The sequence below is a fragment of the Onychomys torridus genome, chromosome 19 (assembly GCF_903995425.1).
Source record: "Onychomys torridus chromosome 19, mOncTor1.1, whole genome shotgun sequence".
Classification (NCBI taxonomy): domain Eukaryota; kingdom Metazoa; phylum Chordata; class Mammalia; order Rodentia; family Cricetidae; genus Onychomys; species Onychomys torridus.
Genome location: NC_050461.1, coordinates 39,396,475 through 39,457,422, shown reverse-complemented (window position 1 = coordinate 39,457,422; position 60,948 = coordinate 39,396,475). Strand labels below are relative to the sequence as shown.

Sequence of the window (60,948 nt, the reverse complement as noted above, 5' to 3'; positions counted from 1 at the left end):
AATTTTCAGTCCTCAGAGGCTCCCAAACTTCCTGCGTGGGCTCCTCCTGCTCGGAGGCAGTTGAGGATGCATGTATATGGGGACGCAGGATGAAAAAATAAAAAGGACTCAGCTCCTCTTCAGTTCCACACAGCAGTACAACAGGAAAGGCAGAGAGAAGAGCAAAGCTGTGGGGTGAACACAAAAGGCCCCTCGCTAGTGCCAGCATTTCAGCTGCCGCTGGCTGGACAGCTCCTGGATGACTTCCGTTCCTGGGGTGGACCAGGGGGACAGGTAGGGTTCTTGGTCCCACAGGGACTGACCTCTATTCTCCCGCTTGCTAATAGCGGGAACTAAGTCTTAAAGACGGGGTAAAGCCTCAACGGCTTTGCTTTTTTTGTTTGTTTGATTTAAATCGCAAACCTGCAGTAGTGAAGGGAACCTCTCCCCGGGCGAAGCTCCCAAGCGCGCCGCGCAGACTTGTCTGCGGGACCAGCGCGGTTGTTCAGTCCCAGGAGCCACAAACTTGCCAGGATTAGAGACACATCAACTAAATCCTCGTTGTGCTCATTGCACTTTTCGAGACGTTCGAGTGCGTGAAAACTCCTGCGGGTTCTCTGGGAAAAGAGATCATGCCCCCCAGCTCTCTTTCCAACCTCTCCTTGCCCTCGGAGGCGAACGAGAGCGAGGTGGTTCCTGAGGTGTGGGAAAAAGATTTCCTCCCCGGCTCGGATGGGATCACTGCAGAGTTGGTGATCCGCTGTGTGATCCCATCCCTCTACCTAATCATCATTACGGTGGGCTTGCTGGGCAACATCATGCTTGTGAAGATATTCCTCACCAACAGCGCCATGAGGAGCGTCCCCAACATCTTCATCTCTAACCTGGCGGCTGGGGACCTGCTGCTGCTGCTGACCTGCGTTCCAGTGGACGCCTCCCGCTACTTTTTTGATGAGTGGGTGTTCGGCAAGCTGGGCTGCAAACTCATCCCCGCCATCCAGCTCACCTCGGTGGGGGTTTCTGTATTCACGCTCACCGCCCTCAGCGCAGACAGGTAAGAGTATACAGGTAGCAAAGGGGTAGACTGAAAAAGTGATAGACAGGGGGCAAGGATGATTGGGAATTGGGGATGCATTAGCCAAGGAAAGGATGTTGGGATAGATAGGTTGGGGATTGAGATGGAGAAAGGAAAGTATATGTGTATAATGGGAGCCTCGTAACTCGAGCTGAAGCATAATGAGAATAGACGTTTAAAAACATATAAAAAACTATTTAAACGACACTTAACATTGCACGAATTCTAAACTTGCACACTCTGGTGCCTGCATTTCCCCACACACTTTGGAAATCTTACTATATGCACTTCACAAAATATCTACAGCATAAACAAATTAAAGTTCAATTTTTTTTTTTTTCCTGTGTTTGTCTGAACTTGAGCAGGCTCTTTCCTGATTCAGTAGGGTGGCATTCTGGTATATTAGAACACCAAGTCTAATTTCAGGAAGCTGTGTAGTTTAGACTGTGTACCATTTACAATGTGAAGTAGATACTATTCGTCTAAGTGAATACAATTAGAACTATATGTGTTCCTCAAAAATAGGCTCTCACATCTTCTTGTTTGAAACTCTTAAGTTCTTCTAGTTCTTGTTGAAATCAAGTAATCCTCCCTCCCCCCCCATAATGCTAATTTTTAATGTCTTAAAACAATACTGTGGGCACAACCTTCATTATCAAATCTGCTTTCACATACTCTAGCAGTGTGAAGTATCCATTATTTGACTTGGCAGATCAATTGGTTCAACTTTTTCATTTTTCCATGTGTAGATTCTGAAGCTCAGAGAATGTAAGCCCTCCTGTGACTGCTGGGTAGAAAATCCAGGCTTCCTGAATGGAGGCTAGGACTGTGATCCCAGACTGTCTGCATCATGCTTTCAGGTCTCTTATGCAGGAGGAAATGTCTGGGTTGTTGCCTGGGGGAGGGGCAATGTTTCTAATTAGGCATCATTATTGGACCTGTGCTCTCATTCTCTTGGGAATGAAGGACTGACTGAAGTTATTTAGCTAAACAGTTTAACTTGGATATAAAAATGGTATTTGGCCTCCTTATTAATTTTTTGTATTGAATTATTAATGAGTCTGGATCTGAATTTCCAGGAGCTCATTCTACTGTCTTATACTAATTTGGAGTCGAAGAGTTAATATTTATTGGGAGTAAGACAAAATTCAGTGGAGAGTTTTTGATGCTGTTGTTAAATAGATACTTAGTTTATACAACACACTATTTTAAATCACCCATGGAAAAGTGATTAAAATTTTAAAGAACTTGTGAACTTTGTTTCGTCTTCTTGGCACCAGTTCTACTATCTTTCAAAGTGTTTTATTTGAACTTCAAATCTAAAAGGTGACATTTGATCTTGACTGCTCTTCTTCAAGCAAACTATTCTAATCAGACTGCTAAAGAAATAAGTTTAATTAGAATCAGACACAATGAGTAGCCATTACAATAGGTGACACCAAGCATTCATTTTTAAAGCAGGGCATTAATAGCAAGACTCAGAACTTGAGTTTATTTCACACCAGTTTTTCCAATCTATTGTCATGGAAACAAGTAAGTTTGCCCTGACCAGAGGCACAAGACTGAAGAGCCTCCAGGATTTAGGACCTTTTAGGGGCATCATATTCATACCATAGCAATTATGGAGTGAGCATGATATATAAAGACAAAGACTGGTGTATCACCTCTCTTGGACCATTGAGTACCCTGGCTGTTTTCAATTTGGTCCAATTAACAAAGATTAAATAAAAATGTCAATAACATAACAGGGATAAAAAGGGAGGAAAACAAGTGTAGGGAAAATGAAAGTTGAAAAATATAGGATGACCCATACTTTCACAAAAGGTAATTATTTTTTTCTGAGAGCTTCTGAGTTGTCATCTCAAAAGAAAAGTTGCCTTTTATAGTAAGAACCCAGCTGTGATTTCTGCAGAACCATTATCACAGAATGAACTGTTATTTCTGCACCTAATTCATTACATCTGTATTAAATAAAGTGTGTAATATTATATTTGACTGAAGTATATGATGTCTTTTACTCAACTGCTTTCAATCACTGCTAGATTGCTTCCATTTTCCTTCTCATTAGAAGTAGCATCACTGACTTAAAATGCACTGTTATTCTTGAGTATTAATACTGTTTCCACAATTCAGTTAGAGCTATGTGATTATTTGTCTATTTGAGACACACTTGGTGAGATGGGAATGTGCTGGGCTGGATTTTGTGGCAGCTGGATCCTCATTGAAGCCCTTATAAACATGTATTTTACCTAGAGAAGGCTGACAATATAACACAAAACTTATGCCCCTAAGGTTGTGTTTACCTAATAGGAAAAACAAGACTAACACCTGCAGAGAAGGCATCTGATTCTCCTCCAGACTTCTGTTGATCCCAGAAATCCCCTGCTGCTGAGCACCCAGGGCTCCAGTAAGCTTGCAGGAAGCCTGAGGCAATGATACCCACTGCCAATTGTTTCTAATCATGACTTTGGTGCAGACTTGAAAAAACATTAGTAGAGTAAAGGCAGAGTCTCTCAATTCACAACCTAGAGACTTACTCTGTCATTCAATCTTTGGAAAAACTCAATTCGTCCTTCTTGCCCCACCCCCAGTACTTCAGGTGATTCTGAAGTTTGGTGCACATTGAACATCACCAGATGATCTCCATTGTACACCACCATGCCTATTTCCACCCACTATTTAACAGCTTCACTCACCACAATTGATTTTAATTCATGATATCCTTAATACTCAGGCCAATAACCATTTACTGAGAACACACTGTGTGCTCTGGACATTCCACCGTGTACTAGTGAAGCAACAATGAGCAATTAGCTTTGCTTCTGTTAATCTGTGGTTCACACCTGGACTCCTGGTTGGCATCCTTCCTGCCCCATAAAGCTTGATAAGAAAAAAGATGCTAGTTTAACCAGTCATGCTTAAAGAAAGAGATTTTGGAGATGTTCTGATGATTTTTGCAAGAAGTAAAAATGATCTAAGTTTCCATTTATTTTACAGTATGATTAAATTCAATTTTATATTTTCACCATATTTATATTACATACAGATATCATAAATGAGATTCAAGTTGATGAATAAATCTATTCATTGATGCTTAATATATGGACGATGACTATACTTCTCTATGTCTGTCTTTTGATTGGTTATTTCTTAATTCAGTTTTCAATCAGGAATATCTCTCTGAGACTATTTGTAAGGGAAAATGTAACATTTTACACATATTTGCTATGCTACTGAGTTTAATTAAATAGGTTTTATGCTGAGGGACATATTTCTCATGTTTATGTAAATATTTGAAGAAGGCATGATAAAGCAGGCCCAATATAATATGCATTAGATGACTTTACTTATTGCTTTATACTCTTCCAAAGATATATTTGCAGCATTAATATTCTCTCAGATCTGGGTCTATGGCTCAATGGTAAAGTGTTTGCCTTGCAAGCTTGATGCCCTGGCCTTATTTCCTAGTACTCCTTCCTCCCCCACAAAACAAACAAACAAACAAACACTCACTTGTAGTTGTAAACTATGTTACAGTACTGACAGCTTTGGTAACCTGTAGTTTTTCTAGTATAATTCTTTGTGTATCACATTTGCACTGTTGTCTTTTCATTCAGTTGTGTATTATTTAGAGCCCCCCCCCCCCCACATACAGCCCTCTTTTCTTGCAGAAGGTGACAAGAATCGTCCCTGTTGAAAAGATCTTCTTCATTTTTGGCATACTCTCCAGCTAGGTCTATTTTCTTAAATGAATTTGACTTATTGCTAGTAATCTTAACACAATAAAAACGTTCATTCATTTTCTAACCCTTTAAGTTTCTCTGTCTTCTTTTTAGGGGCATAGTGCCTATTATAATCTGAAGGTTTGTTATCCCCCTAAAATTCATAAATTGAAAAAATTTCCCACAAAACAATAGTAACAGGTAGTGGAAACTTCATGAGGTGATCAGGTCTTTTGACTAGGGTCATTGTGGAAACAAGTCCAGAAGGGCCCAGTAGAAGACACTGCTTATAAGCAAAGTGATAGTGAAAGCATTAACTGGACCACTCTATGAACAGAAAGAAAAATGTTTGGAGGAACAAACTTCCAGGCTGCCTGGGAGAATAGAGGCTAGTAGCTGGTTAGAAGAGCAAATGGGTTTTATATGATAGTCATCAGGATGGGGGTCTTGGAGCTGAGCAGGCTGTTCAGACCAATCAGAAACTAGATGTCCTTGCCCAGGGAGTTGAGGTGGTAGACTACTGGGGTGGATAAGGAAGGTAGTGGCTTTCCTGGTAACAGAAATCAGCCTTAAGAGACTACTGAGAAATGCTAAGTTTAGGCCTCTGTTCACCCAATAAAGTTCTTCTGTTTACACAGTCAGAGTCCTTCTCTTTAGGACACCATCATTAGCACTGATGTTTTGGGAGCCTGCTTTCGACCTAACACATGCCATCCAGGAAGGGGATTCTCACTGGACACTGAATCTGTCAAAGTCTTCATCCTGGTCTTCCTCCTCTTCAGGACTGCAAAATAACTTTCTGGGGTTTATAAATCACTCAGTCTAGGTTATTCTAATTTAGTATTTCAAATTACATAAGACTAGGTCTTTGCAAGAGTATGTACTAGGTGGTGTGGAGGGGAATATCTTCCTTTTATTTTTTAAAAAATATCAAGGATATTTAGAATGTCCTTTGTGTTTCTTGATTACCTAAAAGAAGGTTCATTATGGATCTTTATTATCTGTCTTATCCATCCTCAAAAAATTACAATCAGCAGCTTTATTTATTTATTTTTGGTAATTTGTTCTTGTCAGCTATCTGATAACCATGATAAGTCAATAAATATGTAAATGTTGGAAGGGAGATGTTTTTATTTTTACTTCAGAGTGAAAATAAAAAGAGCTTAAGTGACTTTTCTAAATACTATAGACAATGATGTAGTCTGACTGAAATCACCTTTTACTATATTTTGTTATTTATCTCTTGGACATATTATAACTTCAGATCCTTTAAAGACAAACACAGCTTGCTGATATACAATTCGGTTGTTTGCATCATCACTACTTCATTTAAAGTTTGGAGTTGGCCCTGAAAAGTTAAGGATGAAGACACTGCATCTCAGAATGTGAGTCCTTTACTACCTGTCAGTCCTACACAATGCCACTAAATATTCAAGAGGTGAGAGGACAGGCTTCTGTCTGGTCTAACAAAATAAAATAGATCTGTAAACCGGAGGACTCTTCAATTTGCAGTTCTTCCAATTGGATTGTGGAGGAAAAAAAATCTCACTCTGGACTAGTGTCTAGGGTTTATTGTTTAGGAAACTATTCAGGAAAAATGTTGAGAGTCCCAAACTCTGAAGTTTGAGACTAGAATCGAGGTACAATTTAACTGCATTTCTTTGCAGACCTTTAACAACTCAGTTATTTTCCTTTGATAGCAAGTATAATGATAGATTGGAAATGAAAGAATTTAAATAAAAAAATCTAATAGCTGATCAAATTCAATGAAAAATTATACATATACTATACCTTGATTAAAGATAAAAATTACTGTAAAAGAGCCAATCACCACTGCTTAGGAGATTCTACTTTAAAATATTTTCCTCTTTCTATTTGTGCTCTGTGCCAATAAGCCCTGGAATGAATTGGGGACACTGAGACGCCAGGGAATTTGTGTCTTCCATACATTAGGAAACAGCCAGGGAAGAAGAAAATGTTGGTATCTCTACTGCCAGCGAGATTTATTTCCCTCTTCCCTCCCTCCTTCCTTCTCTCTCTCTCTCCTTCCTTTCTGCCTTTCTTTTCTTTCATTTATCTCCCATCCCCTTCTTCCTCCTTCCTTCCCTTCTTCCTTCCTAGAGAGTAACTTGAGCCTCTTGTCCTAGGTACAGAGCTATCGTGAATCCCATGGACATGCAGACTTCTGGCGTGGTGCTGTGGACCAGTGTGAAGGCTGTGGGCATCTGGGTAGTCTCCGTGTTGTTGGCTGTCCCTGAAGCTGTGTTTTCGGAAATAGCACAAATTGGTAGCTTGGAAAACAACAGTTTCACAGCATGCATACCCTACCCGCAAACGGATGAGTTACATCCAAAGATTCACTCCATACTCATTTTTCTTGTCTATTTCCTCATACCTCTTGTTATTATCAGCATTTATTATTACCACATTGCAAAGACTTTAATTAAAAGTGCACACAATCTTCCGGGAGAATACAATGAACATACCAGAAAGCAGGTAAGCTGGGGCAGGGTGTGTGTGTGTGTGTGTGTGTGTGTGTGTGTGTGTGTGTGTGTGTGTGTGTTATTTTATGGGCTGTTAATCCCAAGACATACAAAGACAGCCTTTGAGCTTTCATTTGCCTTAACTGAAAGGATTCCTGGGGAATTTCTTTTATGTGTTTGTGTCACATATAAATGGGATCCACTTCGATCCCATTTATCAGGCATCTGAGACTCTGACAGGAACGGGAATATTATCTTTGTGTCTGTACAAAAGGTTCAGAGAGAGCACCAGGTCCAAAAGAGTAAGTAGAGAGTGACAGTGGATACACTAAGTTGGCCTCTGGCTTCCACACACAAGTGCATATGCATGCACATATATAGATGCACACACATTTACACATGAATGGATAACAAATAAAAATCGATGTTTATTTGTTTTTTTTAAATATTTTTATATGAATATACTTTCACAAAGATGAAGATCATCAATCTGAAAATTCCACATTTCAAGTGTAAATTGACTATTATCTTTTTCTGGTATCCCTGTAAGGGTAACTGGAAATGCAAAGAAGGATGTCTCTGTAGAGAGAGTAGGGCAGTGCCTAGGGCTGGGCGTGAGTGGGTAGCAGATCGGGAGGCTCTAGGAACTTCAGAGATGCAGAGGCAATGAATGTGATGCCCAAAGGGGCTGGTGGTTGGGACTGTTGGCCTATTGCAACTGTACAACCTTCCCCAAAGATAGCACACATTAGTTGAAAATTGGTAACAGAGAGGAGAGAGGTGGCTCAGCAGTTAGAGAACACTGACTGATGTTCTAGGTTCAATTCCAAGGCCAGGGTTAAAAAAGAAAAACAAACACACAAACAAATAAACAAACAAACCAAATGAAAATTGGTAACATGTAGATTAGTTACAATTTTTTGTTAAAAAGCATGCAATAAAAAATTCAATTAAAGTTATTCTTGTGAAAGTGAAAGAATTGTGTTTTCAGTTGTGTCTTTCTGTAGTACTAGAGAAAAAAATCATCCAATGGGCTACAACTTCTATAATAAATATTACAGGGAGGCAATGGATGCTTGTTGCCAATGTGAAGGCAAACAAACTTAAATCTGAGATTACTAGAGTTAGTGGCGGGTGTAGATGGAGTGAGAGAATGGAGCTTTGAACCACAAGTTAGCAGCAGGAGCTGGCAGAGTTTTCCATGGTGCAGAGTAGTCTTCATTAATTAATGGCTATCAGCATGAAGAGTTGACATTCATTTTAGAGATTCAGATAGTGAACCAATGTCTCAGACAAATGAATCATTTGTTGTCTAAGTATCTGGAATCGGGGAAGCAAAACATCTATGCCACAGGCTTGTTGTACCCTTTACATAACTACACACTTGACTCGGAGTTTTGTAATCCAACTTGAATCATAACTGGATGTTTGAGTTTTGGTTATTTCCCTTAAGTTGAGTTTTTCAATACCCACAGCTTATTTTTTTTTTAGTGATCTCAGTTCTGCAGTACTTTCTTTAAATTTCCAATTGGAGATTTATATGCCCCGATTGCGTAACCAATCCTTGACATTTTCCAAGACGTCATCTCAAAGCCCAACTTGCTTGGACTTGAATCCCCAGCTTCAGACTGCCATGATAGCTTTCCCCCCATGCTCTGTCATCCAGGGAGGACACAATGAGCACTCTACATTCCATAGTCATACTTTCTAACATGGTTGGGTTGTCTTACTTAGGGCACTAAGATGTATCACTAGTACCACTGCATTCTATTTCTCCATGTCACCTGTCCTTGGGCTGTCAGACTTTCCAGTTCTTTCTTAAGTACTCTAGCTGCTGACCAATGTCTCTATCTTAGAAAAATGTGAAGATTGCTCTTAGCATCTTCTGATAAACTGTGTCACTACTCACACTGTTGTACTTAAGCGTTTAGGAAAATTGGGAAATAAGATCTAAATTTTGTACTCTAGATTTTTACCAAAGAATTCTGAAGTTAAAATGGTAAATGTCTGACTTTGAGTTCTATCTATTACAGACCTGAAGATTGTCTTATAAAACAGTAAGCATAGCATGAATTCTATGAAAAAAACCCTAAGATATAATCGGGTTTAATAATTTTACTAGGGTTGATAGTTACATCAGAAGTTTAAAAATTATTCTCTCGCTCTCTCTCTCTTATCTCCATCTATTCTTCTACATATCTATCATTTATCCATCATCTATTTATTTATATTCATGTGCATACATGGGCATGCCATAGTGAGTCTGTTACAATTGGAGGAAAACTTCCTGGAGTTATTGCTCTTCTACTGTAGGACTCCTGAGTATTGAACTCAGTTCACTAGGCTTAAGAGCATATGACTTTAGCCACTGAGCTATCTCTCCAATCCCAGAAAATTTTCATTATTATGTGGGCCAGGGGCCTAAATCTCAATGTTTGTTTTTTCATTTTTTATTATTTACTTGTGTGTGTGTGTGTGTGTGTGTGTGTGTGTGTGTGAGAGAGAGAGAGAGAGAGAGAGAGAGAGAGACAGAGAGACAGAGAGACAGAGAGACAGAGAGAGACAGAGACAGAGAGAGACAGAGACAGAGAGAGACAGAGAGAGAATCAAAGAGAGAAGAAATAGTGAGAACTATTAAAAATAGTCAAGTCCTGTTTCAATAGGTCATTTTTCTCCTTGTTTAAAATACCCTGATATTTGGAAAATACGTCCACTTGTGTGTATTCTATGTTTAATTAATTTAGTTTATTTATTATGAGCAAAATAATTTACATTTTACTAACATGGCCCTGATGTAAGTAAAAGGAAAGCATTTTAAGGCATTCATTAATGCTACTGCTTTGACATGAAGATTGTCATGTGTAATTTATCATCTGACCTTGTATAAATCCTAAATATCTTTAAAAGAAAATAATGTGGTGAACAAGATAGTCTTGGTCAAGCTGTTAGAGCTATCACTTTGATGAGGTCAAGCAACAGTTTGTGTGTTTGGGAGTCACCACATGCCCTGATAAGCTTCCTTGCTTCTGGGAGGTGAGTTTGGGCCGCGGCTCTGGCTCTCACTGTTTCCCATTGACCCATGGGTGTCTCTGTTGCTTTTACAGATGGAGACGCGCAAACGCCTGGCCAAGATTGTGCTCGTCTTCGTGGCCTGCTTCGTCTTCTGCTGGTTTCCCAACCACGTGCTCTACTTGTACAGGTCTTTCAACTACAAGGAGATCGACCCTTCTCTGGGTCACATGATTGTCACCTTAGTGGCCCGGGTTCTGAGTTTCAGCAATTCCTGTGTCAATCCCTTTGCCCTTTACCTGCTCAGCGAAAGCTTCCGGAAGCGCTTCAACAGCCAGCTCTGCTGCAGGGCGAAGTCCTATGCAGAGAGGTCAACCAGCTACCTTCTCAGCTCCTCAGCCGTGAGAATGACTTCTCTGAAGAGCAACACAAAGAACGTGGTGACGAGTTCTGTCCTGCTAAATGGACATAGCACGAAGCAGGAAATAGCACTGTGATTGGAGGCCACTCAGCTCACTCTTAAAAACATTCCTTACAAACTTTGCTATTATTATTGAGCAAAAGCAGAACTAAATAATTTCCGCATTCATACTGTTCTCTAGCTAATTCGTCAAGGGACTTCATGACTGAGTCAAATACAAGACAAATATTTTTCTCCGAACAGAATTTTACATTACACCATGGACATCTATATTAAACACACGTAACTCACATATATCTTCTGCTAACAATGATTTACAAATTCCCTCAGGATTTAAGGCATTGCAACAAGCAATTGTGCCATATTTACTTCAAATTCTTTTTATTCTAAATCATGGAAAACATTTCCATAATGAGTGAGTAATTCGGTAATTCAAACACCTATTATTTGAAATATAAATTACATCATTCTGATGAGTAGATTTTGTTTATAGCTAGTATATATATATATAATGTATTAATTTGAAAAAAGTCCAAAGTGGAGCTTAATCATAGTTCATTAATATTGATGGTTCTTTATATAATTATAATTTATAGAAATGTTTGTAAGTTCTAGATATAGTATTGGAAAGTATGATAACACTTTATTATGAATTGTAAGTTAATATGTGAATGTGTATATGTAAAACAGGCTCCAAATTCCAATACTATGACTCAGATGTTTGCATGACCGTTTTTTGTAAACACTTAAATTCTTGACAATTTGGCTGCTTCTGTGTAGGTCATAAGATTTGTATAATTCTGGTGAGTTCTCATTTGCTCTTGCATCTGCCAACTGACATGTATATGGGATCTCAGACACTTTTCTCTGCATGATATCACAGTTTTCTCTGAATAAACATCTTGATATTTTCAGCAAAATATAAGCATTGTCTTTATTAAATCCCAAAAGCTACTCCTTTCTTTAGCCCATATCTAATATCTAATTCTTGAGTTCTTCATACCAAGTTGAATTCTAAAACATATTAAGGTGACTTTGCTGGCACATTAAGCTTCCCTTTAAATATTCTTAACCCACACTACTGAAGATATGAAACAATCATTTGGACACAGCAATTGAAAAATAAATGAAAGCAAATTATCTATAGCATATAATAATAGGAATGATAATGAGCACTTATCAAGTGTTTGGTATTTTCTAGCTTATTATCAGAGCTTTATATTAATTTTAATTAATTAATTAAAAAAATTAAGCTTAATTTTAATTATGTATATGTAATTTTAATTTTTTCTTATGTATAAACTCTTAATGAATGAAAGAAGGATCCAATTTTCTAGGTTATAAAGATGCTCAAATTGTGAAGCATCTTTATTTAAAAGATAACACAATTTCACAAATCCAATGAGAACCTCAGTACATTGCCAGAAATTTGGTTTTTAGCCTTCATTAACTTCATGGAAAGATCACATGTGAAGTAGGTCTTGGTTTCTTTATTTTATAGCTTGGAAAATTGATGCTCAACTCTGTTTAGTGACTTAAGGAAGATTATCCTGCCATGTAGACAACTTGGAACATAAAACCAGATACACCATAAAGTGTGTGATCCACTATTCCACTGCCATTCAGTTGGGGCTTTCTACCACTGATCTCAACTTCCAGGCAAACTGCAAATCTATTTACCATGGAATCACACAGTGTGCACAAAGTTTACATTAATTTTGAGCATCTTAAAAATTATTTAAGGCCCATTAATTGAAATTTATAGAATCAAGGCCTAGGAATTAAAAATCTCTGGTCAATGCAGAATATTTCTCATTAAAGATATTAAGAAGATAATTGACACATAGGAAAGATTGTAAGAGTCATCTACATATGTCTTATGTGTATAGAAATAGATGATTAGATGAAATATTATAAAAACAGATGCATATATCTTGTATTTTCATGACCTTAAAAATAAAAGGACATGTACATAACATTATCCATGAATTCCTAATAATTTAGAGTTCAAGAGAATACAATTGTGATATAACAATCAGATATTTTGTAAGGATGGAAAACATTTATTTATGAAATGCGTTCAAAAAAATTTTCCTAAACACTTTACTAAAACATTGTCCTCTAAGATACCAATGTCATATGATGGCAATGCAAATTTATTTCTTCTTTTTACTAGAAAGTTTATTAACAATGTACACAGTTCTGAATATAGTATCACAGTTTGGCAGCATTTAAATTTTAAACAGATTTATTTTTATTTTATGTGTATGAGATTTTTGCCTCCATGCATGAATGTGCACTAGTGTGAGCTTGGTGCTTGTGGAGCTCAGAAGAAGGCACTGGATTCCCTGGAACTGCAGTTACATACAGATGGTTGTGAGCCACATGTGGATACTGGGAACCAAGACTGTGTCCCCTGCAAGAGGAGTAAGAGTTTCTTTTTTTAACAACTGAGCTATTTTTCCAACCGCTCAAAAATTCTCTTTTTTGGCTTAGACATGGAGAGTTACTACATTAGTATATATTTTATAATGATGAAAATGATAATAGATGTTATATTTATCAAATGGCTGACAAAACAATACTTTTTCCATTGCATACATATAGCTACACTTGAACAAGTGAGATTATATTCATATCAAAGTTAGAGTTGGAATTCTTTTCACTTGTTGGATTTTGTGTGTTTAGTGTATAGGTACTTGTTGATGGTCTGATTTGTGATAGTGAGACATATTATTTTTCTACTCTACAATTGCGTAAACTTTATATGCATTATGTAGAAAATATTTCTTAAAATTTGAGCTTTTAGTGAATTGGTGGTATCACCCTATGTCTTGATGCTAGACAAGAGCAGAAAACTAGAGGTCTGTATCTACCATTTGATCACAGGGGTAAAAGACAATAATCTATAGTATATTGTACTGAATAAGTCATATGTGATTAAAAAACTTTTTATTAGGCCTATATTAAATGTTTATTTCCTAATTCTAGGCCAATGTAAGTATTCTAAACATGTTTAATGTAGCCTAGGATGTTTTTGATGGTAGGTGTACTTTTGTGGGGACAGAGTCTGGCTGCGTAGTGTTGGTTAGCCTAGATACTCTATTTAATCAAGTTTGTCCTTGAACTCACAGAGATTTGCTTGGCTCTGCTTCTTGAGAATTGGTGTTAAATACATAAGCAACCATGCCTGGCCTTAAATACATTGTTGATTTGATATTTTCAATATACAATGGATTTGTCACACAGAGTTATTTGATTACTGCTTTGTGGTTAAGGAGCATCTGTGCTTGTTCCTGGGTGTTTGACTATTTCATAGGCCTTTCTATTGTTGAATGTGCTTCCAAAGTTCCTGGTTGGAAACTTAATCTCAGTTCAATAGTTTTAAGAGGCATAATCTTTTAAGACCTGAGTAGAGAATGAGGGTTCTGTCTTAAAGAATACATTAATGTCTTAATCATGAGAATGAGTTCATTCACACAGGAGTGGCATCTTTATAAAGGATGTCCACTTCCTTCCCTCTCCATTACTCACATGCTCTGATTTGTGACACTTTCTGCTGTCATGATGTGGCAAGAAAAGTCTCTAGATGTTCCCATGGGTCTGAAACTTGTCTGTTCTGCAACTGTGAGCCGGTTAACCCTCTATTATTTACAGGTTAAAAATAAACAAAGACAGTTCTTATTACCAAGCAAAGATAATGAAGTAAATTAGCCCCAAGTTTGCCTATTAAGTGCACAGACCAATAGCAAACCAAGTGAAGGGTGCAAAGCAGGCAGAAGGAAAGTGAATATTCTCACTTTGAATGAACTAATGGGATATGTCTTATTATTAAAGTATCCTCCTTAAAACAGGAGATGTGAAGGAAATAAAAGCATTACCCTTTCATATGCTTGAGACTAGGTCCTAACTTCACAAGTATCTCGTGCACATAAGATGGATTAGTGACATCACAAAGATTAAATATGTGATGTAGGGTTGTCAGGCAATGCCTGGCATAACAGTAAATATTCACTGAAGGTACCGTTTAGCATACTTTAAAATTGACTCCTATCATCCAGTGGAATGATAATAAAATTTATTGCACATTTACTATGACAGCTAGTACTGTGTTCTTTATAAGGTTCATTATGTCAGCTCTTGAAAGGAAGCATCATTCTGATTTCCATCCAATGCATAAGGGATTTGAATGTTAATAGAAGGGAAAACACATGAGGAAGCACTTATCATTAAGCTCTTACTGGTTCTAAATTCTTATAGAATCATCCACTATTTAAGGATATTTTAGTCAATGTGGAGCTGAACATACTATGATGAACCCATTAGATGAAGTCATCTAATAACATCATAGCTGTCATTGTTAGTGTAACTACATAATATGATATTCCACAATGATGACATCACCAGATGATATATTTCTAGGAATGTATTGTTGTTTCTAAGTAATGTATGAATGTAAGCTCTCTATAGTTAAGAGTCCCTGGGATTTCAGATTCAGTTAAATCTTTGAAAGAAAGGATTAAGTGTGTTAGTTTCTTCCCTGAAATGTAGGGGTTAATTTATAAGGACAAAGAGAATGGCACTTTGAGTTTAGCTTGATCATTCTCTGAAAAAACAGCTTAAATGTTATGTCACCTTCCTGAGTACATCTACAAAATGACATCTTGTATATTAAAATGTGGAAATGTAATTTTCCCCGCAAATTCTTTTATCAATTTTGTGTGTGCTACATAAAAAATGTGGGAAAGGAATAAAACTTGGTGAATTTTAAAAAAAATATAGTACATATTTCATTTGTCTATTTTCTTATTAGAGCATATGCTAAATATTGATTAAATCCCATGGAGTTCCAGAATAATTAATAGAGTTTGAACAAGTGTAATCCCCATGTACTCATATTTTATTTTTAGCTTCATTGCTCAGTCAGAAAATAGTTCTATGTTTCTAAGAAAGAAGCTACTTCAATCACTAGACAGCTAATAAAATAGAATATGCATAAGGATTTCAACTTCAAATAATTTAACATTGCAGTATGTTTTCCTTAGCCTTGCTCAAAACAGTAGAGATAGATGCCATAAAATATGGTCCAGCTATGGGATTGAAAATTTTTGTGTAAAGTTAGAAAAGGAACAAAAAAAAAACATAAGCAAGAGAAGTGTGTTTGTGACTGTGGCACTAGAGATCATTATAGAAAGCCTTGCTTATTAGCATAAGCCATGGTTACAGCATTTCACAACATTTTAGTCTCTAAATTATTTTGCCAAGTCATTTTATTGTCCATATGTTGCATCTTAGCAGGCTGTTGGACAGGAAATTTTCCTGTATCCCTAACTCAGTGTTAATCTGTAATGGACAATTTGAAATCAGATACAGCAAACCTTGGTGAATATTTTATTTCTAAGAACTGACTCTCCTCTTGGGTAATAAATTGGTAATAATTATCCCTTCTGCCTCACAGTGGAAGAAGTATATAAATTAAAGCCATTTGGGAATTGTATAATTTATTTACTGATACTCAACAAAACTATTTGAAATGAGAAACCTATAGTCATTTGAATTATCTCAAGTCAGAAAAACAAATAATCAAGATTATCCAATCTAAAATTCAAGTTATAGAATGCTTCAATGGTTGGTTTTTTATACTATACCAAGAAAATCACCTGGAAACTTGAATCTATACTTAAAATTGTAGTTGTCTGCTTGGTGTCAAGAATCTGCTATGTATGGAACATTCTGTTGCTTCCTTCTAGGTACAACATACAAGCAAACTCTCACCAGCTTGACCCATCATTCTCCTTGTTCTTGTCTTGGAGATAGGTTTTCTTTTCTGTGTATCTCAGGTTAGCCTCTAACTCTCAGTTGTACAGTACCTGTTTCCTGTGATAGGGTTGCAGTCATCCTCAACCACATCAGACCTAGAATACCACAACCTTTACTATTTTCTGGTGTTGACTTATGTGCATATGGAAAAGGGAGTCCTTTCTTTTCTTTCTCAGAACTGTCTCTTGAGTGAGTGAAGAAATAAAGAAAAAAATCCCACAGATCATTTTTAATCCACCCTTCTATCTTCACTAGACTTATTAATCATATTAAATTTGTGGTTTTATTGCATGAAGTTTCTTCATGGCAAAGCATGCCAATATTGGCCAAACAATGGTGATTTCTTACACTTAATAAAATTCAATGTCAGACTGAATTTAGTACACTGTTATCACTCAGTTTGAAGCATAGATTTATCCTAGAAACAAATTACCAGCAATACAGTTTCTGCTTATCTGTTTAATCAAATTCATCTCTGGGGATCAGTGAGGACCATATAAAAGTAGATGCTAGAATTCAGGTGTGTTTGATCTGTCTGTTTTACTTTTGTATTTCAGCCTAGGCTATAATAAGCTTTCAAGAGTGTTTCAAAATTAGAGCCTTGTTCTCCTGTCTGGCATCTTGCCAAAACCAGCACTAATGAATGCAATGTGTTGAATTCAATGGCTCTGAATATTTCTTCAAACAGGACAAGAGATTACATTTTACTTCAGGAGAATTTATGATTAGAGAAATGAAGATAAATGTTTATGCCTTTATAGTGCTTACAATAGCTTAATTCTTTATTTGATTTTTATCTTCAACTTTAAAACACCATGGTGATTTATTTTTAACTAATATGATTACTTAATAAGATCAGTGTGGAAAATTCACACATGTGAAATCAAAAGTCATAGTTCTACAATCTTCTTAGAACATTTTGTGGTGTCAAGTGGAGGAAATTTCTGCTTAAATTAGTTCATAATTATATCCTATCTAGAGTGTTTATTGCTGTGAAGAGACACCATGACCACAGAAACTCTTATAAAGAAAACATTTCACTGGAATGGCTTGCTTACAGTTTCAGAGGTTCAGTGCATTATTGTCATGATGGGGAGCATGGTGGTGTACAGGCAGATATGGTGCTGGCTGCATCTTGGCCAGAATGCAGCAGGAAATCTACTGAAAGTCACACTGAGGGAATCTTGAGCAAAAGAGACCTCATCACTTGCCTCCACAGGGACACACTTTTTCCAACAAGGCTATACTTCCTAATAGTGTCATTCCCTTCAGGGGCCATTTTCTTTCAAACCACCACATATTCCTTACTAATACATCCTTAGGTTATTAAAATCTAAATATAACTATCGATGTAATTTCCTGTTAAGGGAATTATATAATTGTTTGGTTAAAACTGAAATTCTGCTAAATACTCATAAAATATTTTCTTTTTCTTCATGCAGTCATTGAACAAAAGTAGTATTGTAGTTACAGTGGACATGATTTCACTACCCTTACGTTCTGTCCTTTATTTTTAAATTTCACAACATATTGAATGTTTCTCATTTATTAGAAAATGGTGAGGCTTTTGAGCAAACACCTACGTATTTGTCCTAATTCAGTAAAATTAGTAGAATACTAGAATTCTATCATAAGATTGTTTTATGCAGATTCTACCAATTGGGTCTTTGGGATGTGCATTAGAAAGTCTTGGCTTAAAGATAGTAGTTCTTAAGTTGTTCATGGTGAGGGTCATAGATTTATAATAGCTTTAAGTATTTATCCACAAAAATTGTTCTGTACACAACAATCACATTTGTAGCTGCCATTGATATAATTTATAAAGCTAATATGACTACATATAATTTAAAAATTAAAGCTAACATTTATTCTATTTATGGTTTTAAAAAGTAGAGATTTGATGATAAATTTTTTAAACCACTACATGAAAATTTGGCAACACAGAAATTATGGGATTTTGCAGAATAGTGAAATTAATTCTATTTGTTATATTAATTTAGTTTCTCATATTTTATTTTATTTTTTGTGGAGCTGAGGATCGAACCCAGGGCCTTACGCTTGCTAGGCAAGCACTCTACCACTGAGCTAAATCCCCAACCCCTTAGTTACTCATATTTTAAAGGGTACTCAATTTTATTCAAATAAAATTAGAATCAGGAAGAAGTTTTTCCTCTTTGTTTTAGTTAGAGTTTCTGTAATACCACACCATGACCAAAAGCAACATGGGGAAGAAAGAGTTTAATTTCCATCTTATGTTTCTCTATCAGTGAGGGAAGCTGGGGCTGGAACTCAGGTTAGGAATCTGGTAGCAGAAACTGAAGCGGGAAATATGGAGGAATGCTGAGTACTGGGTTGATCATTTTGATTTCTTTTATAACACTGGACCACTTGCCTAGGGATGGGTCTGCCCATAGTGAGCTGGGTCCTCCCACATTAATTGTTAATCAAGACAACACCACATAGACTTGCCTCCAGGCTAATCTTATATGGGAGCATTTTCTAGATTGAGACTGCCTTTCCCCAGACATGCCTAGGATTGTGTCAAGGTGACAGAAAGCCAACAGTACACATTTCCATCAATTTAATTCCATAAATATTTGTAGACGTACTTATTCACATTTGTGTTTTTCAGACAGACTCCAACTATGCTGGATAAGGTGGTTTTGAAGTCATTATACATTAACAGCCTCATGAGTGCTGTGGTTATAGGAATGCAAACAACAACTGGCTAGACTATACTTTGATTGCTGTGTCTTTTAATGAATGAATGCTCCCTGACAGAATACTCGGAAATCATTGATTGCCATTGTTCTCTTGTTTGATGGAAGAACTATCTGTCAAAATTTGTGTCTTATTCTTGTGATGACAAAACACATACAGATGAAATTATGAGATTTGTAGCTGCTTGCCAACTCAAATTCAGAACCTGCAGTGTAAAAGGGTTAGAGAGAAATTCAAGTCGTCTCTGCTTACACCATTTAAGTGGCTGTTGCATTGTTCGGTCTGTGGGTTACATGAATCATATCCACAGTTTTATGCTGATATACCTGCCATTTATAACAATTGATCTGTCATTAGAGAAGGCATTCCTCCCCCCATATATTTTCCAGAGCTGTATTGTATTATTTAATATACATTAGTTTCAGTCAGTTTCTTCTAATGAAGGAGCTGCCACAAAACGGTGAGAAGTGGGAGCGTTGTAATGAACTTTCTTGAGATCCCTAGACACAGTGAGAAAGGGAACTAGAAACCAGAAGCAAAACTTACAGATCCTGTCTGTCTGTCTATCTGTCTATATATCTATGTATCTGTGTATCTACTATGTATCTATCTGTGTATACATCTATGTATCTAGCTATGTATCTGTGAATCTATGTATCAATCTATGTATGTATGTATGTATGTATGTATCTCATCTATCTATCTATCTATCTATCTATCTATCTATCTATCTATCTATCTATCATCTATATATTGTTTTCAATACATCCCAACAACAGCTTCCCTTCCCCCTCTCCTCCCAGTCCCTATCCCCATGTCCACTCTCTCTCAGACACACTTCCCTTCTGTTATCTCTCAGAAAAGAGCAGACTTCCCGGTGATATCCACCAAACATGGCATAACAAGATACAATAATACTGGGCCATAAACCCTCACATCAAGGCTCAGCGAAGCAACCCAGTAGGAGGAAAAAGATTTGAAAAGCAGACTAAAGAGTCAGAGATAGCTCCCACTCCCACTGTTGGGATTCCTACAAAAATACCAAGTTAACAACCATAACATATATGCAGAGGACTTACCCCAGACCCATACAAGCTAGTGATTGCTGCTTCAGTCTCTGTGAGCCCCTGCGAGCCTTACTAACTTGACATCTGTGGGCCATCATTTTCTCCTCATGTCCTCAACCCCCTCTGGCTCCTACAATTCATCCTTTACCTTTTCTACAAGGTTCCTGGAGCTTCAAGGGGAGGGAACTGATGGAGATCTCCAATTTGGGATCTCTCTCCACCTAATGTTTGTCTGGTTGTGGATTTTGGCATCTGCTCTAATCAAAAGTCTCTCTGATTACAATTAGGCTAGGTACCAATCTATGAATACATAAGAATATTATTAGGAATCATTTTATTGATGTTTTTCTGTCATAGGTCTCTGGTTTATCCAGCTTCCAGTTTCTGGTCATTCGGGCTGTGTCAGGCATAGGCTCCCTTTCCTGGTGTGGGCCTCAAATTAGAACAGTCATTGGTTGGCCACGTTCTGCACCACCTCAGCACATCTTGAAAGCTGGATACATTGTAGGTCAAGGGTTTTGTGGCTGGGTTGGTGTCCCAGTCCCTCTACTTGAGGCCTTTCCTGGTTATAGAAGATGGCTGGTTCAGGCTCCATATCCACCATTACTAGGAGTCTTCGCTAGGGTCACCCTCGTAGATTCCAGGGAATTTCCATTACACTAGGTTTCCACCTTGCTCCCCCAAATGCCCTCCAATTCCAGTCCTTTCTCCCAGCACGCTCTCCATTCCCTCTCCCCCCGAACATGATCCTTCCTGCTCTCCTACCTACCTGTCCTCAGTCCTCCTTCTAATCTGTTCTATTTCCCCTTCCCAGGGAGATTAGTATGTCCTTAGAGCCCTCATTGTTAGCCTTTCTAAGTCTGTGATGTGTACCATGGTTATCCTTTACCTTACAGATAATATCCACTTATAAGTGACTATCTACCATGTGTGACCTTCGGGGTTTGGACCTGTTCTTAAAGAATACATTTCCCTTCCTAAATATTCTTCAGAGCTATATTTTACTATTTAATGTATGTTAGTTTCAATCAATCTCTTCTAATGCAAAGACTGCCAAAAACTGGGACAAGCAGAAGTGTTGTAACACAGACTTTCATGAGGTCCTAAGATAGTGGGAAATGGAACTGGAATCTGGAAGCAAAAAGATCCTGTTTTGATTATTCTTTAAGAGATACTTTACATTCATTTTTATCACACAGGTCTTATGGTAGGATTCTTGTCTTCTAGCAATTTGAAAGTCACAATATAAACTAAACTAATATTTTTTGGTGTTTAGATAAATATGTATAGATAATGAGAGTTAACCTAATACCTTATTTTGATATTTTAATATTAATGCATATTCAACTTTATTAATAAGTAATATCAGCTATAATAATTATATAAATAGGTTTTATGCCTATATTAAGTTGAAGCAGTTATTTCAAAATGTATAAGGTTTATTTTTAGAATATATTCCCAGCTTGTTTGTTATTATATTGCTTGGAATGCCTTTTCTTTCTTTTACCTTTAAGGTTGAGTCTATAGTAAGTTGTGAGGGGTGTTTCTTGTAAGTAGCAAAAAGATGGGTCCTGTTTTCTAATCCAATCTCTTAGTAAGTGTCCTTTTACTAGGAAATTTGAACCATTAATATTTAGAGTTATTATTGAAAGATGTGAGTTAATTCCTGTCCTTTTGTTTATTTTATGGTGTTTTCTCAGATTTCATTTGATTATCTGTTTATTTGTACTTGTGACTTCTTGGTTGTGTTTATTCTTGTCCTCTGAGGAATTGTCCTCTATAAAGATTGCCTAGTTATCATAAATTCTTTCAATCTATTTATATATATTTTTAATGCTTTATCTTACTTTACTAATGATGATTAAAATAATCATGAATTCATGTCTTAATTAAATAAAGGATAATTCTGTATTTAGCAATCACATTGACCACTGGAAATAATGATCATTGAAAACTTTTGTGACTTTTTAAATTAGATAATGAAAATGCCAGATAAACAAAAGCAACTGTAGAAAAGGAATATTTTTATTATTTTTATAATAAATAATAATAATAATAATAATAATAATAATAATTCATTTAAACCTGATGGATTCAGCACAGGCAGATCCTGTCCCCTACTTCCAGGCTGAGCATGTGTCCTTCTGTAAGCCCAAGGTTCCAAACAGCTAGCTCATGCACTAAGGACAGGTCCTGGTTCCACAGCCTGGATGCCTCCCAAACAGTTCAAGCTATTCAATTGTCTGACTTATCCAGAGGGCCTGAACCAGCTGGGGGCTCCACAGCCTTTGGTTCACAATTCGTGTGCTTCCATTCGTTTGGCTATTTGTCCCTATGCTTTTTGCAATCTTGGATTCAACAATTCACGCTCTTACAGTGCCTACTCTATCTTGACAGTTGGACACCTGGAACTCCACCTGGGGCCTGGCTGAGGATCTCTGCATCCACTTCCATCAGTTATTGGATAAGAGTACCAAGATGACTGTTAGGGTGTTTAGTCATTTGATCACCAGACTGGGTCAGATCAGGCTTTCTCTCAACCATTGCCAGCAGTCTACAGAGGATGTATCATTGTGGATTTCTGGGGACTTCTGGAGCACTCTGCCTATTCCTGTTCTCATGTGGTCTTCATTTATCATGGTCTGTTATTCCTCATTCTCCCTTTCTGTTCTTGATCCACCTGGGGTGCCTTGATCCTGGAGTACATGGGAATGGAGGGGAGGGGAAAGGTGGTGGGGGACAGGGGACCCCATGGCTGATGTATAAAATTTAAAACACATAATAATAAAGGGAAAAAAATAAGCCCTCATCAATTACTGTTGTGCCCTTCATTACTCTCATGGTCATCTAGGTTGTTCATGTAGATCTCATCCAATAACTGATACATTTCTGATTTTTATCATATTTGTGAGACTTGATCACTTATTATAACAAGCCAGATACTGCCTTTTGCAAAAAGTGGCATATAAGAAAATATTCCCAGTGCATGGGAATAGAGCCAGACAGGCAACTGCTCCTGGGTCCCATGGCTGGACACAGGCCATCCCGAGAGGACCTGCCCAACTTGGCCCCAGTATCCTCCTATGAGTGAGTACATACCGTGTTTGTCCTTCTGAGTCTGGGTTACCTCACTCAGGATGATTTTTTTCTAGATCCATCCATTTGCCTGCAAACCTCATGATATTATTGTTTTTCTCTGCTGAGTAGTACTCCATTGAGTATATGTACCATATTTTCTTTATCTATTCTTCAGTTGAAGGGCATCTAGGTTGTTTCCAGGTTCTGGCTATTACAAACAATGCTGATACGAACATAGTTGAGCAAATGCCCTTGTGGTATGATTGAGCATTCCTTGGGTATATGCCCAAGAGTGCTATAGCTGGGTCTTGGGAGAGATGGATTCCCAATTTTCTAAGGAAGCGCCATTTTACTGGGTGTTTTTCTTTTTAAATGGGAATAACTATCAAAAATATTACATATCTGTTTTGTTTCATGTGTTTGAAAAGCATCATCTTTAATATAGCCTGCTCATAGTTTTTAAGGCATTCTCTTATGGATGTTCTAGAGCATCTGACCTTCATGGCAGCTCTATTGGTACAAACCTGTAATCCCAGTACTGCGGAGGCTGAGGCAGCAAGATCACAACACTCCTAGAAATAAACTTATATCCTTCCACTCCAGGTACCTGTGGAATTTGATAGAGTTGTATTTTGAGCCACCTCAAATATGGGCATGCTTATAAAATGTCATTTGAGTGCTTGTCCTTTGACGAAATGATAAGAGAACATAACAAATCTGGAAATTTTGTCCTAAAATTCACAACAAAAATGTACACTGTAGTTACAGTTTTCCTTGCTGGCCCAGTCAGGACAAATCTCTCTTACCCACCAGTCCCACAGTCACTCAGACCCAACCAAGAAAGCACACAGAAACTTACATTGTTTAGAAACTGTATGGCTGTGGCAGGCTTCTTGTTATCTACTTCTTCTATCTTAAATTAACCCATTTCTGTTAGTCTATACTTTGCCACATGGCTTGTGGCTTACCAGTGTATTTACATGTTGCTTTTCATGGCGGCAGCTGGCGGTGTCTCTCTCCAACCTTCTACTTCCCAGAATTCTCTTCTCTCTTGTCCCGCCTATACTTCCTGCCTGGCCACTGGCCAATCAGAACTTTATTTACACAAAGCGATATCCACAGCAGTACATACTGAGATTTGTCTCCTCCTCCTCCTCCTCCTCCTCCTCCTCCTTCTCCTCCTCCTCCTCCTTCTTCTTCTTCTTTTAAATAATTTTGCTCTCTTTTATTTGTGTATGTACCCATTCATCCATGGTGCATATATGGCGGGCACTGTGCTTACTCTCTGGCATGGGGACATGAATAGCAGAGGAGTTTTCACTTCAGGAAAGATGTGTGTAAGAAGTATGTGCACCTGCAAGTAGGATGGACTGTGTGCTGCTGGGAAAATGATTTGAAGGTGTACCTCTCCTTTCTAGGAGCCCTTTGAGAGAAGATTCACTGTTGTGCTGAATTCTAAGATGACTTTTGAAAAATTTAGATTTATTTTATTCATAGGAGTGTTTTGCCTACATGTATATAGGTACACCATGTACAAGCCTGGTGCCTACAGAAGTCAAAAGAGAGCACTGAATCTCCTGGAAACTGGAGTTTCGAGGACTTCGGAACCAAACTTAGGTCCTCTGCAAGAGCAAATGCTCTTACCCACTGAGTCTAACTGCACCTCCATCCTCTGTACATAGCTATGGTTTGAAATGAAAAGAAAGATCAGTTACCGATTAGGAATCAACTTTTCCAGAGACTTCCTATTAGCTACAGTATTTGATTTTGAGAAATCTTTTTTTGAGGCTAAAACAAGACACCTTGTGATGTGGGATTGTGGCTCACTGTAGCTGGGAAGTAATTCACTGGCTTCTGTGTTATTTTCACAAAGCCTCCTGTATTATTCAGTTTGGTGTTACTGTAATAGAATACCAAGGCGGGCAAGTTCTAAAGAAATAAAGTTTATCTTGGCTTATATTTCTAGAAGCTCAAGTAGAGACTGTATCTACTTACCATCTTGATAGAGGAGTTCTGATTTAGGGAAGTACATTACATAGCTGTTGATAAGAAGTGAGTCTGTCCGATGTCTTATTCTTGGTATGAAGTTAGAGGGACTAAATCATTGGATACAAAGTGATACTAATCATACTTTTATCAAATACTAAACACATCATGTTAGAGTTTGAGTATATTTACATCATCTACTAATACTACTACTATGTGCCTTTGGAGTTAAACTGTGGCTTGACTTTGGAGAAAGCAGTGGGTTGGTGGGTAGGAAGGTATATGAAAATCATAGAAACTTCCTTCCCTTTTGTGTCCTTATGACTAAAAACTATCCCATGATACAGTACTGTAAAGTGAAAAAAGGGGAAGGGAGGCACTGTGTAAACTTAGATTGTGTTAGGGTATTGATAAAATGATTAATTCATCTTCTAAGGCAATAAGTAGAACCTAGGGAAGAGATTTGTCAAATATGTACCAATTAAATTGATTTAATGGATAGCCACAGTAGAGTAATCAAATCTATAAGCAGTCATGACACTTGGTATCATGACTGTTTGGCTCTCTGACCCACTTCTAGTTTTGAACATTCTGATATTCCGAGTGTTACATATTTCTAATGTAGTGTAATTTACTACTCTTTTGGTGATGAAATTTGAGTTGATTTAACCTCTGTGATGTAATGGTGCTCAAAAGATCTGGTCCACTAAAACAGTGTAATTTGATAGAGCAGTAATGTTCTAAGTACAAACAATTCTTTATAATAGATTTTTTTAATTGTTAAATTTGGGGTTTTGTGACAAATGAGAACTTCAATCCAATGGCGGGGGGGAAGCACTGCTAAGACATACTTACTTTCTTGTGTTGGAGACATCTGGTTAGAATCTAATACATTTTAGTAAAGAGTAAAATAAAATTATTGTTCTATAAGTTAGTTTTCTGGGGAAATTCCTCAGAAAATGGTTATTACTAAAGGCAGAATAAAAATTTTAAGAAAATCATATTTTGGTATACAGACTCAGGATCCAGTTATGCATCAGGTTTTAAATTTTGGCCTTAGGTATTTTTTAAACCTTTAATTATAGACAACTTAGTCATACGTATACCATTTTTTAGCAGTTTTGACTTTGACAAATCTCTGTATGACATACCTTAGCTTTATGTTCACCTGTTCTCTTCCATTTTTGAAAAATCTTTTATGTTAGAACTCAATATTATTTTATCATACAAAGTCATTTCTTATCCAAAAGTATTTTTTCTTTATTATTATGTGTTTTAAATTTTATACATCAGCCATGGGTTCCCCTGTCCTCCTCCCTCCCGACCCCACCCCCATCTTCCCCTCAGCCCCTCTGCTCATTCCCATGCCCTCCAGGATCAAGGCACCCCTGGGGATTCATTTAAATCTGGTGGATTCAGTACAGGCAGGTCCTGTCACCTCCTTCTATACTGAGCAAAGTGTCCCTGTGTAAGGCCAAGGTTTCAAACAGCCAGCTCATGCACTAAGGACAGATCATGGTCCCACTGCCTGGGTGCCTCCCAAACAGATCAAGCTATTCAATTGTCTCATTTATCCAGAGGGCCTGATCCAGCTGGGGGCTCCACAGCCTTTGGTTCATAATTCATGTGCTTCCATTCCTTTGGCTATTTGTCCCTGTGCTTTTTCCAATCTTGGAATCAACAATTCACGCTCTTGCAGACCCTCCTCTTTCTGGACAGTTGGACACCTGGAGCTCCACCTGGGGCCTGGCTGAGGATCTCTGCATCCACTTCCATCAGTTATTGGATGAGAGTTCCAAGATGACTGTTAGGGTGTTTAGCCATCTGATCACCAGACTAGGTCAGATCAGGCTTTCTCTCCACCATTGCCAGCAGACTACAGAGGATATATCATTGTGGATTTCTGGGGACCTCTCGAGCACTATGCCTATTCCTGTTCTCATGTGGTCTTCATTTATCATGGTCTGTTATTCCTCATTCTTGATCCACCTGGGATCTCCTGCTCCCCTAAGCTTTTTTTCCCTCAAATCTTGCCCTTCATTACTCCCACTGTCGTCCAGGTTGTTCATGTAGATCTCATCCATTTCTCTGTCATTGGGTGATCCCTGGGTCTTTCCTAGGGTCCTGTTTTCTAGGTAGCCTCCCTGGAGTTGTGTAGCAGTCTAGTCATCTTTGTTTTACATCTAGTATCCTCCTATGAGTGAGTACATACTGTGTTTGTCCTTCTGAGTCTGGGTTACCTCACTCAGGATGATTTTTTCTAGATCTATCCATTTGCCTGCAAACCTCATGATATTATTGTTTTTCTCTGCTGAGTAGTACTCCATTGTGTATATGTACCATATTTTCTTTATCCATTCTTCAGTTGAAGGACATCTAGGTTGTTTCTAGGTTCTGGCTATTACAAACAATGCTGATACGAACATAGTTGAGCAAATGCCCTTGTGGTATGATTGAGCATTCCTTGGGTATATGCCCAAGAGTGCTATAGCTGTGTCTTGGGGGAGATGGATTCCCAATTTTCTAAGGAAGTGCCATATTGATTTCCAAAGTGGCTGTACAAGCTTGCATTTCCACCAGCAGTGGAGGAGAGATCCCCTTGCTCCACATCCTCTCCAGCATAAGCTGTCTTCTGTGTTTTTGATCTTAACCATTCTGACAGGTGTAAGGTGGTATCTCAGAGTCATTTTGATTTGCATTTCCTGGATAATTAGGGAAGTTCAGCATTTCCTTAAATGTCTTTCAGCCATTTGAGCTTCCTCTGTTGAGAATTCTCTGTTTAGTTCTATAGCCCATTTCTTAATTGGACTGTTGGGCATTTTGATGTCTAATTTCTTGAGTTCTTTATCTATTCTGGATATCAGCCCTCTGTCAGATGTGAGGTTGGTGAAGACCTTTTTCCATTCTGTAGGCTGTCGCTTTGTCTTGTTGACCATGTCCTTGGCTCTACAAAAGCTTCTCAGTTTCAACAGGTCCCATTGATTGATTGTTTCTCTCAGTGTCTGTGCTACTGGTGTTATATTTAGAAAGTGATCTCCAGTGCCAATGCATTCAAGAGTACTTCCTACTTTCTCTACTGTCAGTTTCAGTGTAGCTGGATTTATGTTGAGGTCTTTGATCCACTTGGATTTAAGTTTTGTGCATGGTGACAGATATGGATCTATTTGCAGCCTTCTACATATTGACATCCAGTTATGCCAGCACCATTTGTTGAAGATGCTTTCTTTTTCCATTGTACATTTTTGGCTTCTTTGTCAAAAATTATATGTTCATAGGTGTGCGGGTTAATGTCAGGGTCTTCAATTCGATTCCATTGGTCCACATGTAGGTTTTTATGCCAGTACCAAGCTGTTTTTATTACAGTAGCTCTATAGTAGAGCTTGAGGTCGGGGATCTTGATGCCTCCAGAAGTTGTTTTATTGTACAGGATTCTTTTGGCTATCCTGGGTTTTTTGTCTTTCCATATGAAGTTGAGTATTATTCTTTCCAGATTTGTGAAGAATTGTGTTGGTAATTTGATGGGCATTGTGTTGAATCTATAGATTGCTTTTGGTAAGATCGACATTTTTACTATGTTAATCCTGCCTATCCATGAGCATGGGAGGTCTTTCCATTTTCTGACATCTTCTTCAATTTCTTTTTTCAGGGACTTAAAGTTCTTGTCATATAGGTCCTTCACATGCTTAGTTAGAGTAACCCCAAGGTATTTTATATCAGTTGTGGCTATTGTAAAGGGAAAATTCCATCCAAAATTATTTAATTTCTTCTTTGAAAACATACTTTATGAGTCTAACTTTTCACATTTTTTTCCTTTTTATTTGTGGAGCTGAGGATCGAACCTAGGGCCTTGTGCTTGCTATCCAACCTGACTTTTCCCATATTTTTAGAATTTTTTCTTGACAATTCCTCTCAATGTTACTTGCAAAATTTTTGAGATGAGAAAAATAATTTTTAACTCAATAATCTTGTGTTTTAGTGACAACCAAGAAAGCCATGTTGGAAACATGGGCAACACAAACATGGGCAACACAGCCTACAGAATGGGAAAAGGTCTATGCTATCTCTGGTTCCTTTATCAGAATGTTGAAACAAATTAATTTATTGAATACTTGAATTTTACTGTAATGGGCACTAAGGGATTGTTGTCAAAAAGGTGCAAGGCAGGATAAAGGTCTGTCCTCTCTGTTTTCAGTCTCTGTCTAGCTCCTTTACTCTGAGTCAGATTGACTCAGCATACTAATCACTCCATGCTAATCACTTATTTAATCATCATTTTAATGCTTAAAGCATAAAGATAAGTCATGACCTTACATTTGTAGTCATTTATTACTGCAGGAACAGCAAAGGCCCCCACCACTAATCATACCCTTTGAATGAAATTAACAATAAGGACAAGAGAGAACTTTCCTGGGAAAAAAGAACCTATCCTGAAAACCAGCTTGTGTCTGCATTCAACATGAGCTTTTCAGACTACCTTGTATGTACAGGGCTGAACTAATAAAGAAGATATCTCATTAGCTTTGCTTAATCATGAATAACTTGTATCCTTTCTGTCAGTTTTTACATTCAATGCCATTGTCAGTACTCTGACGATGGATTTTGGTTACTGGGCTCTTTAATTTCTTCCTTTCAAACTGGCTACATTGACAAAATTTCTTCTTTTTGCTCCTCATCATTACTCTTCTCTTTAATTGGAATATTGGGACAAGTAACCAAGCTTAGTCTGTTGGGGCAGTTGGATCTGGAGATTCTGCCCTAAACATTTTGTTACATTATTTATTTATTTAAAGGAATTTAGGCTAAGCTTACATGGAGGCTATTTACTTTTATAATAATTTCATTTGTTAATTGAAAATTCATAAGAGATCTGATAACTGTTGTCCTGCATCACTTTTAAGTCAATTTGAATCAAACTGCTTTAAAAATACTTGCATTATTATGTTTTATTTGCTTGTATGCATGTCTGTGCATATGTGCAAGTGTGTGCTAGTGCCTATAGAAGCCAGAACAGAACATCACTGCTGTGGGATGTTCTGTATGTTAAACATGTTGCTCTGATTGGTTAATAAGTAAAACACTGATTGGCCAGTAGCCAGGCAGGAAGTATAGGCAGGACAAGGAGAGAGGAGAATTCTGGGAAGTGGAAGGCTGAGGCAGAGAGATGCTGCCAGCTGCCGCCATGACAGTACCGGTAAGGTACCAGTAAGCCATGAGCCATGTGGCAACTTATAGACTAATAGAAATGGGTTAATTTAAGATAGAGAAGAACTAGATCGCAAGAAGCCTGCCATGGCCATACAGTTTCTAAGCAATATAAGTCTCTGTGTGTTTACTTGGTTGAGTCTGAGTGGCTGCGGGACTGGTAGGTGAGAGAGATTTGTCCTGACTGTGGGCCAGGCAGGAAAACTCTAGCTACACATCACATCTGGACTTACAGGCAGCTGTGAGAGCTACCTCCTGTGTGTGTGTGCTGAGGACTGAATTCTGGTCCTCTGAGAGAACAGCATGCTCTTTTACCTAATGAGGCATCTTTCCAGCTCCTCAAACTGGTTTGGCGGAATGTTATCACATAAATATACCATACAGCATATGTGTAAAGGAAGCAGATAGAAACATACTGATAAACAAGGTGACTTAACATTTATACTAAAACTAAGACAATGGATCAAATTCAACAATTTGAAGAGTAGAAGTCAAAACTTACATGAAACAAAATGAACCACAGTCACCTGCTTATTAAATACTAAAACCTCTAGTTATTTGTTGGTTTGACTATTATATAAAAGTCTCTAAATTGCAGTCTTGAATATAAGTATGAAACATAGTTATAGGTTAACAGTAGACCAACAGACAAAAAGACATGTAGACAATTACATTAACTTAACAATAATCATAAATAGAATAAAATAATTAGTGAGAGTATGCTATTAGTAGAAACAATGCATAAAATTTGTATCTCTAGTGCAGACATCCCTTAAATGAATACTAAAGGTCAGAAGAGGAAGCTTATTATGTTTAAAAAAATTCTCTTTCTCCATTTTAAAAGCTAAGTAGTCAAAGGGAAATGTTCTTAAAAATAGAAATTTGAATTTATTAGCAAAAGTTAGAAAACTATAGTTTATAAGTTCACGAAAGGTGATCTCAAGTGATTTAACAAAATTCAGAATCTCAGCAAACCTTTTTAGTAGTGTGCGCACTACTATTTAAAAATGTGCCAAATAGTGTTATTTTTGTTCTCCCCCAAAATTTCTTCCCTTAACTATCCAATTTTTGTTACAGTATCTTTTTTTCTTTCCTGAAAATTTCAAGCTTCTGTGCTATCTGGTGTTTTGGAGGTTTAAGTAGGGAAAGGGGTGGAAGGGTTGGGGAAAGGAGAGTGTTGTGGGGAGATAACTAACACTAAGGAAGTTTGTAAAAGCATATGGAATCCTATTATTTTATGAGATTCATATATATATGTATACATGTATAGATCATTTATATTGTATATTTTATACATGAATCTAATGGGACTTACCTTACAAGGGAATTATTCTCATCCCATATTCACAGGTGGTCAAATAAATAGTCCAGTGCCCTGTGTGGTACTAATGAACCCATTCATGGGTGCTATGGCTTCTCTTTGAGTTGTTACTCTGAAGTGTCAAACAATGCAGTCCATTGCCATTGCTCTTGGTTGCCCACCAGAACTCAATGGCAAGGTTCTATTGCTGAAGATGCTATGCATACTTGCCACAAGATTGGGAAAAATAAAGTCAATACTGAACAGGAAGCTTCTTCCCTTTTACATAGTTTTCATAGTACTGTGGAGCTCTGTGTGTGGGTACTGGGCTGGTGAGACTGACCAACAGTCTTATCTAGAGGTGAATCCTGTGACCAGCCGGTCTAGATATACCCATGGATGCAATAATAGCACAAATGTTATGGACACAATCTACTGCTTTCTGATGTGACTTGAGGTATGACTTACGCAGAAAAAACATACCAGATATTAAATATCTGGACAAGAATCGGTGAATGGGAAACCCATAAGCCCCAGGGGTGAAACTAGTATTATTTTCTTAGATGGACATAAATGTAAAACTACCCTTTAAATTCCTATATTTTTACCTATAGTTTCAGTAAGTTCCCAGAACTCATCAGAAAAGTTTCTTTGTGCAGTGGCTCATGGCTCACACAGAAACCCACAGATGGTCAAACTGCAGAGAATAAGTGAATGAGAATTGCTCATCCAGAAATGAGACATCTATATTACACTCCCTCTCCAAAGCTCAGGACCCTTATGGAAAGGGAGACTGAAAGATTGTAAGAGCCATAGGTTGAGGAGGACCAGAGTAAAACATTGTCTTCTGGACTTGATAGGATGGCTGAATTCATGAACTCACATTAAATGTAGTTGATTACATTAGACTAGCACAAAATCAAGCCAGGCAACATTCTAGCATGGAGTGGGAAGGGATTCATGAACCCTCCTCCTTAACTCAGGAGATATGGAGAGTTGATGTCTTCTGACTGAGGATGAGTCAGTTTTCTTTAAGAGCGTGGCTCTTGGTAGGTTGGTCATACCCCAGAGGAGAGCCCCATACCAAGAAGTATCTAGACATGACAAATGAAAATGGATGCATTATTAAGTTAAAAAACAAGAAAGAGTTAGACACTGGAAAGTGGCAGGAGAAGAGACTGAATCCTACCAAATAGATGATTTGACTTCTTTGACCAAACTGTCTATAAATAGATAAGAACAAATCAATCTTTTGAAAAAAAAAAAAAGAAGAAGAAGAAGAAATCTAACAGCAAACTAAGAGTAGGTGCGCAGGCCACCAGCAACACCAAAGAGAGTTCCAGGATCTGGAGAGAAATCACTAATGCCCATGAATAGAGACTACACAGGTAGTCTGGCACAAAGGGCCCCTGCCAGTACTAGGTGTCAGTTCAGTGGCTCCTCAAATGAGAGGGATCATCTTCAGTGCCCAGCATTTAAGTGCCCAAACTGCCAATGCAAAACACAGCTCTCGCCTTAAAAGGAATTAGCATATCATTTATTCTGAGCCAAATATATGTGGCCATGGCACTAGAATATGGGTTCAGATTGCCCTGGATAACATTCTCCAGGATCAAAGAGATTATACAAACTTTTATAGTCACAGAAAAACACAACAAAACAAAGTATTAAATGAAAGCATTTTTGAAAGTATCTCGGTGGGCACATGAACTAGATGTTCCACAGCAAAGCAGGAGGACACTGTATGTTCACATATTATGTGATGACAATCTTAGCTTTAGGGTTGGTGGAAGCTAGTGATCTTTTAAATTAATATACTTAAAAGTTTTCATCTGATAGATGAAAGGATGCCAGGTCAGACTTAGGTGAGCGGTGAGTGGCTAGTAAGATTAAGTATAAATAGTCCAACATCATTTAGTTCCAAATCTCCAACATTCCAACTCAGCACAACCCCAAAGTTATAGCGCACCAGCCTTGTAAGATCAATAACCCAGTTACAAACTTTTGAGGGAAACTGTGATTCAGAGCTCTGACTCATACAACCAGATTTATGAAAATTGGAAAGGTATGCAAAAAGTGAGGAGTGGGGCGTGGAAATTGGAAATTTTAAGAAATTTTAACCAAGGTAGTGTAAGACAAATTGCTAAAGAGTCTTATTAATAAAACCCCGGAGCCAGATATCAGAGTGAAAGCTGAGAGATCAGAGGAACAGAATAAGCCACAGCCACAAGTTCTTTCCCTAGGAAATCCTCAGCCAAGATAGAGCTACTTCCTGTATACTCACACCTATATGCCTTTCTGTCCCTGCCATCTCACTTCTTCTCTCTACCCAGCTATATTACTTTCTACTTGCCACAAAGAATATCATTTCTTGTCTGTCTGTAAAGACCTCCAGATCTCTATGGTTGACTACTGTTGGAATTAAAGGAGTGTGTCACCATACTTGGCTCTGTTCCAAGTGTGGCCTTGAACTTACAGAGATCCAGATGAATCTCTGCCTCTCAAATGCTAAGGGTGTGTGCTACCACTACCTGACCTCTATGTTTACTATAGTGGCTGACTTTTTCCTCTGATCCTCAGATAAACTTCATTGGGGTGCACAAATAAAATACCACCACAAGGTAGTACATATATATTATAAATATTGTATGTGTAGTATTTATTGTCATAAAGTCTGACTTCCTTTTTGTGAGGGTAATTGAAGTATGAGTTGGATGGAATGATTGTTCAATAGGTAAATATCACTTGCTGTTCAAGCATGAAGGCCTGAATTCAAATCCCCAACAAACACCATCAGTGCCTGGGTTTGACGCTGTAACTCCAACACTTTTTAGGAGGAAGGAGCAAGAAGAATTTGTTGGCCTCTAGTCTGGCTGCAGAGTTGGTGACACACACACACACACACACACACACACACACACACACACATGCACACAAAGCATGAGTATAGTATTACTATTGTAGTAATACATATGATGGTAACTCATACCAATATGATGGCAATAAGTAGGGATATGGTTAAAATAAGTTATAAAGATGAATATATGTGGGAGAAATTATTGATGATTGCTCCTAGTTTTAATAGAAGGGCATTTAGTTATATAATGAATATTATTTTCTTATATGTATATATATGAAAAATTTTAGCCTATTTTGACCATAGATGATAGGAATTTAAATAGAATTAGATTAAAATAAAATAATTACTGGTTCATATGTTTTAGAACTGTAAGGATGAATTAGGGAATTCAGGAAAATTGTGTCTAATCCACAAATGGTTTATGATATATATATATATATATATATATATATATATATATATATATAATCAACTCTACCTCTATTTATTTCTGCATTTTAAAAAAGTATACTGTTTTTCATTCCTGAAACATCAGTCATCGTGATCTGGGATGCATCAGATTAGAAATATGAGAGAAAATTTCTCATCTACAAGTGGAATCTGGAACTCTCTTGGGTGTCAATGTGCAGCAGTAATTGAGCGTTTCATCCAAGGCCTGGTACATCTGCCAACCTCTAGGGGGGCAGCAGCTGTTATCTTAACAGAGATGTTGGGGAGTGTTCATCCTGCATACCAAAACAACTAGCAAGCAATCAGGCAAGCAAAGCCATGGTTATACACTGTGTCTGCACAGAATGAGGTGGGAGAAAGGAAGTCTCTGACAGACTGGAAGGGGCTTGGAACTTATTGATCTCCTGTTCATCACTGAGAATTTTGTAGAGCATTAGCATGAGACAAAGCCATGCTGTGAACGTGAAGATAGAGAGAAGTCAATTCCACTGTATAGACAGTTGTTGACTTTGACCAGAGGTGTGACTTAATTGGAGCTTTTCCTTCAAGTGATTAATAGGATATGGCAGGCAGGCAGGATGGCTTGTGGGAGGAAGAAGCTGTTAGGAAATACATTGTAAACTAATGCATGGAAAAGTGCAGATGAAATATCTATGAGGATCTGAGCTAGGGTGTTAGGATAGAAATTGAAGAAAATGATGAGTGCACAGGACAATTTGGAGATAAATTGGGTACATAGCGTTTTCAATACTTCATGTAATATTGTGCTAGCTACTTATTCTTTGCTTTGATGCATGCCTGTACATAAAACTTCTGGCCAGTACAATTATCTCTTTTATTGAGAGAATCTGTGAAATGGAAAATTATTTGAACTGGAAAGGGACCAAGGACATTCTGACCAATCCTTAAATTTCAGAAGGAAAAACTTCAAACCAATACAGAACAGAGAATATACTAGATTACCCAATGCAGAAAATTGTCTCCATCCATGTAAGATAAACTGACTGGACATACTAGCAATTGATCAGAGTTGGGGAGTCATATTAGGGCAGAATGTCACACTGATCACAAGGTCAATGCCAACGGCAAATGACAATGTGCCTTAAGGCTACTTAATGTCTTTTGAGTCCCATTGTGTAATATGCAAAAGGAATCACTACTGACAAGTTACCAGTCTTCTTGTGTATTACATCATTTTATAATTGTCTTAATTAATTAGCCATTGATGAGATGATGGTAACTCCCATTTGAATACAGTCTTAATTCATAAATTAAACTTTCATTTATTCAAGTAATTACTTTTGTAGAAGCGATATTAAAGTATTGTGGTAAATATCTATCATATACATTTAGAATTTAATTTAAAAGCTTAATTTAATTTAAACTTACATCTGTAATGAGGAAAAGGAAATGCTAACTATGTACAAATTCTATAGTGTTATTCTTCACACTTTTTAAATCTTTGGTTTTGTTGGCATCTTAACACTGTGGGCTGATTATTATTTGCTACTCACATCCAGCATTTAATTTAAATGACTTTATCATATCTGCATACATTTTAATCAGCTCTCATTCCATGTTGGACCACAGTTCAATTCTATTAAATAATTCACTCTGCCATTAAATTCACTTTTCAGTGGTGTTGCCTGTTAAATATGGTGTTTGGGAGAAAAATCCATATTACTGACCATTCACTGGTGACATGAATTATCTCCTGAAGATGGTGCTGTGATTCAGTGCCATAAGTTATTTGGACAGCTCTTATGGTAACTCTGTTCTACTCTGTAACACCTCATAACTCACAGCTGTCAGGCGAGAGGGTAGGAGGAAGACTCCAGGTCCTCCATGCCCTCCTCAATTAGTTCCCCTTTTATTCTTTCTTAGGAGAGAGAAACTCTACCAGAGAGATCACTATTACAGTGTCCACTTCAAGCACATGGCTTAGGTTTTGAATTATTTTGATTCTAATGATTAAATTACCAGAAACAAGCAAGAAGAATTTCGTCTCCAGTACATTTATCTTTCTGCTTTCTAGAGCAACTGTTTATGTGAAGATATCCTGACTTCTTCATTCTTCTCTTGAAAAAAAAAAAGGTTTATTTGCAACTTGAGAAGATGACCTAAAAGATGTTCAAGTATGTGTCATGTCATTAAATCCTATCTGATATAAATAGCAGGTGGAAAGCTGAAGGGAGAGGCTTATGGCTGGGTGCAGAATTGCCACAGTTCTGCTTCATTTCCAACAAATGCCAAAAGATGCCAGTCTTATTTGTTCAGGTCTTTATAAATTTTGCAAGACCCTTGAGTCCTTTTTGCTTTCAACGTGATCATAGCTCATGAAGAAATCCAGAAATTAGATTTGGTTACTATAGAAACCAAGCAACTGATATTCATTTTTCTTTCTTTTTAAAGAAGCCGTTTCAAGATTCAGATAAAAATAACAAAGAATACTAGAGTAAAAATTGGTAAAGAAAACAAAAATTATTATCTTCCTCCTTATGATCTCCTCCTGAAGCCTTGGGACTTTAATAAATTAATTTGGTTGGTTTCTTCTTTCACCTTGCTCCTTCCCTCCACTGCTTGTCCCTTCCTCTCTCTGTGTAGCCCTGGCTGGTGAAGATGTGGCATTACCCCTGTCTCTGCCCCCACACTGTGAATACAGTATGAACCACCACTTCTGCCCATTAAATTATTACATACCTGTGTAAGAACAATAAATACATAAACAGGAACTTGAAATGATTTTTTTTTCTTACAAGAAATAGATGAGGATTTAGAAAAAAAAAAAGAGGGGTCTATTTTGTCCTATTCAATACTCAGATACACAGTTGGATAGTTTCTTTAAAAGAAAATAAAAATGAATTTAGTTGCTATGGGATCTACAAGGTAGGATAATTATTATTCTTAGTTAATTCTTTTGAGGGTGGATCACACTATGCAGCTCATGTTGTCCTCAAATTTGTTAGTAGAGTCTAATCAGCCTTCAGTGTTCAGAAATTCCAACACTATATGACCTCCTTTATTTTTGAGCAGCCCAACTAATAGCTTCAAGAAGCATATTTAGGGGCTGGGGTTATAGCTCAGTTGGTAGAGTACTTGCCTAGCATGGAACAAGCTGTAGATTGGATCCCTAACACTAATAAACAAGGCCTGGTGGCATATGCCTGTCATTCTTCCATGTCATACCTTGGAGACACAAGAAGGAAGATCAGAAGTTTAGGACTATAAGTTTAAGGCTGTCTGTTCAAAGCAAGTATGAGGTCAACCTGGGATGCATAAGTACTAGATATAAGACCAAGTCCAAAACCCAAACCAAAAGAACCTGCATATTTAATATTAGGTCATTCAAGCTTTCATTTTGTATTTGGAAGTTAATGAAGCTCTTTTTATGTTTAGGAAAGTGACTTCCTTCTCTACATGGAAGTAAAAATTGGCCATGAGCAGTGATAATTCATAAGTAAAAGAGGTATTCTGCAGGATGATAAAGTGACTTATTGAAATCTAGCTGTTGAATTAGCACACTCTGCTTGGTTCCCAACCTCACCTCATAAAACTATCCATTATACTCCTGCCCTCCATGTTGTGGTTTAGACACCCACTGAAACTCCCCTGGTCTTATAAGGCTGCCCCTTCACACTTCTCTCCATTACTTTTTTTTTTTTCTTTTCTTTAAGACAGATTATTCTTATTATTCAGTCTTATCTGGCCTGGAACTGACTGTGTAGACTAGGCTGGTCTTGAACTCACAGAGATCTGCTCTGCTTGTATCTGCTTCCTGAGTGATAGCACTGAGGGCATGCACTACTACACTTGACCTTTTGTGTACATCCTCGAGACTCACACCTCTACTGTCTGCTGTGTCCATTGCTCACCTAGGCTGTGATCTGGCATCACAAACATACCCTGGCCTGGGTTTGGCTTGTCTGAAACTTAGTTATTCCTTCAACTTAAGGTGTTTTAAAGTCATGTCCATCATACCTGTATGACATTATTAGGTTCAGAATTTGCCTTTTGTTTGAAATACTATATAGCGATATGTTGTGGACATATCTTTCCTCTTTGGAGCCATTACATTGATTGGACAGGTAAATTATTAAACACTTCTGTCAGTGTTCTCTACTACCTGCCCCTCTTCCTATATGGAGAAAGTTGTTAAATGTTCAACAGGGCACCATTTTCTCTCAGGCATTGTGTGCCTACACCATTTCCCCATTAATATAGTTCTTGGAAAGAACTGTTACTACAGATAATATCACTGTCATTCACCCAAGTATTTCAGTCAGAACATTGAGAAGAATCATCAATTTTCACAAGCTCTTGGCCATCCCTTCCCTTCTTCACTGACATAGCATACAGCAGCAGACAGTTTTTGCCATCCTTTACATAACCTCCTTTTGAATCCACAATGAACTCTATAGTACAACTGAGTTGTCTGCATGGGAATCTCTCCCCTGTTGGAGGTTCTTCAGAGGTTGCTTTCTGAGTAGAAGTTCCCAAACTGTGGACCTTAGAAACACCTTTAGCAGTTCTGAGGAATTCGCTAGTCATGCAGACATAGAGAAGTTGGGGTTCAGTGATGGGTTTTAGCAAATCTTCCAGGTGATTCCAATACCCTTGTGTATCAGAACCACTAACTGAATGGAATTCACAATCCTTGAATGGACAAGGAATGTCTTTCTTTGGTTTTCCTTTCCTGTTCTGCTGAATAGTTTTCAAAATTGAACTTGTTGCTTCTGAAACATGAAAATGTTTTTCTTTCCCCTTTGGTCAATTTTTTCTCATCTGTCATTTGTTATTAGCATTTACATAACATTAAAAGTCATCTAACTAAAAAAAGTCATTTTATGTGCAAATACATGTATATTGCTCAGTGTTCTCTAGAGTCACAAAAGTTAAAGAATGAATCTCTCTCTCTCTCTCTCTCTCTCTCTCTCTCCACTTACACACAGACACACACACACACACACACACACACACACACACACACACACACACAAATGGAATTTATTGGAATGATATACAGGCTGTAGTCCAGCTAATCCAACAATGGCTAGATGTGAACAGGAAAACCAAGAATCTAGTAGTTGCTTAGCACCACAAGGCTGGATGTCTCATTTGGTCTTCTGTATATGCTGGAAGCCCCAAAGAAGTAGGCTCCAATACCAGGGAAGGAATGGATGTGCTAGCAAGAAGGCAAAGAGCAAAAGTTTTCTTCTGTGTCTTTAAGCAGACTCCTACTAGAAGGCATGGCCCATATTAAAGGTATTTCTTCCCACCTCAAGATCTGGACCAAAGGTGTATGTCTTCCTACTTCAAAGATCTTGATGAGAAGTGGATTCACCCACTTCAAACCAAGCAGAAAATATCTCACCTGAGTGCTCTTGATTTCTGGATTGTAGTTTATACCAGATATAGTTAAATTGACTAGCAAGAATCACAGTGTGTGAGGGTTAATATTGATAATCAATCTGACAGAATATAGAATCACCTAGGAGACAGAACTCTGCACATGCCTGTGATGAATTATTATGAGTGGGATAATTGCGATGGGAAGACCCACCCTAAAAGTGGGCAGCATCATTCCTTGGGTTTCAATCTTGCATTGCATAAAAAGGAGGAAGTCATCTGTGCCCCTGTTTTCTGCTTCCTGATTGAAGGTATAATATAACCATATGCCTTTAGAAGTATTCTTTCATTACTGTAGTAGAAAATTATATATATATATATACATATGTTTTTCAAAAATTTTCTAATTGTATAATCATTATATATTCTGCCAAATGTCATTTCTATTTGAAATACTTCTTTTATTATGCTTCAAAGTATCTAACAAAAATGCTGATCATTTCTTGAAGATAATTCAATAATATTTAATATTTCTCATAGTTTAAGGCAATTTAAACATATTTATAGTTGCAGATTTAGAAATAAAAAGAACCACAGTCACTTTCATGGTGAAAATGTCACCAAAAACCATGGAATATATCCAACACAAGTCTGTCTTTAGTCTGTCTCTTTGTTAGAATGAGATCCCCAACATTTGCAACTCTCTGATAGATATACCCTCTATCTGTATGAAAAATGAAGGTCCTTAGCTTGGAGAATACACAAAATCAAGAGAGTCAAAATTAAAAGGAGGGAAATTTCCTTTATCATTTACAATCCCCAGTGATTTACAGAAACGTTGTTTTGATTAACAGTTTTGGGGTTGGATTAGGCTGACCTCTTCCTTGTTTGTAAAAGCTTATAGTTCCAGCTGTTGTGCACCTCTCTTACCAACCAGCCACCTGGATGATTCTGTGGGACTCCACAGCCTGAATTTGGAGTGGTCCCTAGTAGTTTTCATCTAAAGCTGGCAATCCAAAGAACAGCTGCACAAAATCAGACTGCTTATGATTCCGGCAACTTTTCTGAAACAGAGCGGAATCTGCCATCTCTGTTGCTTTGCCTGAGGCATAGAGAACATAAATAGCTCCTTTTCTGTTAGTTTATAGTATGGATTAAACAAATTAATCCAGGTAATGCATTTATAACAGCATCTGACACACAGTGTTTGTTATTAATTTTATTCAGATAAGTGACATTTATTAAATGACTTCCCCAGGTATTTAGTGAATTATATATCAAATATGTATGTGCCAGGGCTTTCTATACGTCTGTGCTATGAAAGGGCATTATTGAAACTGCACATACTTTGGGAAAGCAATGTGCTCATGCTAACATTGGTATGAATTATTAAATCTGGTTTGAATTAGAATAGAAATTAAATGAAGGGTCCTGGAAAACCATGAATGTTTAGAATTGGGTTGAGCTGCTATTCTGAGTATTTGTGGCATATCAAAGGGGTAGTGATCTTTCACATACAACATAATAATTATATGAGTTAAGAGTTTAACATCACTGCTTCACAGGGAAGAGTCGGGGCTTAGGGGAGAGTGCAATTTGTTTCCGATTGCTCATGTCTGCAACAGAACTTCTGATCGCCTGTGCTGATTCCTACTGTGCTGTGGCCTTGCCGGAGGAAGATGCCATTAAGAAAGCCACCTTTGTTTGTTTGTTGTTCTATAGTAGTGATGTTTAAATGATATCTTGGTATCTACTGGGCATTAAACTAGTCTGCAGGCTCAGGATGGGGTTGTCACAAACACCTCACTGAGGGTAAGTGATTACTATACAAACTTAGCATCACTAATTCAAGTCTGAAATTGAAATTCTCCAAAGTCCGACTGATGCTACAATGGAAGATTCCAGACCCTGATCTCTAATGAAGTGTATAGTCAAAACACAGATGCACTAAAAATACTGTGCAACCTTCACCTCAAGTTATGTGTATAAGGCATATATGAAACAAAGTGAATATGGTACTTAGATTCTAGTCTCTCAGCATATCTATTATATATACATAATATTGCAAAATTAAAAAATTCAAATCTAAACAGTTGTGGTTCCAAGGACTATGGGACACCAAGTCTATAGTTATAAATGACCAGGCCAAAGAGAAAAGCTCCAAAGAGAAAGATTCTAGTTACATGAATAACTGTCAGGAAACAAAAGGTCAAGTTATGCTATTTAAAACCATTTTTAACTGAGGTAGCCTTAATATGTTGACAATGCTTATTTTTCATGAGTTTATTTGACCTGGTAGAAGTTACTTTATGAATCACATGTATAAAACAAGTGTCTTTAGAACAAGTCAAGGCAGGGATGAAGATGAAGATAGCTCAATCAGTAGAGTATCTGTTGCACAGACAGAGATACCTGAGTTTGGATCCCCAGTGCTCATATTAACAGGCAGGGTGACACATGGCAGCTACCTATTTTAAAGATGTTATTAGTGGACTGGTGGCATGCCTGGATATGTCCACATTTTCTTTCCACTCTCTGATTCCTACTTCACTACTTCACACTGTAATCTGATAACATTTCTTTCTATTGGGAGAATTTGTTCCCTTTTTCTCATAACACAGCAACCACAGTGATAGAAAATGCCACAGGTTTCCCTTTGAGTTCCACACTTGGCTGCAATTACACAAAATCTGCTTCTTGGAACCACTTATATTCTATCACAGGATGTTCTTATTAAAAAGTCAGATTCTATATTATATTCTCTTGGTAAATGTTGCATACCTTAGCAACCAAGAACCTAAAATGAATTTTAAAGGGTCTACTCAAAAATATCACCTACATGCAAGTGTCTACAGACTATAAGTTGTGATAGTATTGTTAGAATCCCGTTTTGTAGATTGGACAAAGCCATCACAGAAGACACAATGATGTGTGAAATGAAAATGAATTAGAAATTACTTTAACATGTACATTTGTATTAACATTTACAATATCTCCCTTTCAGCCTGCTGATTTGGAGGTCAAGAAAACCAGTATTTTGGCGAGGCATTACTTTCAAAAGCAAAATTAAATGGGAAAGGTACAATGAGTTTTATCTCATGTCCCTACTACAGTAGAACTTGGTTTACCTAATGTCCCTAGTACAGTAGAACTTAGTTTACCTAATGTCCCTAATACAGTAGAACTTGGTTTACCTAATGTCCCTAGTACAGTAGAACTCGGTTTCTTGTCAAGAACAAGTGTGGAATTACATTGTATTGACTAATATTCAGTAGATCACTACTGGAGGACAAGAATGGAGATTCAATGTTAAGACTCATATAAAGCTGAGCAACATGGTTGTCACTAAACAACAATGGAAGACACCTATATGATAGTACAAGTTACTTTCCTAATATTCCAAGTGATGTAGAATAGACTTATTTATTTATTCTTTTGTCACAACAGATGTATCAGTCAGGTTCTGCTGTCACATACTTGCTATAGAGAATTGAAAATAAGATACTCAAGGGTTTTAGAACCAGCCTGTGATAGAGCTGGGATTTTGAACTTTTGGTAGACTGGGCTTAGAACCCAACTCCTTTTTTAATTCCTTATAAGTTTTTCTTTTTCCCATTTTGACAATAGATTATTTTCCCACATGATATATCCTGGTTATGATTCCTCTTTCTCCACTCCTCCCAGATCCCCATGCCCCCACATTCCTTTCCATCCAGATCCACTCCCTCCCTTTTTATTTCTCATTAGAAAACTAACAGGCCTGTAAGGGATAATAATACAATAAACTGAAATAAAATAAAATATAGTAAGATAGAGGAAAACTAACACATTTGAATTGGACAAACCAGCAAACAAAAACAAACAGAAGGAAAAGATCCATTCCATTCCCTCTGGGCTCCTCTTTGCAAGGGTTTCTGCCTCTTCTGCAGGGTTCCCTGATCACTGAAGAATTTGGAGGAGACATCCCATTTAAGGCTGAGTGCTCCAGTGCCTCTCACTTTCTGCATAATGTCTGGCTGTGGCATTCTGTAACAGCAGCAGCAGTAGCAGCAGCAGCAGCAATAACAACAACATAAACAACAACAACATACAAGAAAAACACCCAAGTTAGAAAAGCAAATGAATTTGAAACACTATGTAACAGGCTGCCAGCATTCTTAATTTGTGAAAGCACTGAACTACTTTGCAGAGAAGAAATAACCTAATGAAGCCTCAGATAATTGGTCAACACACACAAACTATTCATAAAACCCAAAAGGCAAGTGGCTAATTAATATTTGAGTTTATTCATAGTAATAATCAGTGGGTAAATAAAATATATCATTTTCAGTAGTTATCAAAGATTCTGTACAGGAAGTTAATGCCTTGTCAGTGTGAATCCATACTAGAAGACAAGATTATTTATTTATTGGAAACTGTTACTATGATCCAGAGCCTAACATATCCATATGGACCCCAGAAATCCTATTTCTGGATATATTTCCTAAGGAATACGCCTAGGAATAAACACACATTTGTGGAAAACATTTTTACTGCTTGTATAATGAAAATCAGCTACTAGCAGAGTGTGTGAAAAATCAGGTTGCTCTATGAGAGTGAGCTTTTTTAAAAAACAGAATACAGAATATTTATTCTCAGGCAGAGAAACAAAGTCCTGTAAAATTGCAAGGAGTTCCCAGGACTCTGGTGTCTCTAATGAGGACCAAGAGAAACTTGAAGAGGATCCCTTAAATCTCCATTACCTTGGGTGGTATGGGGAAAGGAGGCAGTCACTACAGTTCCTCTCTTTAATGACAGAAAGCCAATTTCATTACATCTGTGATTTAAGAATTTCTGAGTGTTCTGCTAGGGCTTCAGTGTTGACAGTCTCAGCCTCCAGACCTGCTGGCTGCATCTGTTCTTCAGACTACCCAATAGCCCTGGATATTGTCACAGCAGGACAGTGGGCTAGGACACAGTCAAAATCGAATGATCCTGGTAATTCCTGCCTGGAATCCCAGCACTCAGGACATGAGGCAGAATTGTTTTGATTTCCAGGCCAGCCTGTGTTAAATAGTGAGACCCTCTCTCAAGCACAACAACAGAACATCTTATCCTGTGAATCTTGACTTTCCTCTCAGCCAGGTTGAGCACTTTGCCTCTTTTAGCCTTGTCAACCTGAGTCAAAATGTACAAATATAGCTAAAGCTGGCCTATTTCTATGTAGCCAAGCTGGCTTTGAACTTAGCAATCCTCCTGCCTCAGCATCCTAAGTCCTGGGATTACAGATATAAAACAACGTTACCTAGTGTTTTTTTGTTTTTTGTTTTCTAGTTTTTTGTCTGGTTTTTGAAATTTCTCCCCCTGGACAATATGTTTGTTTTGTGCCATTATAATGAGGTTTTTACTACTCTATCCTTGTAGGATAACTTAAAAACAGACTGGTGATACCTTTAGCAATGGATTTATTGGTAGTCATTTTTTGCCTACCCTGGATCTTCTGTGTTTCCATATGAATGTTAAGATTTTCTTTCAATTTCTGTGAAGAATTGCACTGGGATTTTGATGAATATTATGTTAAATCTCTAGTATATGTTGGTAGAGTGGCAATTTTCATGATATTAGTCCTGCAATCAATTAGCATTAGTAAGTCTTTCCATCTCCTTGTATTTCTTTCTTCAATGTCCTGAAGTTTTTTATTACACAACTCTTTCAGTTGCTTGGTTAAATTTACTACACAGTATTTTTAAGGCTATTGTTTCTCTGAAGTCTTTGTATGTTTATCATTTGTATATAGAAAGATTAATGATTGATTTCTGTATTTTAATTTTGCAGCAATGCTTTGATCAATGTATTTATCAATTGTAGAAATTTTCTGGTGGAGGATTTAGAGTCTTTTACATGTGTAATAATATCATCTACAAATAAGGATATTTTGTCTTAAGAATAATAAGAAAAGAATTCCCATTTGTATTCTCTTTATGTCTTTCTCCTGTCTTATTACTCTAGCTAAGACATTAAGCACTATATGGAACAACAGAGGGGAATCTGCATATCCTTGTTTTATGCCTGACTTTAGTGAAAATGATTTTCTACACTTAGCATGATATTGGCTGTGGGATTGTTTTATGTCACCTGGATTCTCCAGGGCTTTTTATCATGAAGAGATGTTAGAATTTTTCAAAGTCCTTTTCTGACGCCAATGAAATGATATTATGGTTTCTGTCTTATAATTTATTTATATTCTGATTACATTTATTGACTTGCATATGTTGAAGCTGAGTTGATCATATGTGGATGATCTTTTTTATATGTTTTTGAATTTTGTTTGCACATACCCAAGAGTTAACTGGGAATGAGTAAACAAATACAAAACAACTAATCAAAAGATATCTAAGAATATACCACAAAATAACAAAATGACAGAAATTAGTACATAGAGTTCAAGACTATCTCTTAATAAAATTGATCTCAGTTCCCCAATAAATTGACAATACTATCCTATTAGATTATAAAATGGGAATCTGTCTTGTTTCTGCCTACAAGAAATGTACCTCATTATCAACAATGGGATCCTTAGGATAAAAGGCTGGAAAAAGTATTCCAAGCAAATGTAAATAAAAACAAGCAGTTATCTATTTTAATATCTAAGAAAATAAATGTCAAACAAAAACTAGTTGAAGGAGATAAGTAGACTCACTTAATACTCATTAAAACAACAATCCAATCAAATTACAATTATATGCACCAAACACAGATCACTCAATTTCCGAAAAAGAAATGCTAAAATCAAAAACACAGTTTAACTGCAACACATTGAAACATGGGTGATGTCAGAAAACCACTCACAGAAATGGACAGGTCATCTGGACAAAAATTAAATAGAAACATTGGAGTGAAATGGTATCATAAATCAAATGAACTTAATAGGCATCTACAGAAACTTCTATCTAAACACTGAAGAATGCACATTCTTCTCAGCAGCCCATGAATATTAAATCAGTGATATTCAGACACAAAGAAACAAATACAGTTAATATAGAAGAATATAGTAAAGTTGAAATCATATGGTGCATTCTATATAACCACAATAAATTAGAACTGTATATGAACAGCAAAAGAAACTACAGAGACTAAAAAGTTATGAGAACAAAATAACACATTACTGAATGACAATTAGTTTAACAAATAAATCTAAAGGAAAATTTGAAATTTCACTGAATTGAATGAAAATGAAAATACAACATACCTAAATCTACAAAACTTGATTAAGACAGTTCTAAGAGGAAACTTTATAACTCTAGTGCCTGCATCAAAATGTATGAGTGATCTCAGATTAATAACTTAATGATGCAACCTAAATTCTTGGAAAAATAAGACCAAATAATGTGCCAAAACAGGAGATGAGAAGAGATCAGGGCTGAAATTCATGAAATAGAAACAAAAACATACAAACAAGCAAGAAAATGAAGAATTTGGTCCTTGAAAAGATTAAGAAGATTGAACTTTTAGCTAATTAAACTGAAAGAAATTAAGAGAAGATACAAATTAATAAAATTAGAGAGGAAAGAAGGAGATCACAAGATGCTGAAAAAAAATAATTTGGAGAATCATGAAGACCTACTTTTAAACCTTTATATTCCACTAAAATGGAAACCATGCAAAAATGGATGGATTTTTTGATACACATGATCTATGAAAGTTAAATCAAGATGAAATAACTAATTTAAACAGACTCATAATGACCAACAATATAAGAGCAAAAAAAAAAAATTAAATCTCACAACTAAGAAAAGTCCAGTACATATTTCTCAGACTTTCAAACAACTACCACCATACTCCTTAAATTAGTCAATGGAATACCAAAGGAAAGAACACTTCCCAATTATTTTTACAAATCCAGTATTACCATGAAACCCAAACCAAAGACCCAAAAGAGAACAGTATTAAAGGCCAATGTTCCTGATGAATGTGGATGCCAAAAAATTTCAATAAAACACTAGAAATTATTTTCTTAGTAAAATATTGACAAATAGCCCACAAAGCAATATTAAAATATAAACAATTTAATAATACTTTAACTTATTATAATGGGTAAATTTTGTAATTGTTTTCAAAACATTTAATTTCCTTAGTCCTTTATAGAAGTAACTACTTCAAATTATTATTTTACTTGAAACCATTACTTATATTAAATTATACAGAGGTTAAAGTGGAAAATAATAAATTGAAATAGTTAGTTCTGTGGTCAGCTTTGTAATTACTTATCCCATTTAATTTCTTTGTTTCCATTTAATCAAATTGATAATTACCAATAGCAAGAAAACTTAGATTTACTTGAGGGAAAACACTCTCTTGTCAGGGTTTCAGCATATTCTCTACACAGGAACTAGTAATCAGGATACCTTTGGCATCATATTAATACATTGTTTTTGGGTAGCACGCAGGTTGATGTTGCTAAGGAAACCAAATCTATATGCTTCCTTTCCCCTCTGTGAAGTCACAGGTGGTTTCAGGGAAGTACAGGTGTGTCAATCAATATTTTTGACCAAGGTTGAAAATCAAAGTTCATCATTGGATTTCACAGAGCACCAGTGACCAAACAAACACAGTTGAAGCTTCTTCACTAGGTCAGCATGAGCCACACTCTTAGTACTGGGTTTTGTGACTGCCCTCTTCCTGAATGCTTTGTTACTATTGATTTCTGAACAAGCCAATGTAACAACACTATCAAATGAAATGTGGACCTCAGATTGCCTGCCAATTTCAGGCTATTTACAAATTGCTACTAAAGAAGGAGACTAGGCATATGGTAAACTTACAAGTCAGCAAGCTCATCCTTGACTTTGACTTAGCTTCCCTCTCTGTTCAGTGTCTTTTCTTTCTTGCATGGAGGTTTACATGAAAGAGGAAATATTGATGATAGAAAGTAAATCTAGAATTGCGAAATGGTTCATTTTTTGAGTACATTATAAATGCTGACAGAGTTAACATTATAATAAGTGTTGCATTGTTGTGAGAAAATCTTTTTGTACGCTGAGAAGATGTGGCTGTTTTACCTCATCTGCCTAAGGCACCTTCTGATTGGTTTGATAAACAGCTAAACAGCCAGTAGCTAGGCAGGAGAGGATAGGCAGGACTTCCAGGGTGTGAGAAGAGCTTGGGGGTGGGAGTAAGGGTGAGGGGGGAGAAACTGAAAGGAGGGGATTCACCAGCTAGACATGGAGGAAATCAAACTTGCAGTATGGAAGAGATGTAATGAGCCATGTGATGGATTAATATAAATGTGTTCATTTAAGTTTTATGAGCTAGTTGGGAACAAGCCTAAGCTAAGGTCCAGTTTTCATACTTAATAATAAGTCTCCAAGTTATTATTCAGGAGCTGATGGTCCAAAAAAAGACCTGCTACACTGTATATTATGGTTTTGAAAGAATACTTTCAGCTGCTCTGTACCTAAAACGAAATTTAGCTCTTTAAAATCATTTTGGTTGTTTGGGTTGAAGACATCTATGATTTATCATACTAAAAACAACTCTAAATTGCCTAAGAAAAAGAAAAGACATTTATCTGTTGATTTTGCTTTTAATAAAAATTTCGGTTTTCTTAATTAAAGCAAAACTATTTTTTAATTTTTTTTCTAAGAGTTTAAAACACAAGGTGCTGTAGATTGTCACTCTGATGCTATCTATCTAAATACAGCCAAGATCCAAGGCTTTAATGATCCTTGAAAAATGTATTATTTTTGTATGTTGAGAGTCACAAACATATTTATTTCTGTTTTCACTTTTCCTTTCAGAAAGCAATTTAAAAAGTAGAATCAACACAGTATAAATATTTGCCTTCACATCAATTTCAAAAATAAAGGGAGTAGTTGAACAGCATGTGAAAAACAGCATCAGTTTTTTAGATATTTTCAACATGGAAGCTTTTAGTACTTTCCCTTACCAATGAATAAATAAATAAATAATCACAAAAAGCAATACAAGGAAAAACTAGACTCAATGTTTTTGTTCCCTTTTAATAAAAAACATTCTTCTACAATAACCAACCATTTCAAAGGGCTATAAAATTGAGAAGGTAGGCACCATTTTAGGGCTAAGCAAGAGCATTATGTGGTAATAACTTATTAAACTTGGTCATTGTAAAACTACCCCCTCCCCCAAGACACAGAACTAAAAACTCCCTAACAGTGGTTCTTCTGGCTTCTTTATTCTTTTCCACTTGATAAATTTATGGCTTGCAACTCAGGCTGCTATAAATCAGAGAGTGATACTATGCACTGACTGCTGAAAATGTCACCTGTTAGAAGTAGGAATTTTCAGATATTGAGTTACATAGATTCCAGATATTAATCAGAATAATCAAATACACATGCGATCCCATTCTATTCAAGAACTGCATATGTGCACCATGGCAGTGGTCATCTACCAAACGCCTGTAAAAGGTGGGAGAAAAGTAATATTGTCTGTCCAGAAATAACAACAAAGCTTTTAAATATTCTCTTTCTCAACAGCTGATATAAATCATTTTATAGATCACAAGGTAAATTGTGATTTGAAATATTAATTGAAAAATCTTGAAGATGAGTTTTTAATAGGGAAAATACTTTTAATAACTTCACATATAGAGAAATCTTAGGGTTCTAAGAAGCAACTTTAAAAATGTATAGAAAGAACCGGGTGGCAGTGGCCCACGCCTTTAATCCCAGCACTCGGGAGGCAAAGTCAGGCAGATCTTTGCTAGTGAGCCTGGTCTACAGAGTGAGAGCCAAAACAGGAACTAAAACTACACAGAGAAACCCTGTCTCAAAAAACAAAAAACAACAAATAAATAAAACAAAACAAAACAAAAAAGTATAGAAAGAATGTTAAAGGGCATCCCCTGGAAGAATATTTTTGCTGCTTTAAATGTTATGAGTCTTATTATTTTTCTCTTTATAAAAATTGTATGCTGAATCAGGATTGTCATGAGCAAGCAGTTCCAGGCCAGACTAAACAGTAAGCTTTGTTTCAGAAACAGAAAAAAAATCAAATAATTGTGCTTTTTATGACAGATAGGTAAGAACATCTCTCCTTGTCTTAGACTCCAGATATCTTTCTTCTAAAGCTTTTCCTTTCTCTCTCTCTCTCTCTCTCTCTCTCTCTCTTTCTCTCTGGTATTGTATTTCAGATTTAAACCAAGATCATTTTGAGTTAATTTTTGAGTAAGGTATGAGCTAAGGCCTTTTTCTTTTTTTCTGGAGGCCTGCAATTTTTCTTGCTCTGTGTCTTCAACAGGCTTTCCTTTCATTACGAATTGCTTTTGTACCTTTGCCAAAAATCAGTATGGGCCTATTCTTGTGTCTTCTATTCTACTTTATTGATCCATATGTCCACGTCTCCAGCAATTTCACACGCTCCTGATTGTTGTGTCAGTGTAGTAAGTAAGTAAGCCTGTAATTCCCAGAGAATTATTCTTCTTTGCCAGTATTGCTTTTTAACTATCCTCAGGCCTTAGATTTCAGTATAAGTTTTAAAACACGCTAGTCTAGATCACAGAAAACTGTGGAAATTTCATAAGGACTTACATTTAATCTACAGTAAATTGTGGGTGAACGATGACATTTAATATGTTGCCTTCCAATCCACAAATAAATCTGTCTCATCTACTTAATACACTGATTTATTTTCCTATTAACAATGATACTTTTTGTTAGCATAAAGATCCATGTGCCTCAGCCATATTTATTACCTGTTAGAAAGTCATTCTTTAGTTTCTCTATAGATCTTTCTCACATTCCCAACTATGTGTTATTTAATAACATTTATTCATATGTTTATAAATATAAAATTCTACAAATGTCTAATATAGTTCCTCTTTGTGCTGATGAATTGGTGTTATCTGATGTGTTCCTCTGAAAATTGGCTAAGACCATATAGAAGAAATGTTTCTAGCTTAATTTTTCAATAGCTGGATTAATATTAGAAGCTTTCTTCAAACATGGTATTTTAATAGTAAACTGATAAAATTAGGAAAATTACCATGATTTTAAAAAAAAACCTAAAACACAAATTACAGAGGATACTTAAAATGAGTTAATTTCATATATATGGTATTTATTTATTCAAATCAATTAAATTAATGAAGTGACATGTTCTAAAGTTTGTTTCTGAATATTCCCAGTGTTGTAAAAACCTCTCCAAATATGTAAATGCTCATGCCTTGCTTAGTGATTGTATCCTATTCACTATCTGTATTCTTTTATTTTCCCGGTTAAGTCTCAGGATGTAGACACAGCATTCCAAGCTTCCTGTCTGTCACAGTGAAAGGTCCTCTTTCCTATCTTACAAGCCGATTCCTCCTTCTTTGCTTTGAATATTTCCAAACTGCTCTTCTCTTTCCAAAAAACACCTTGTGAAAAAATAACTCATTTCACTGGTCTCATAAAATTAATCCCCCCACATTTGCATCTAATTCAGATATTAGTCATTTCTCAAATTCTATTTCACTTTTTTATGATAGCATGATATTGTTACCTTTAGTAATTCATTGATAATGATTTATTGTGTGGATTCTGGGGTTCACCCAAGGAAATATGCAAGTGTATCTCTGGCCTTCAGAAATGATCATATCATTATGTATATTGTATGTGCATATATATTATTTGGCAGGGAGAAATGAAATCATGTTTAAAGACAAGACGAGATCAGAACAAGTTGTGTAGTGCCTGTTGTGCTTGGTACAGCTGTTCCTGGCCAAGGGGCTGCTAGAAGCCAACAATTAGCTCACTATCCACTTGCCAAACCATCTGCTCTAGCTGCATCTGCCACAGAGGGGAGGAATTGATTTTTGGTTCTCACAGAGTTGTAATAAGAACAAGTGGCTGTCCTGTGTAGTCACTAAGAAACAGCCTACTCTAAGTTTCCATCCATCTCTAAAGTTCTGAGGAGAAAGCCAGCTCTGAAGACCAATGTGTTAAACAAGCTTACATATGGTGTAGAACATGAACTGAGCCTTAAGAACTGATGTGTTAGTTCAGATGATTGGCTAGGAAAATGCTAAGAAAGTAACTACAAGACTTGAATATTCTTTTTTTCCAGTCAGTGCTCTCAACTGCTGAGTTGTCTCTCCAGTCTTTTTAACTGGGATACAAATATATATGTGTGTATGTATGTATATATATATATATAAAACATATATATATATAATACATACACATACATATACATATATGTATATACATATGTGTGTGTTATGGAATATATTTTAATCCTGTTTTCCCTCTCCCCAACTCTTCATATAACCCCCCCATCTCCCTAATCTCTGAATGTTAAGTTCTCTCTCTCATTCTCTCTTTCTCTCAAAAATAAATACCTGCAAAAGTCAAGATAAACAAACAAAAGCTAAGTAAGAAATACCAAACAAAATAAAATGAAGTGAAAAGTACACACACACACACACACACACACACACACACACACACACAGTGTGGGGGGGAGAGAAAGAATTCTGGAGTTTTGGTTTGTGTTGGACCTACTCCTGGGCTAGTGGCCTGCTGTGGAGTGTGATAATGCACCCAAAGAAGTAGAGAATCTGAACATCTATATTCACACAGCTGTTTTCTTATTTTCTCAATAACTAAGCCCCCACTGCTTCATGTTTTGGGGTATATAGTCAAAACAGTGTCACCATCAAGGGAGCATCTTGAGTAACATGAGTCCCTTCAAAATGTTAGAACAGGAGTTTTAGGGTTCACTACCCTCCACAGAAAGTTTCACTGGTAACTATCCACAGACAAAACCACCCTGTGAAACCCCCATGAAGTCAAAGCCACTAACATGGCAAATAGAACAGAATACAAACTTCATAAAGGGAGTGAGACAAACTTTCTTGTTTTAACCATGCTCTCCTTCTAAGATGGGCACAACCCTACACAGAAAGTTCCAAGGGCACAAGAGTTTCTGCTAACTAAGCGACCTGGTAGACAGGGGATTTACCTCACATTCCAGATACTTCCCAGGAAGCCCACTTCTGTCTCATTTCAAGAGAAATACAGGGGATGCTAGACTACCCCAGTGTCAGACAGAAACCAAGGAAATACGTCAGAGCCTTCAATGCAAAGCACACAGGTCTTTGGACAGATCAGCCTACCTTACAGTAGTATCTGAACAGAGGTGGAACCTAATAGCATAGCCTACCTACAGATCTGACTGGGCCACTCCTAAGAGGTTTTACCTGGGATCCCTAGGTAACTGCCTTCCAAGAACAGCTTCTAATGGTACCCTACAGTTTCATCCAGAGAGGAATATGGTCACCATTGCAAATTTGACAAAGATCACAGACTAATTCAGCTGTACCTGGGACTTCAGCAATGGTAAAATCAGACTCAAACTGTAGTCAAAGGCACCACATATATAGATTCAAATATACTGTGTGTTTCTACAGAGAATAGAAGGGACACAAATCTATCCCAAGTGATGACTCCATCTGACCTCAGGGACTCTTCTTTAACCCTATTCAATTGTTAAAGTGCCATCTGGTCAGAGAGTGCATCCTGGGGCTCAACTGGTGAGTTAATTGCCATGTTGCCTAGCAGCTCAGCTTGACTGCATAGTTAGTTCATCCAGTGGTCTTACCATATAACACCACTTAGCCTGCTGTCCTACCCAAACTAAGCAAAACCATTTATATTATTTGAAACATAAATAAGAGATTAGAGTACAATTATAACTAAAAATATGAATACTCAGACATTGCCTTTTTGGTATCTTTTGTATTAGCCTTTTTCTTCTGTGTTCATGTATGTGTTTAGTGGAAGTCATATTCTTTATATTATTTATTATTGTATTGATACTGTTAATTTGTAGATAAGAAATAATATCAAGAAGAGTGACTTAAGGAAGATGATGAATTTACTTTGTTGGCATTAAATATGAGCTTTTTAAATTGCATCCGAGTTGAGATATTCAGTAGAACATGTATTTTCTCAAGAAGCCCTCAGTAACATAAAACAAAACAAAACAAAAGAAACCACGATGAAATCAGTTGAAGGCTGGTGTTAGAGAAAGTATTAAAATATTTCTTAACAACTGCGCATTACTGGTTACTATACTCAGGAAGAAATAATAAAACCAGGTAAGTTAATAAAGATGAAGGAGATAAATACAGTAAGTTGGCTTCTGTCTGGAAAAATGATGATGAACAATAACTATGATAGGAGTCTGGATGAAGTAGACAGAAATTGAATGAGTGGGCATTAGGGAACAGCCAGCAAACTAGAAATAAAACATTGAGACTGATAATGGTGAAAAAGGGAGTTTAGGTTAACAGATCAAACAGAAAGCACTGTGATTTATCATGTCCCCCACAGAGAACTCACTGGGAAGGCAAAGCCCCTGCTCTCAACTGAGCCCAGAAGCCAGTGAAGGCATAAGCCAAGTAAATCATCAACTGTAGCTCAAAGCGAAAATCCAGAGCCCTGGCTGAGGCACACAATTATGAGAGCCTTGAGCAAGGCACAAAATGAGACATCAGAGCCAGTGGGGAAATCAGGATGGATTTCACAGAGGGAGGGTAAAGTAAGCTTTGAAGGATCAATTGCACTCAGCTATGTGTAAAGCAAAAGAGAGAAAACTAAATGGGAAAGTCTTAGAAATGGCTGCAGCAATGCTCAGGAAACAGCAAGCCAAGTTGGAAATAAAAGGAAAAAGAAGAAGGGATAGTTAATAGAAAAACCTTTTAGCTGCACTTTGTGGCACAAGACTCTAACCCCAGCTACTGTGAAGGCTGTGGCAGGATATTCATGAGTTCAAGATCCAACCAGGATGAGCAGTGAATTTAAGGCAGGCCTGAGCAACTTAGTGTGGTCTCACCTAAAACAAAACAAAACAAAACAAAACAAAACAAAACAAAACAAAACAAAACAAACAAAACAAAACAAAACAAAACAAAACAAAACAAAACTGGCAAGTGGTGCTCGGATTGTAGCTCAGTGATAGAGATGTATAAACATGAAGCCCTATGTCCCTATGTTTGATACTCAATAAGTGCCAGGTGGGGAAATTCTAGAATCAGTGTATCAATCTTTGTAAGATGAATTATAAAAGGTCTTATTAATAAAAAAAATGGAGCTAGATATTGTGGTAAATTCTGAAAGATCAGAGAGACAAAACAAGCCACAGCCAATCTCACCTCGCCAACTCCTCTGCTGATCTTGTTTCCTCAGACTGAAAGCCTCTGAGTTCTCACCCAAATGGATGTTAGCTGAAATGCTTAAAAGCCTCTAGTTCCTGATCCTCATGCCTTATATACCTTTCTGTTTCCTTCCTGGGAATAAAGGAGTGTGTCCTTCCTAAGTGAAAACATAAGATTTCAAATGCTGGGATTTGTGGTGGTATTGTGTTCCCCAAAATATTGTGCACACTAATAAACTTATCTGGGGTCAGAGAACAGAACAGCCATAATATTAAACATAGAGGTTAGGCAGTGGTAGCACATGCCTTTAATCCTAGTATTGCAGAGGCAGAAATCCCTCTGGATCTCAGTGAGTTCAAGGACACATTGGAAACAGCCAGGCCTAGTGACACACACCTTTAATCTCAGAAAGTGAGCCTTTAATCCCAATAACTGGCCCCCGGTTTGATTTTATTGATAAGAACTTTTAAGATTCCTGCTATGGGGATTAAAGGTGTGTGTCACCATGTCTGGCTCTGTTTCCAGTGTGGCCTTGAATCACAGAGATCCAAATGGATCTCTGCCTCCTGCATGATAGGATTAAAGGCATATGTGCTACCACTGTTTGGCCTCTATATCTAATCTAGTGGCTGGCTCTGTCCTCTAATGCCAGATAAGTTCATTAAAGTATAAAATATATCACCATAAATCTTTAAGCATATTATCATTTATTCTGTATTCAAATAAATATATGTGTAAATTCTATAACATAAATATGCCATTATAGCATTTTCTACTCAAGCATAACTGACTAATTACAAAATAATTATGAGCATATTGCTCATCTCTTTTAGAAACCATCCTAAGGACTAATAGCATTTTATACTTCAGAGTTGTCACAAATATAAATACATTTTCAGGACAGGAGCAATTTGAGAAGTCACAGTGTTCCTTAGCTCATTGCTGGAAATGGTAATTAACACATCAGTAAATTAGCTGTAGAATTTTATTTTGTTGGATGGGAAAATAAGATCATCTCAATCAGGGTAGGACACCAAGGTAAGGTAATGATTTGCAGAAGAAATGAAGCCTCATGCTATTCCCAGCAAGTGTGAGAATGTATGCCAATGACATCATCATTCCAGTTACTCATTGTTCTGAGGCAGGAAGTCATACTCCCAGAGTATTCTAAAGACATCCCCAGGACAGCATGAGAACCTGAATTTGTCCCATGCTATTCCTGATCTCTGGGATAAGAAGACAGCAAGATTTTTGGAAAGGGACAGGAGAGTGATGAAGATTGAATTTCATACATACAGGTACAGCACTGGACCACTGAGATGTGCCCTAGGCCCATGAACTTTTCTATCAGGTCCCTTTGCTTGACTCAGTGTCTTAAAATACCCCAGATCCAAGCCTTTTCAAATACATCCATGGTAAATCTCTAGTCCTAAGTTAGCTTTGCTGAAAAAATAACACGAAGAAAACCAATTAAAGGAATGATAAAATGATTTATGTTGTTATGTACTTGCCAACTGCAGTGTATTGATACATAATTTTCAATGCCAAAGTAGTTTAATTGATTTTTGCATTTATTATTTATCCTCTATTTATGTACTCTTTTTGTGTGTGCATGCATGCGTGCACATGTGCGTACATGTGTGCGTGTGTGTGTGTGTGTGTGTGTGTCTATGCACACACATGTTGGGAGTCAGAAGACAACTTACAGGAGTCTGTTTTCTCCTTCTGCCATGTGGTTCTAGGGGACAGAACCCAGGTACCAAGGCTTAGTGGAAAGTATCCTTTCACCTTTGAGCCATTTTGATGGCCCTTAAAGTAATTTTTATTGGTAAAGGGATAATTAACACAAAGGGTGTTTGAAAAATGCTATATACCAACCTACTTTTTATGAGTTACACACACACACACACACACACACACACACACACACACACACACAGAGTGTGACTCCTGACTCTGTCAAAGAGAAATAAAGTGAACAGTGAATAAATTTTGATACCAAACTTGTACCTCTTTGTTTATATTAATACCGATGTCTTTAGAATATCAAATTTTAACCCAATCTGAGTGATCACTCTTTGAAGTAATTTGGTTATAACTGTCGCTTATCTTCAGATATTATCTATCAATCAGAAAAGACAAAACAGGGGGACTTATTCTACATACAAACCAACAAGTGGAAAGTTACTAACATAAACATAAAATGTATATGATGATAAATGTTTTTAAGGATAAAGTTACAAAGAAATTTAATACCATTAAATTTCTATTTTTAGGACATCAAAAATAAGATATTTTCCCCCTCTCCACTAGAAACCATCATCCAGTGACAAAACAAATCAGAAGTAACTGTAACCATAAGAAGGAATAAATACAGTGAACAAATAGTCTTTATATCCTTAACAGGTTTCCAAAGTTATATCAGGAATCCCGCATGAAAAGAGAAAGAAATGGGCATGATTTTTGTCCTTGTAGAGTTTATACTCTGCTGAAAGATTTAAGTATAAAGATGAGGTAGGTCTACTACCATATCTTTGAATAATAAATAAAGTTTAGTATTTTGCCAAATTATACAATTTAGAGAAGAAACAGCATAATTATAACAGGAAGGAACTATTTAAAGTCACTTCTAACTTGGCTGTGACAAGGAGTCTAAACAAATATGATGATGTTGATTTGCAGATGGTTAAATTGCAGACTAGCACTTTTCCAATTATTGTCACATCCTTCGTGTATGCACTAAATACCTTGCAAAGTCTAATTAAAATATGAACTGTGTCATTTGTAAACCCAAAACTGTGTTTTATGATTGCAATTCATTTTAAATAAATATCTGGCACTCATAAATCTCTCTGAGAGCATCATGTTATTTAAAAAAAAACAAAAACAAAATGTAAACAATTATCAAATGTAATATTACTGTTTATTCTCAAACTGAACACAAGTAAATTATACTCATTATTTAAAATTCATCATTTACAAAAATATTTATCTCTTTAAAATAGTTGTTATGAACCTACTCCATATACTTTTTCAATGAATTACTATACATTCTAGTCCAGGTATTTGTTTCTGAAGAGTCTCTATCAGTGAGCAGCCCATTGGTAGAACACTTGTCTAGTGTGTATGATAACTTGAGTACAAATCTCCATCACTAGAAACAAAAAGGGGAATCTCTTGCAATTAGAAAAAGAAAGGCACACACAGTCCCTAATAAAAAACGAGATAAGAGAATACACAAGTGATAAATGTGCTTCAGAGTGGATGCATTTTGCATCAACACAACTAAGAACATTGGAACACCTTCAGAAGTCAGACAGAATTCCCTGCCACTTTTCCAAACAGTCTGTGGTGCTCCAGCAAAAGCAAAATAATCTCTCACTCGAGCAAAGTGGCCAACGCAAAGATGGCTGAGAAGGAGGACATTTCTGAGTTAAGTCTGGCATGAAACACAGAGAATTGGGTATAAAAGTCTAGGAGGTAGACAGAACTATCATGTAAAGGGAGTAAGGAATCTTTCTTATGAAGGTGAATAAGGAAGAATGCATGGAAAAACAATAGTCTATATTCACACACAATTCTCCTGATACATGGCTACTCTGCAAGATACCCCTATCCTCATTCCACTCTCATAAATAGTTGACCAACAGTGCTCATCGTTATAAACAAGCAAATATGTCAAGATAGACATTTTATGGTCTACAAATTTATTTCAACTGAAATGGTGAACCTGAGCCAAAAAAAAAAAGTTTTCACTAGAAAAAATTATTGCTTATGTATTTGAAACATTATATTGCCACTAATTGATATTATTCGAAAAAATAATTTCCCATAGAATTCAAGACCACAACACAGCAAATACAAATCTTTGGAAATGATATATAAGTGCCTAAGACATGATCATGGTATTTGTTTGGTTGGAATTTGGTTCTTTGGCTTTTTAAACTATTCTGTTTTTTGAGAAGAAATCACATCCTTCAAATTGGATCACAAATTCCAAAAATGTCAAGAACCAACTTGTTGATCAAATTTATCACAGGAGTTACATTATTCATGTTCTCTTGCTCTTTGCTCTTCGAGTTGGGCTGGGAGAATATGCTCAGAAATCTCAACATTAGATTGTCTTTATTTTGCAGCTCATGCAACTTCTCCTTTATGGTGAACAGTGGCAATATTTGGTGTAGCTACAACTATGGCTTTTATATCCTTATGGTAAATTATAAATCTTGGCATCTGTGTCCTATGTGGGTTATTACTTATTCCTTTATTTCTATGC

At 36.8% G+C, this 60,948-nt stretch overlaps 1 protein-coding gene across 1 annotated transcript; it reads left to right on the top strand.

Moving 5' to 3' along the window:
- Positions 1-361: 361 nt before the first annotated feature.
- Nmbr (neuromedin B receptor) lies at positions 362-11,563 on the top strand. Its single transcript, XM_036169088.1, has 3 exons — positions 362-1,033; positions 6,924-7,272; positions 10,364-11,563. Exons 1-3 carry the CDS (start codon positions 612-614, stop codon positions 10,763-10,765), a joined length of 1,173 nt encoding a protein of 390 aa, XP_036024981.1. The 5' UTR covers positions 362-611; the 3' UTR covers positions 10,766-11,563.
- Positions 11,564-60,948: the final 49,385 nt, after the last annotated feature.

Bases quoted from the DNA above. Each gene is read 5' to 3' on its own strand.
- Nmbr (XM_036169088.1), top strand. From the start codon at position 612: ATGCCCCCCAGCTCTCTTTCCAACCTCTCCTTGCCCTCGGAGGCGAAC. The intron at 1,034-6,923 runs GTAAGAGTATAC...CTCTTGTCCTAG, and splicing joins ACCGCCCTCAGCGCAGACAG to GTACAGAGCTATCGTGAATC. The intron at 7,273-10,363 runs GTAAGCTGGGGC...TTGCTTTTACAG, and splicing joins ATGAACATACCAGAAAGCAG to ATGGAGACGCGCAAACGCCT.